Source organism: Humulus lupulus, chromosome 3 (assembly GCF_963169125.1).
Source record: "Humulus lupulus chromosome 3, drHumLupu1.1, whole genome shotgun sequence".
NCBI lineage: Eukaryota > Viridiplantae > Streptophyta > Magnoliopsida > Rosales > Cannabaceae > Humulus > Humulus lupulus.
The window spans coordinates 40,539,076-40,611,164 of NC_084795.1; the positions used below are offsets into that span (position 1 = coordinate 40,539,076).

Genomic DNA, 72,089 nt, shown 5'->3' on the forward strand with positions numbered 1-72,089 from the left:
GAGATAGCTCAAGGAAGGGACTTTTTGCTTTTGAATCATTTGAGACTAGAGTAATTCTCCTAGTAATATTGTATTGTTCTTTAGAGGTTAGTGAAACTCATTGAACCCTAGTTCTTTGATCATCCTTCTGATTCTTAGATCAATATCATTCTAAGTGGACGTAGGTCGTTACCAGATCTTGGGGCCGAACCACTATAAAACACTGTGTCTCATTTACTTTTGTCATTACGTTCTTCTCATTATATTCATCCATATCAAGCATATTTTGACTCCGTGTCAGTTGGCCAAATCTTGGGTCAACACATTCCAAGTCCGTGGGACTGCCTCTCCGTTAAGCCGAGCTAGCTTGTAGGTTCCTTCTTTCACGACCTCGGTTATTTGATAGGGCCCTTCCCAGTTTGGTCCCAACACTCCGTCCTTGGGATCCTTACTGGCTAGGAAGAATCTTCTGAGTACCAGGTCGCCAACGCTAAAGACACATTTCTTGACCTTTGAATTGAAATAATGAGTGACCTTTTGTTGATAATGCGCGAGCTGCAGCTGTGAATCTTCTCGTTTTTCGTCAATTAGGTCGAGGGACGCGCAGAGCAATTCGTCATTCCGATCTTGGTCAAATGCCTGGACTCTATGCGAGGCTACCTTTACTTCGACAGGAAGGGCTGCCTCTATAACGCCCTGGGTAACCAAGACCGTTACACTGTGTATTTAAAATAGTGTAAGACTTGCTAATCAAGTCGTTTAAACAAAATGTGAATCTAACGTCGTCAACAGATTAGGAATAAAAGATTTTAGTCATGAATAGGCTATTTTCATTAAAAATGAAAATTTAACACATGGAAACTCAAAACGGGGTTTAGATGACTTAGTTACAACAAATTCTAGAAGTTATAAATAATTAAGGCCACTCTAATGGCAAAATATAAATTTTAGGTTTCCGTCCCTGTACGATCCCTCGACCGTGGCGACTGAGCAGCTGAAAATGTACACCTCGCCCTTAGAGCTCTCCAACTCATGGTTGACTCAACATACCCTTGCCTTTACCTGCACCACGTAGCACCCGTGAGCCGAGGCCCTGCAAGAAAACATAACAGCATGGTATGCGCAATATCAATAACCAATTATCTCACAATCAAGAATTTAGCAATTCATAACATTCACCTACTAAGTGGTATCAATCGGCAATCTAACAATTTGTCATCCAGACAATCAACATATCATACTTACCAGATTGCAACAACAATCAAATGCATAATCAACAGTTTATCTCAATCATTACACAATATTTAGGGTCGGCACCCATATGCTGCCCCCTCTGCTTAACCCACTGTCTTCAGCTCACTTAGGCCGCCCCCAGTGTAATACCCACTGACTCTGGCCAGCTTAACCGAGCTCAGTGATTAATAAGCTATCCTCGGCTACCAGTGTCCGAGCCGCGCCATGTGCGCAAATATTATTACGGCACCCTTAGGCCGTTTATCTTATGTCCCATGGCATAATACCATCTATGACATCATACAGATACAGGGAGCTCTTAGTCCCTTCGCAATCACATAATAATGCATACAAATATAGGGAACACTTAGTCCCAACCTAACCACATAATCGGGTGCAGTTTTCTTTCCTTTAGATTTTGCTAGCTCGTTCAATTTGATCCTCAAGCACGATCTCGTCTGAACCTTAGCGTGCACCTAGTCACAGCCATAGATCAAAATCATCACCAAACTTCAAATCCAAAACCTAGCCTCGGGATCAATCCCGAGTCCCCGGGAAGCCCTAATTCCACCAAACGGGGTAGTGGAATCAAACCCCGAGCACCCGGGCGAAAACCCTAAGAAATAACCCAAAAACCCCTTTCTGGAAACAGGGTAGCGCTACAGCGCTCTAAGGAGGGCACTACAACGCTACTAGCAGAGCCAAAAAAAATGCCCAGAAAGCCCAAGCCTAGCGCTGTAGCGCTCAAAGGCTAGCGCTAGTCACAGACCAGCAACACCCTGTTTTTCCCTTCTTCGATTTTCTCGAACCAAAACCTCTTGGAACCCTTCCAAACCTCAACTACACAACAAATTGAGTCTACCATCACCCACATCTCATCCCAAATGGCCCAACAACCCAAAACTTAGCCACATGCACCATCAAACTAAGAAGACAACCATAGAACTCAAAAACTCAAGAACTCATCTGAAAACCAGCAACTACCAAGCAATTCAAGATAGCAGAACCTAGAAATCCTTACCTTTTATGGAGAGCCCAACTTAGGTTGCCTCTAATATCCCTCCAGTCCTTAGCTCCTCAATCCCCAAAGCTCAATTCCCTTAAGTTCCATCCAAAGCCTCAAGTTAGAAATCTACTCTAGCAAAATTCATAAAACTCTACAGAACCCTTTAAACCTTACCTCAATTGAGTAACCAATCCCTGATAACTCCTTAGCTTCACCAAGGTCTCTAGCCCCAAACTCCAGTCTGAACTATCTCCAAAATCCCAGCTCCAAAACTCACAGAAAAGGATGAGGAAAAGAACAAACCGAATGGAGAAGAAAAGTCCCTGTTTTTCTTCTTTCTTTCCTTCTTTCCCTTTCCTTCAGCTTCTCACACTTTCTAACAATTCCACTAAGGCATAAAGGCAGATGTTACTTATCTCTTATAGTCAAATGAACATATTGCCCTCCCAATCAAACCAAGCTTTTAAACATCCTAAGGGCATTTTAGTCATTGCTCCCAATTCCCACTAATTCCTCAAGTGTCCTAAATATTTACCAATTAATTCCCATCATCTAATTATTCACCAACTATTTTTCCTCATTATCAAATAATTTCCAATATGTTCTCCAAATTCTCTGATACATCCCCTGGCTCACCCCGAGCCGGGTATAAATCCCCGCTGTGACTTTCCCGCTAAACCGCTTATTAGGATCGCTGCGAATCACAAGCTACAAATGTAATGCCCCAAATTTCCTAATAAGGTTTAAGACCTTGATTAGGAGGCCGGGATGGCCATAATTGATTTATTATGGTATTTAATGATTATATGCATGTTTATGTGAATTATATTATTATATGATGGTGAATGCATGCATATGGGCTCATATTTTAATTGCAAGGGCATTTTGGTAATTTGGCCATTGGGGGCGTGATTGTGTGATTTCATGCATATGGGTGAATTATAATTTTACCACATTATATGTGGATTGGTTCGAGCCATTCGGCATGAGACGATCATGGGAATGCAAGTTTTCGGTCTAGTCATAACGAGATTAAGTTCGAGGCTCGGGATGGGTCTCGGGGTCATTTTGATGATTAGAATATTACCGAGAATTATAGGGTAATGGGATATGATTTATTGGTATTCGATAATTTTGAGATTAGCGGGAATTGGAGAGCGTTAATTATAATTAACGGTATAAGTTGGAAAGGACGGTTTTACCCTCGGAAGCCTTTAGAGGGATTTATTTGGCCTAGGGGCATTATGGTCTTTTGACCTTAAGAATTTATATAAGCTCATTTAGTTTGGAAGGCTGTGGAAAAGTGTAAAAACAGAGCATCAACCTCATCTCTTTCTCTCCCTCCCGTACATGTTCTTCCCTCCATCTTCCTTTCAATTTTTGAGAGCCAACTTGAGGTATCATGCTAGGAGATCAAAGGTGGGGGCTTAGGACTTTGGTTCAATCATTGAAGGGGGTCTAAATCCAACTTGAGGTAAGGTTTCATCCAAGAACTTAAGCTATACCCTGTTTTTCTATTAAGCTTTCAGTTGGTAATTTTGATGTGTTAGTTGAGAATTAATGGAAGTTCTTGAGTTTGGTTGCTTGGGTTTTGATGAGGGTGTGATGTAGATGAGGTTTGGGGGTTGAGTTTGATGTTTTGATGATGTTTGGGATTGGTTTGGTTCTAAGAGAAATCGCAAAGAAGATGAACCAGAAAGTTTCTGGTCTGTTATTGGCACAGCAGCGCCATTTAGGGCGCAGCAGCGCTAGGCAGGGCTCAGAGCTGGGCTCTCTGACTTGAAAATAGGGCTGCAGCGCCACTTGTTAGGGCTGCAGCGCCATTTGGTGGGGCTTCATCGCTAGTCCATTTTTCAGCAAACCTATTTTAGGGCTCGGAGTGATCCTTAAGGCTCGGGGTTTGGTTCCTTTGCCCCGTTTGAGTATATTAAGATTCCCGAGAGTGGGGGATTGACCCCGGGAGTGTGGTTTTAGATTGTGAACCATTTATTAATTTATTTTATTAATGGATTATAATTGGTTATGACTAGGTGACCGCTAAAGGACTAAAAGTTGATCGTTCTCAAGGGTCGTTATTTTACTAATTCTTGCTCGAACTCAAGGTAAGAAAACTGCACCCCATATGTGACATGCATGGCTGTGATTGATGCATGTTGGATGTTGAATGTGAACATTGATAGCATAGTGTATGCTTGGCAATCTTGCCCATTTGCATATGATTATCACTGAGGCATGCTGGATGACTAAGTGTGATGCATGTGATGCACGAGAAACATGTGATTAGGGCATGCCATGAACGATGAATGTGAGATTGGTCAGGGCTTGAGTCTCTGAGTTTGTGCATGATCATAATTATGCTAGCAACTGCTTAGTAAGCATGCTGAATGCCATTTTCTTGGATAATTGGCACATGATACACACTGATAGCATTGCATACTTGTGCGTGGTACTGACTAATTAGTCAGGTTTGGCAAAGGTGCTAGTATCAACTGTGAAGCTGTGACTCATTAGTCAGGTTCGGCAGTGGTACTGGGCACTGGTCACACAGGGCTGACTCATTAGTCAGAATTGGCAAAGGTGTTAGTATCAACTGCGAAGCCGTGACTCACTAGTCAGGTTCGGCAGTGGTACTGGGCACTGGTCACAATGTGCTAACTCACTAGTCATGACAACCCTAGTGTGTTTGGCGCAAGCTATGTCGATTGGACCTAATCGACCCTCTGCATTGAATGACTCAAAGAGCATTAATGCAGGACCGACCTCAAGTTCGATGAATATAAACAAGCATTTATCTAGCCAAGGGCTAGTCATTTAGTGCCATTGCAGGAAAGCCTAGGTAACGGTGTTGTTACACGGCTATGGGCACCGGGCCCCTAGTGACTTGGTTGTCAGTCATTCAGTAAGGTTTACCAGAACCTCAAAGTGATATTCACTCATCTGATCAAAGCTATGAGCTCTGTATGATCAGTTTGATCATCATTTGCATGGCTTTGGGCACTGAGGCCCCAATGACTTGCTTGTTGGTCACTCAGTATGGTTTACCAGAACCTATTGAAGGTTAGAGGCTTACCCAACAGCCACCCTTCCACTTGAATTAGTGACTCGCTTGTCGGTCGCTCAGTATGGTTTACCAGAACCTCAAGTGTTGCGACACTCATCTGATTAGGATTGACTTGATAGTCCTCCAATCAGAAGGCCAGGACTTCTTATCCTGGATACCCCAGCATCTGTTTGAATTCACTTGCATGCTGAATAGAGCTATGAATGCTAGGCATGCCAGATATGATTTGATATCATGATATGACTGTTTATGAGCATATAAGTTTTCTTGCTGGGCTTCGACTCACGGGTGCTTTGTGGTGCAGGTAAAGGCAAAAGAAAGCTGGACCATCCTTGAGTTGGAGAGCTTAGGTGATGACGTGTACATATGCAGCTGCTCGACCAATACTTGGGCGAGGTTTGAAAGTGGAACTAGGGCTGAACCCTGTTTTGCCGCTTAGAACGGCCTGTTGTAAACACTTTCTTGTAATAAACTCTGAAATTATATTTTTGGGATCCCAATGTATATATATAATGTTCTAGTGAAACGTTATATCTTAACCAAAGTTTTTAACCCCTAAACCGCTAATCATGCTTAGTTACACGTTTATGGCCAAACGACTCGATTAGCGAGCTTAGCACTATTTGCAATGTGCACTGTAGCGGTCCCTGGAGTTGGGGCGTTACAACAAACATATCCACATAATAATGTGGTCTCAACTTTAGCCTACCACTATACACACAAATATGCAATTACGCTCTCAACGAGCCAAATTACCAAAACACCCTCACAATAGAGTATACATCCCCATGCATGCCTTTTTCATCATATAATAATATGACCCACATAATCATGCATATAATCGTATAATAACACACTAAATCAATTATGGCCCTCCCGGCTTCCTAATCAAGGTCCTAAACCTTATTAGGAAATTTGGGTCGTTACAGCCTCTCTCCCGAAAGCTAGGGAGAAAGGAGTATGACCTGTCGGCGTTCGATGTGAGGTCCGGTATGCCCACAGTACCTGGGGGAGCTGTTCGGGCCAGACTCCCTTGGCTTCATCCAGTCTTTTCTTAAGGCTTGCCTTTAGCGTCTTATTGACAGCCTCAACCTGCCCATTGGCCGGGGGATAGGCCACGGAGGAGAAGCTTTTAACAAAGTTGCGCCTCTCGTAGAATTCGGTTAAGAGGTCGCTATCGAACTACGTTCCATTATCCTACACGATCTTCTTTGGCAGCCCGAATCGGCAGATAATACTCTTGACCACGAAGTCGAGGACTCTCTTTGAAGTGATCGTCGCCAGGGGCTCTGCTTCTGCCCACTTGGTGAAGTAGGCAATAGCCACCACCGCGTAGCGAACTCCTCCCTTTCCAGTAGGGAGGGCACCAACCAGGTCAATCCCCCAGATCGCGAATGGCCATGGGGACAAGATCATCTTCAGCTCGACCGGGGGAGCCCGGGAAATTGTGGTGAATTGCTGGAACTTGTCACACTTTTTGACGTAGGAGATCGAGTCCTTTGAAAAAGTGAGCCAATAATACCCTTGCCTTAGTATCTTCAAGGACAGGCTTTGCCCCCCAGTGTGATCTCTGCAAAATCCCTCGTGCACTTCCTGCAAAATGGTCTTCACCTCGCTTGGCAGAAGACACCGTAGGAGAGGTAAAGAGTGTCCACGCCGGTATAACATCCCATCTATCACTTTATACCTTGGAGCCTAGTAAAGTACCCGCCTTGCGTCATTTCGCTCCTCGGGTAACTTTCCTGCTGTGAGATACTCAAGGATGGGAGTCATCCAAGTCTGTTTGGTGTCAATCATCTCGACATCTGCCCTGACTTCCTCTATCTTGGTCTTTCCAAGAAATCTACCGGCAACAGCCCCAAAGTATCCGCCTCCCCAGAGGTAGCGAGCTTTGCCAGGGCGTCCGCGTTGGCATTCTGCTCCCGAGGTATCTGCTTGATTGAGCCGCGCTCAAATGCGGATAGTTCTTTCTTTACCTTGGCCAGGTAAGCATCCATCTTGGTTCCCTGTGCTTGGTATTCCCCTAACACTTGGTTTACCACGAGTTGCTAATCGCTGTAACACTGGACGGAGTTGGCCCTCAGCTCCTGGGCCACCCTTAGCCTAGGTAGTAAAGCTTTGTATTCAACCTCGTTGTTGGACGCTTTGAACCCGAATCGTAACGCTGAGTGGAATCGATGTCCCTCTTGGGATATCAATATGATTCCAGCCCCGGAGCCATTCTCATTAGACAAGCCATCTACGAAGACCTTCCATGAGGCCTGAGCTAATTCTTCTGTCGGGTCTTCTTGGAACCCTGTGCATTCTGCCACAAAATCAGCCAGGGCCTGCCTTTTTATTGTAGTTCGCGGTATGTACAATATCTCAAATTGGCTGAGCTCGATAGCCCACTTCAACAGACGCCCCGATGCTTCAGGTTTCTACAAAACCTGCCTTAAAGGCTGATCGGTTATGACGTGTATTGTGTGGGACTGGAAATACGGCCTGAGCTTTCGGGAGGCCATAATGAGACAGAAAGCCATCTTTTCCATCAACAGATACCGAGATTCAGCTCTGAGAAGCCTCTTGCTGATGTAATAGACTGGCTTTTGAGATCGGTCTTCTTCTCGGACTAATACAGCGTTATCTGCATCTTCCGTGACAGCCTTGGTAAAGGAAAAGAGGCTCTCCTGCCGTTGGCTTGGATAATACGGGCGGCTCGGCTAAATGTGCTTTCAGGTCGAGGAAGGCACGTTCGCATTCCTCAGTCCACTCGAATTTTTTATTTCCCCAGAGTAGGTTGTAGAATGGCAAACACTTGTCAGTAGATTTAGAAATAAACCGATTAAGGGCCGCCACCCTTCTTGTCAGACTTTGAACGTCTTTTTGCGACCGGGGTGAGGGCATCTCGAGTAGCAACCTAATCTTATCGGGGTTTGCTTCTATTCCTGTAACGCCCCAGCTCCAGGGACCGTTACGGTGTGCCTTGTAAACAGTGCTAAACTCGCTAATCGAGTCATTTGGCCAAAATCGTGAACTAAGTATGATTAGCGGTTTAGGGATTAAAAACTTTGGTTAAGATGTAACGTTTCACTAGAACGTTTAATTTATTTGGGATCCCGAAAATAAAGTTTAAGAGTTTATTACAGAAAATATTTACAATAGGCCGTTCTAAGCGGCAAAACAGGGTTCAACCCTAGTTCCACTTTAAACCTCGGCCGTGGCGGACGAGCAGCTGCATATGTACACATCATCACCTAAGCTCTTCAACTCAAGGATGGTCCAGCTTCCTCTTGCCTTTACCTGCACCACGTAGCACCCGTGAGCCGAAGCCCAGCAAGAAAACACAATAAAACATGATATAATATCAACAACGATCATTATAACCATTCAGGACTATCAGTCCAGGCAAATAGGTGACAATAGCCAAAAGTCACAATAATGAGCATCGCTCCCTTTAGCCATGTGACGATAGGGTCACCAGGGCTTAACTGATACGTGATCCTTTCATAAGTTGATTAGGACAGGTGCATGGTGAATGGTCACCAACATAACCTTCCTCCCGACCCTAGAGTCGTGCCATGGACAACGTCCCTTGGCCGTGTGACAAACAGTCACCGGGGTCATATACCTTGGCCATAAACATCTGGTCGTAGACCAGGCAAGCGCTTATAAATTCTTCGACCTTAGGGTCGGTCTGGCATTAATGCCATAGAGCCATTCAATGCATAATTCTCGACTCTAGAGTCGGTCCCTGACTAGTCAGTGTCTTTCACAAGTAAGACATGCCACCAATCATATATCGCATGTTCCTTATCCATAAACGAGGCATTTAGCATGCTTACCAAACAGGTAGTAGTGCTATTAGGGCCATGCATAAACACAGAGGCTCAAGCTCTGAACAGTATCATACTCAGTATATAAAGCATGTCCCAAACACATGTTTCTCATGCATCATATGCAACATATCCAGCAATCCAACATGCACTAATAACCGCCATGCATGTCACATTTAATAGTCAACCAACATGAACCAAGAGTAGCCATGCATGTCATACATAATAATTAGCCGTCATGCATCAATAATAACCACGCGTGTCATACCCATTAATCAACCAACATGCATCATAATATCCATGCATGTCTCATATACACAAGGTGTAGTTTTCTTACCTCAAAGTCGAGCTAGAACGTTTAAAAGAGCGACCCTTGAGAACGATCAACTTTTAGTCCTTTAGCGGTCACCTAGTCATAACCAAATATAAGGTACCATCAATAAAAATGATCAACATAAGTTCCCAAATCAATATTTAGCCTCCGGGAGATCAATCCCCACTTAACCGGGTACTAGGTACAACCCCGAGGCCTATGGCTTGAATCCCCAAGCTTAAAAACATGTTTTTGGTCAAAATGGCCTTAAGGACCGCGGCCCTCCCCTGCTGCACCACGGCGCGCCTTCAAACAAAAAGGCTCCCCCCTGCCAGACACCAAGGGCCGCGGCGCACCACAGCTGCGCCGCGGCAGTCAGCCCAGACTAGGCAAAAACCAGCACGCAACCTCAATTCTTCCCCTGTGTTTTTCCTCTCAAACCAGTCCTTCAAACCTTCATAAAACCTCTTTCTAACATACAATTAAACCCCTTGACAACACCCATAACCTCCCCTCATCAAAACCCAATCTTATCATCCATCAAAACCCCTTTGAATCCAAACTTCTCACACGAATCAAAAGTTGAAAACCAAAACTTGAAAACAGAGCAATACCTGAAACCAAAGTCTAAAACTCACCTTGAAACCTATTTTGAATCCCCTTTAATGGTTGAAACAAGTCCCCTAGCTACCACCTTTGATTTCCTAGCTCAAAACCCCAAAGTGGCTCTCAAAATTTGGAAGAGAGATGGAGGAGAGTTTTGTACGGGAGAGAGAGAAGGAGAGGATGAGGATGACTCTGTTTTAACTCTGTTTTCTACAGCCTACTAAACCTCATGTATATCCAAGCCAAATGACCTAAATGCCCCTAGGTCATTTAAAGGCTTCTAAGCACTCCCAAGGGTAAGATCGTCCTTTTCAACCTATACCGTTAATCATAATTAACGCTCTCCAATTCCCGCTATTCTCAACATTCTCAAATGCCAATAAGTCACATCCCGTTACCCTGAAATCCCCGGTAACGCTATAATCATAAAATTCACCCCGAGACTCACCCCGAGCCCCGAACTTAAACTCGTTATGACTAGACCGAACACTTACATCTCATGATCGTCTCATGTCGATAGCTCGAACCAATCCACCTTATAATGTGGCTATATTAATTAATCACAATCATGCACCCAAAATATACAATCACGCCCACAGTGGCCAAATTACCAAAATACCCTCACAATAATAAATTCTCCCATATGCATGCATCCACCACCATATTATAATATAATTCACGTAGACATGCATATAATCATTAAATACTATAATAAATCAATTATGGCCCTCCCGACCTCCTAATCAAGGTCCTAAACCTCATTAGGAAATTTGGGGCATTACAATTCCCCTGGTATTGACAATGAAACCCAGGAATTTTCTAGATGCGACCCCGAAAGTACACTTTTGGGGGTTTAACCTCATGTCGTATTCTCTCAATATCTTAAAGCATTCCTCCAGATCGGAGACATGGTTATCGACAGTTTTCGACTTGACTAGCATGTCGTCAACATACACTTCCATATTGTTCCCGATCTGATTGGTAAACATCCTATTTACCAACCTCTGGTACGTAGCTCCTGCATTTTTCAGCCTGAAGGGCATGACCTTGTAATAATAAACATTAGTTGGGGTCATGAAGCTAGTGTGTTCCTGATCTGCTGGATTCATGGTGATCTGGTTATAGCCCGAGTACGATGAAAGCACCATGGGGGGCAAATGTACGCATCCATAAAGGACATGAGCTCGTGCCCCGCCATGGCATCTACCAATTGGTCGATCCTGGGCAAGGGGAAGCAATCTTTGGGGCAGGCTTTGTTCAGATCGGAAAAGTCGATGTAGGTCCGCCATTTCCCGTTGGGCTTCGGGACCAACACAGGATTGGCGACCCAGATCGGGAACTTTGCTTTGCGGATAAAGACGCACTTTCAGAGTCGGGCTACTTCCTCCTCTAGGGCCTTAGCTTGGGTTGTTCCTAGGCGCCTTTGTTTCTGGGATTTTGCAGGCACGCTTTTATCCAAGTAGAGGGTGTGCATGATGATGCTTGGACAGATCCCTATCATGTCTCCATGAGACCAGGCGAAAACATCTAGGTTTTCTCGCAGAAACTTAATTAGCTCCGCCTTCCTTTTGCTACATGGATTTTTCCCGAGCTTTACCACATTCGAGGGGTCTTGTGGGTCGATGTTTACCTCCTCGAGCTCTTCGATGGCCTGGAGCTTGGATCTATCCTCGCCTACTCTAGGGTCGATATCATTATTTAAGATGATATTCTCCCATTTGGCATTATGAGGTTTTTCAATCTCAGGACTAGGTACAAGTTCCTGAGACTCCTCATTCCCGCCCTGGATGGTCATCGTCTGCTGCCCGGGTTTTGATTTTCCCTTCATAGAAATGCTATAGCATTCCCTGGCAGCGAGCTGATCACCTCGGACCACGCATATCCCCGTGGAAGAGGGGAATTTTAGCGCGAGGTGGCGGATGGAGGTTATGGCTTCAAACGTTATCAATGTAGGTCGGCCCAAAATAACATTGTACGCGACGGGACAATCAATGACCACAAACTCGAGGAGTTTTGAGACAGTCCGGGGTCCCTCTCCCAAGGTGATCACTAGCTCGATTGTTCCTATTGCTGCCGACCCTTCTCCAGAAAATCCATATTGCATCATGGAGGTGGCTTTCAACTTGGTGACAGATAAACCCATCTTTTCCAGCGTAGACCAGAACAGCAGGTTCACTGAGCTCCCATTATCGACCAGTATCCTCCTAACTCTCCGGTTAGTGAGCTGAGCGGTTATGACCAGAGGGTCATTATGAGGGAACTGGACGTGACTGGCATCTTCCTCGGTGAATATGATTGGTTGCCTCTCCAATCGTTGCTGTTTGGGTAGATGCTGCTATGGGACGAACTCCACTCCATTATGAGCTTTTAGTTCGTTGACATATCTCTTCTGAGCACCTTTGCTCGTGTCGACCAGATGGGGGCCTCTGGAGATCGTGGAGATCTCTCCTCCTATCACGGGAGGAGAGGTGTCCTAATTTATCCGAGACCCGGGCTGACCTATCAGAGCATCTGGAGCTGGTTGACCAGCGAGAACTCTATTCCGCGCATACTGAGCCAAGGGTTCGACTCTGATGAGAGTCTCGATCTATCCTTCAGATGCCTACAATCGTCAGTGTTGTGGCCAATGTCGTTGTGGAATCGATAAAACTTGGAGGGGTCTCGCTTAGCCTTCTGGTGCTTCAAATGCTCCGGCTTCTTCCAAGGGAGGCGAGCAGAGTTCGCTAAGAAAATGTTCTCCCTAGTGTTGGTGAGCTCAATGTAAGTCGCGTAGATTGGCTTAAGCTTTTCTATGGACTTGTTCTTCTTCAAGCCGTGCTGGCCGCCTTCGTCGCTTCCTTTTCTCTTGCCTCAACCCAACTGGTTATTCTGTGTAACAGTTTGGGTCGCTGTCACGACATCCATTCCCACTCCAGTGGACTGTTCAGGGGCTTGGCTGGTTCCTGCGGCCGATGCTCGCGCCTCCTCCAGGTTTATCCATCCCTAGGCCCTATTTAGGAATTCGTTCACGGTGCTGACACCTTTTCTCTATATCTCTTCCCAGAGTCTGCCTCCGATGAGGATCCCAGTCCTCAAGGCCATAAGTTTGGAACTGTTATATGTGTTCCTGGCTCGAGCTGCGACGTTTGCGAATCTGCTCAGGTAAGCTTTCAAAGGTTCATCGGGTTGTTGTCTTACGTTTACCAGGGTGTCGGCTTTGATGCGGGCGGCCTGAGAAGCTCGGAATGCCCTCTTGAAGTTGGCAGAAAAGGTTTTCCACGAGCTGATGGACTGCTTTTTATTCTGTTTGAACCATTGCCTGGCCGGCCCACTCAAGGTGGAAGGAAATATTAAACACCTCAGCTCGGGACCGATGTTGTGGGCCATCATCAGGGTGTTGAACATACCCAAATGATCTGATGGGTCCCCGTCTCCATTGAATTTAGACAAGTGAGGCATACGGAAACCAGGTGGATACGCCGTAGCTGCTATGCTGGGGGCGAAGAGCTCGAGTTCGTCCCCTGAGTCATACTCATCCTTTTCTTTTTCCGATAAGAGTTTCCTCATCAGCTCCTCCATCTGAGCCAGTCACTCCAGGGTTTGGTCCTTGCTTCCTTGGTTGTTCTGGGGCTGTTCAACAACTCCAGTTCCATTGTACGCGGTAGGCAGGTTATAGTCCCTCCTATCTTGAGATAGGTTATGTGGGACATTCCCGCTGTCACGTACTTCAGATAGGCCCTCCCCTTGGTGAGCACGATTACCATTTCTAGATGGGTCTCCTCTCTGAGAGTTGAGGCGATCTTGGAGGTCGGCCCGAGGGGTGGCCCGAGGGCTTTGAGCTGAACTCAAACGATGGCGCAGGTCTTCGCCGGACATGCCACTTCGACGACTCCCGGTCCAGTAACTTCCATTTGAAAAGCTTAGAGCCCACCACTGAGGGTGAGGATCCGGGATTTCCCTGGGAGCTCGGTTGCGATGGGAAGGTCCGACGGAAGGAGGATTTCTCTTACTGCTCCCATGAGCCAGAATGTCTCGAACTGGACGGGGAGGAGATGGGTATCTTATTGGTGACGGAGGATGCCTGACTGGTGACGCGATCCTGGTCTCGTCGAGGTGGATTAAACTAGGTTGCGGCCGCTTCGCTCTACCATCCCCCGCGTCCTACGCTCGACGGTCTGATCGTGGTGCAAGACGGCTGGCCGGGGCAGGCTGTCGTCACGAGCCTTCCCCGGATCTCCTTCGCGAGCTGCCACGAGCCCTCCTGGGTGCACTCGAGGGTGGAACTGAGCTAGGAGTTGAGGTTCGGACCAATCGGCTGAATTGCTGATCGGCCCTAGGAAGTTCCTCAAATACAGTTTCCTGGTGGTGTGACATGGGAGTAGAATTCGATGTCAAGGTTCTGGCCGACTGACTAGGCCTGGACCGGTTACCCCGGCGGGACTTATGAGTCTCACCATGCCTCTTTCTGACATTAGCGTCGGTTGTAAGAGGGGGTAATTGGGCCAAAACCTCTTTGATCTGCTTGTTTGCTTTTGCCAGCTGACTCCTTAACTGTGCATTTTCCATTTCTACCGCTGTGTAGAAATTCGGGTTCGGATTAGGTGGCCGGGGAGCCAAACTTCCAGTGTCGTCTTGGCCCATTGGCTGCTTTCCCGGTCGCTGTTGAACCTCAGGGATTTGCTCATCAGATATGGCAGCATGATGGGCCTCCTGCCCATCACGTTGATCCGCTTCATTACCATGTCTTGAGCGAGTAACCACCATGGTTGGGTTTTTGCAATAGCACCAATCTAAATACTCTCAATGAAAGCACTAAACTGTTGACGCGGTTCTTTGGCAACAGATAATTATATGAATAAAGAGACGGATTAGTGCTAAATGATGAACCGTAATATGTGAATAATCTCAAAGGAAGGTTATAACTCCTTTAGCTTTTTTAGGTGGTTCGAAGGTTAAAATCCCCCTAGTCCACCAGTCAATATTATTGATATATCTCTGGTATTCCTTACAGGGTATTTCTATACAAATTAGAAGTCAACCCTTTGCAACACCCAGGGTCTCCATATTTATAGGGAGAGGACACCTAGGCGTTGGCAAAGGGGGTCATCCCGTGACCTTCTTACCCATCATGTCACTTCTGTGACATTCATGATTAATTCCTAAAACCTGACAATGAAGTGTGGTCTAATCAATAGGTAAGGGGGATAATGGGCCGCATGGCCCAAACCAGTCGTGGGGTGCCTGAACACACACGTTTATGCTGCGTGTCTAAGAATTCAGGAATGGAGTAGACACGTGATGTCTGATATGCGCACGTTTACATTGTGTGGTTGACTTTATAAAGGGTCGGAGGTGTCAGCTCCAGGTCATACCTCGAGCTTGATGTAGCCTCAGCTCGTGGTATCCACAATGCTGACCCGATGCCTTTGAGTATTCTTACTAAACCTTTGGCTACCTCGAGCTAAAGAGGTAGAGACTCGTAACAGCAGCTCCGGGTAGGTGGCTTCCACGTGGTTGATAGGATTATGCCCTTTTCCAGCTCGCTAATAACCCGTGGATATTTAGGGTGTACAACTTCATACCCACAGGCCAAGGAAAATGGAGTATGGCATGTTGTTGTTCGATGGGATGTTCTATACGACCAAAGGACTTCGAGCAACTGCTCTGGCCATGCGCCCTTCGCTTCTTCAAGCCTTTTCTTTATAGTATCCTTTAATTTCTTGTTGACAGCCTCAACTTTTCCGTTTGCCTGTGGATGAGCTACTGAAGAAAAACTTTTGATAATACCATGCCTTTCGCAAAAATCAATGAACATATCGCTATCGAATTGTGTGCCATTGTCTGAGACAATTTTTCTTGGCAACCCATAGCCACACACAATGTTCTTAACCACAAAATCCAACACCTTCTTTGTCGTTATGGCAGCAATTGGCTCAGCTTTGGCCCACTTTGTGAAGTAGTCAACAGCAACCACAGCATACTTGACGTTGCCTTTTCCTGTGGGCAAAGACCCAATCAAATCTATCCCCTATACTATGAATGGCCACGGGCTTTGCATCTGTTTTATCTCATTAGGGGTTGCTCGCAGTATCTTAGAGAATCTCTGACACTTGTCGCATTTTTGAACAAAATCTACAGAGTCTTCATTCATTATTGGCCAGAAGTATCCTTGCCTTAGGATCTTTTTTGATAGACTCTACCCCCTAGCACGATCCCCCCATAAACCTTCATGGACTTCTCGCATTAATTCTTTGCCTTTTTCCTTTGTAACACACCTTAAGAGTGGCATTGAGTACCCCCTTCTGTATAAAATTCTATCGACCAGGATGAACCGAGCAGACTGCCTCTGGAGGGCCCTTGCTTTGTTTCTGTCTATTGGCAGTACTCCATGCGTTAAGTACTCAATGAAAGGTGTCATCCATGTGTCTGCTGCTTGGATGACTAGAGGGTTTCTTCTATTTTGATGCTTGGTGCGGATAACCGTTCAACAAGCACTATATTCAAGGTGTCAACATCCTTTGCACTTGCTAACTTGGCCAAAGCATCAGCGTTTGAGTTCTGGTCGCGAGGAACTTGCTAGAGAGTGTATTTTTCAAATTGTGCCAACAAATCCTTTGTTTTGTTTAAATAAGCAACCATCTTCAGACCCCGGGCTTGATATTCTCCAATGATTTGATTAACCACTAATTGGGAGTCACTATAGATTTAAAGCGACTTTATGTTCATGTCCCTGGCTAATCTTAATCCTGCGAGCAGAGCTTCATACTCGGCTTCATTATTGGACGCTGTAAAGTTGAATCTGATTGCGCAGTGGAATCGATGTCCTTCAGGCGTAACCAGAATCCCACCGGCTCCAGCATTGTGCTTGTTAGAAAAGCCATCTACAAACAACTTCCAAGAGGGAGTCTGGATTTGTGGCTCAGGCTCTTCTATCGGTTCGATGTCCTGAAGCCTAGTGAGTTCCACGACAAAGTCTGCTAGAGCCTGTCCGTTCACTGCTGCTCGTGGCAAGTAAGAAATATCAAACTGTCCAAGTTCAACTGCCCATTTCAATAATCGACCAGCGGCTTTTGGTTTCTGCAGGACTTGCCATAGGGGTTGGTCGTTTAGTACTGCGATGGGGTGAGCTTGGAAGTACGGTCACAACTTTTTGGAGGCTAGGATCAATGGGCGGTTATCACAGTTCTACCCCTTTTAGCCTTTTGCTTATATAATACACAACTTTTTGCACATGTTCCTCCTCTCTTACCAGGACAGCACTAGCATCATATTATGTGACCGCCAAATAGATGAACAAGGTTTCCTTTTCGACCGGCTTAGATAAAACTGGTGGTTGCGACATATGAGACTTTAGAGCCTGGAAAGCCTGTTCGCACTCCTCCGTCCATTCAAATTTTTTATTGCCCCTAAGTAGGTTAAAAAATGGGACACACTTGTCCGTTTATTTGGGAATAAATCTACTCAAGGCGGCAATCCTCCCGGTTAGGCTTTGAACGTCTTTGATCTTTTTTGGTGACTTCATCTCGATCAGGGCCTTGATCTTTTTGGGATTAGCTTCAATGCCTCATGAGTTCACTATAAATCCCAAGAATTTCCTTGATCCAACTCTGAAGGAACACTTAAGGGGATTCAACTTCATATGGTACTTGTTTAAGGCGTTGAAGCACTCTTGCAGGTCCCCGATGTGCTCTTCTGCTTTCTTCGACTTAACCAGCATGTCATCAACATATACTTCCATGTTTACTCCGACCAACTCTTTAAACATGTGATTGACTAGTCGCTGGTAAGTCGCACCAGCATTTTTCAAACCGAAAGGCATCACTTTGTAACAGTAGAGCCCTGTATCAGTCTGAAAGCTAGTGTGATCCTCATCAGGTGGGTGCATACTGATCTGATTGTACCCAGAGTATGCATCCATGAATGATTGGATCTCGTGCCCTAAAGTGGCATCGACCAGCTAGTCGATCCTTGGGAGCAGGAAACAATCTTTAGGGCAGGCTTTATTAAGGTCTGTGAAATCCACGCATGTTCTCCATTTGCCATTCGACTTGGGAACTAGTACGGGATTAGAGACCCACGATGGATAAAACGCTACCCTGATGAATTTGTTCTCCTTTAGCTTCTCGACTTCTTCCTTTAAGGCTTTTGCTCTATCTTTGTCGAGCAACCTTCTTTTCTGTTGTACTGGTGGAAAACTTTTATCTATGTCCAAGACATGGCTGATAACTGCTGGGTCAATCCCAACCATATCTTTATGCGACTGGGAAAATACCTCATGGTTCTTCTTTAAAAACTCCACCAATCTTTGTTTTGTGTTGTCTCTAAGTTTTTACCGACTTTCACAACCCTGGTTGGATCTGCCTCATCGAGTTGGACCTCCTCGAGGTCCTCGACTGGTCCTACTTCTTCATCAAAATCCCCAAAGAGAGGATCTAAATCCCTATCCTTGCTTTGGGCAACACCCTATTTGGTGACGTGCTCACTTAATTAGCCTTGTACCTCATCGACCAATTGCAACTCTTTTCCGGCTCCTTCCCTCGATCCATCCCTTTTCGCCTTAGTAATCGAGGAATTGTAGCATTCCCTCGCTTTTCGCTTGTTTCCCAACACGCATCCTATCCCTGCGTCAGTTGGGAACTTCACGGCGAGGTGCCAGACCGAGGTTACGGCTCGCAGGTCGACTAGAATAGGCCTTCCAATCAAAGCATTGTATGCAGAAGGAAAATCAACTACTATAAAAGTAATGAGTAATGTCCTATTTGCAGATGTAGTTCCTGCTATAACCGGAAGCCTAATCGACCCTGTTGGTGCAAGCCCTTCGCCAGAAAAACCATAAATGGTTTGGTTGCATGGCTCCAGGTCTTTCACTGACAATTTCATTCTTTCCAGCGAAGACTTGTACAAAATGTTCATGAGCTTCCTATGTCCACTAACATCCGCTTAACCATCATATTGGCTATTTGGACGTCCACGACCAGAGGGTCCGAATGAGGGAATCGGACATGCTGAGCATCAAGCTCAGAGAATTTTATTAGCTCTTCCTCTGTTCGAGCTTTCTTGGGAGTTTTCTCCTCCACATTCAGCATTTCAATGTCCTGGTCGTGGCGTAAGGTCCGAGCGTATCGCTCCCTTGCCTTCCCACTATCTTCTGCAAGGTGTGGGCCACCACAGATGGTTAAGAATGTACCCACCAAAGGAGCTAGCTGTAAAAGGGGTGAGCGTTGGCGTACAGGCACCTGCTCGTTGCCTCCTTGAGCCTCTCGCTGAGAACCTCCAGTGGCTCGTACATACCTCCTCAAGTGTCCTTGTCTGATAAGGAACTCAATTTCATCTTTCAGCTGGTTACACTCATTGGTGTCATGACCATAGTCGTTGTGAAAATGACAAAACTTCTTTGTATCTCTCTTGGAGATATCTTTCCTTATTGGCGCTGATCGCTTGTAAGGGACATTGGTGCTGGTCGCCTAGTACACCTCTGCTCTGCTTTCGACAAGGGTCGTGTAGTTGGTGAATCTTGGCTCGTACCTGTTGCCCTTACGACGCTTATTCTCGGACGTCGACGGCTTGTTGTTCGCCCTTTTTCCACCATTTTTCTCGTTTCTTTTGTCATTGCCATTGGGTTTATCTAACCCGTTGGTGGCTTTAGCGGGATCTACCTTTGGTCCTTTGTCTTTTGCAGGTGACTTACCTTTGTTAGCAATCGCCTCTCCGAGCTTGATGTATATGTCTGCTTGATCTAAGAATTCTTGGGTATTTTTCACCCCATTCTTCCCATAACTGTTCTAGAGGGGAGAGTGGTGCCACACTCCAGCAGTAAGGGCCATCATTTTCCCCTCATCGCCAACTGTTTTAGCTCCAGCTGTTGCTCGCATAAAATGCTGGACATACTCCTTTAAGGACTCTCCCTTCTTCTGGCTATCTCGACCAGTTGGTTGGCTTCAGTAGGGTGTACATGACCATCATAGAATTGCCCGTAGAACTCATTCACGAATATCTCCCATGTCACTATGCTAGCAGGAGGGAATTTAAAAAACCATACCTGAGCAATATCGGATAGGGTGGCCGGAAAGATTCTACAACGGGCATCATCCGACACCTTTTGGATATCCATCTATATCTCGAACTTGTTCACATAAGATACTGGGTCCCCATATCCATCAAAGTTGGGCAATACTGACATCTTGAATTTTCTAGGGGTTTCCACCATTGATATTCTTTGAATGAATGGAGTTCCTCTTCTCCGATCATACTCGATATGGGATGTTTGGCTCCCCGCCAGCTGCTAGATAGCCTGATTCAACGCATCGATCTGAGCCTGCACTGCATCTGGTATCACTGGGGCAACTGGTGTTGGAGGAGAATACTCATCGTGCCTTTCACGCCTATCGTTGAGCACATCCCTCAAGTCGTCATCTCTACGCCTTTGCTCGCTAGCGCCCAACCGGTCAAAGACGTTAGGTTGCCTAGGCTGCCCCCCAGCATTCTGGCTCGCAGGCCTATTTTCTCTTGGTGGGGGGTTCCTTTCTCCACCCCTCTCTCCTTGTCTTTGACCAACATTTCCTCTGCCAGAATCAGCCTCATTGTAATCATGACCATCCCGAAAACGTGATTGGATATGGCGCGACTTGTTGATTGCACTATTTCCTCCTCTTGCTGGTACCTCTCGAGCGTCAGCGGGAGGCTTGCGTTGGTCGGTGGGTCCCCGGGCATTATTATGTCGTGGGGGGCCCCTGACCTCAGAAGTTGACTCGGCATGCCTTCTGTTAGCAGAAGGACGCTGTCCCCTGCTCGGTGGATTCAGTTCCTCAGCAGTTTGGTGTCTAGGGCTTTGTGGAGGCTGCCCGACCCTATTCTGCCTTTGACGCTAGGGATTATCTCGACCAGCATGAGAAGGTGGCTGCTGCTCAGGATCTTGGAATGGAATATCCTGTTGAGCAGCAGGTTGTTGCTCCGGCCTTAGAGGGCTTGCCGATTGAGGTGGAGGACTTTGGTCTGGACCTTGTTGTGGTGGTGCACTTGGTGGCTGATCCGGTTGAGACATTGGCGCAGGTTGTCCCCGGGCCAACTGAATGGCGGCTTCCAGGGCGGTGGCGGCGTCTCTCTGTCGACGGTCCATGTTAGCCTGCCACTCATTCAACTCTTGACGTTGATAGTCAATTTCTCTTTGTTCCAATGCCATCGTCTCAGCCACATTCTCTTGATTAGCCCTCAGATTGGCTAACTCCTCCTGCAACACACTCAGTGTTGTCCTCAAGGTCTCAGAATCCATCTCCTCCTCTTCAAAATCCAACTGTGGTTCATCTTCAGCCACATTTGGTGGAGGAGGCTGGGTGGATGCAGCACCAGAGGTTTGTCCTGTCTTTCTGGATGTTTTCGCCATTTGATTTTTCTGAAAGTCTTGAGTTCAACTCTCAATGAAAGCACCAAAATTTTGACCATCGAATTGGTCAACGACACAGAGTCAGATAAACGATATAAAATGAGATGAAAACAATAAGAAATTAAGACGAAAAGGTAAACGACATAAATAATTTAGAGTGGTTCGGCCTTAATGAGATGGTAATGACCTACGTCCACTTAGTGTTCTTATTGATGTAGAATCCCAACACTGTGATCAATGAACTAGAGTTCACAAGTTTCACAAGCTTCAGGATGATTACAATTTCGGTGAATAATAACACTATAATTTTTTCTCAGAATTCCAAAAGTCCCCTTCCTTGATCCCTTTGAATCTTATTTATAGGCTCAAGGGGGTCTACATGGGCCAATAAGCCTTACTTACAATTAAGACTTGCGTATCTAGATAATAAGAGAAATTACAATTAATGCATAATTACAAGATTGCACATCTGAAGGAAATAAATGCATATATGCGACGAGGCCGACCGCACATCAGTATGATGCTTGATAAACCAATAATCTTCTGGTCGATGGCCGAGCAGGATACACTCTCTTAAAGCCATCACGTGCCTCTCACGTGTAGGCCAATCCTGTCATGTCATCAGGTAGTCTATTTTTGGGTAAACATATTATATACATAATAATACTTATATATTTATTAAAATACAATTTATATATTATGAATATTATTATTAATATATATGTCTAATATTTTATCCAAAATAACTTAATTATTATTATTATATGATGATAATAATATTTTTCAAATATTGTCCACCTAGCTTATTTAATTTTAATTAGTTTAAATATATCAATAGAAAATTTGTTTACCTAAGTTATAAATTTTGGGTATAAATTTGTAGTTAATAATATTCTGTAGTATAAATTTTGGGTAGATTTTATGGTTATTGGGCTCAGGTAATGACTACACCTTTTTGGGCCAAACCCAAAATAAACACCTAACCCACTAATGAAACCTAAATATATATTTTTCTCACAAAACACCTAACCTATTTCTGCATAATTTTCATTTCTAAACCTAACATAGCGCCACCCCCAAAAGTCCATCTTCCTCGTCGTACCTCCCTCACAATATCTTCGACCATCACCACCACCACCATCTTCGTCGTACTGCCTCCACCTCCCCGTCGTCCCTCGCTTACCATCTCCGACCAAGCTTCAATGGGCTTCTCTTTCGAGGTAATGTATTTTATCCTCTCTTTTTTGTTTCTTTGATTTTGGTCCGATTGTGTATCATATTTTTTTTTAGCAAACTTAATTGCTTTTCCTAGGTGGAACCTAGAGCTGGAGTTTTGAGACTAATGGGCCAAGATTGCTGTAAGAGTTAAATTCATTTATACTGCAACTTTTCTTGTATGACACACAGATTATACTTTTTTTCATTATTTGTTTCTTTCCTCTGTATGCACAACTTGATATATCTTGGTTCCAACATCAAGTTTGTCTTTCATGAGTTATCTAATTTGAGATTGGTTCTCTTTTTGTATTTTTTTTAGTAGCAACAAAATTAATACCATCCCTATAATATCATTTAATTATTTTTCAAGCTTAAATGTAAACTATAAAAAAAATAAGTAATAATTATTATGGTATGCATTTAAAGTATATTTTAAGTAATAATAGATATATTCTAAGTCAATATCAATACATAAACATATGATAAAGATTATAACTAGGATTACCATAGAATTACCCTAACTAATACTAAATATTAGAATAAAAATATGTTGCATCTTCTCATTGATATAGCTATTAGAAATTAAATATCTTGCATCTTCTCATTGATATATTTTTTTAAAACATAAAAATTGAATTTTGAATTTTAAAGAAAATCTCTATTAATTTGAGGAGAGGCCTAAATAGAATATATGTTAATTAATGTTATGACTTTTTTTTTTTTTATATAATAAAAATTCAACTCATTAATTTAAACAAAAATGCATATTTTTAAATGTTATGATTATTTTTAATTATTAAATTAATTATGTAAGTTTTGAAATCATACATATAAACACATATTTTATATTTTCAAAATTTAAAAATATATGATTAATTCACCAAATATGCGATCAAACTAAACACAATTATGGAATGCTCCTCTCTCTTAGTCCAACCGTCCCTGCCCTCGTGACAGAACAAGTTTGAAGTCATCATCGTCTTCGTTGGGGTACGTTTTGTTGGCAGCCTATGTTGTCTTTTTTGTATTATTTTCTTCCAAGTATCCCAGACTTATGACTTAACTTTAGTTTCGTTTGGGGGTGTTTGAATCTCACCTTCATAGCTTGATTGCCTTTACGATTTGTCCTCTCTCTAAAACCATCGTTAATTCAAACCCAATAATATATTTTTAACAAATCCCACTATCTTCCTAATCCACCCAAAAATTACACAAAAATTCACCTATATTCTACATCATGTCCCGTCCCTATTTTAGACCCATATAGAGTATAATCATATATCATGGGGAGATTAAGTGAGATGGGAGTGAGCTAATGCCAGAGCTTAAGGAAGAATAGGGTTGACGACGAGGGAGAGAGATTTCAAAGTAATTTAAAATAAAAATAAAGTGTGGCATGCCTCAATCAACTATCTCCTCAACTAACAGATTTTCTTACTGCCTCCCTAGCCAAGTCTCTGTGCTCCAGATCTCTCTATACTTTATTCTTCATTACTTATTCTATTACCCAAAAATTGTAGTATTTTCTCCTACTCAAATCTGGGCTCAGCTTCGGTTTCTGGGTCTCCCTGTAAGTATTTCTATATATATATATATATATTTACAGTAATTAAATTGAATGCAGAATCATTGAACTAATCTTGGACACGCTTTGGGCACAGATCTCCAATTTGTACAAGATTGCATTTTGTTTGAGTGTGAATCATTTGTGATTGTGTACTTTTTTTTATTGGGTAATTATTTGTTTTATGTTAGTGTTGAGAGTGTTATGAAAATATGTATTGCCTCAATGGAAATGGTAAGATAATGTTACAACTCTATGCAAAATATTACAATGGGCAAGGTTGATTAAATAAAGTGTTACAACTCTATAACTGAAAATACAAATAAAACAAAGGAAATGAAGAAGATGATGAAGAAGAAGAGAATAGTAAAATACAACTCAAAGCAAAATGTTACAAATAAAACAAAGTGTTTGGACCGAATGAAAAGATTACAACTCTTAAACAAAATATACAAGTAAATAAAACAAGAGAATAAGAAGAAGAACAATATAATAAAGAGAAGAACAGAAACACAGGTAAACTCTCACTTACACAACCTAAGTGACGAGGGTTGGGGATCACCAACTTGAATAAGGTTTAAAACCTTTGTCCAAAAGCTTATTTCCCCCTAACTCAAGCACTAAGGGATCTCTCTCACATATTGGAAAAACTTTCTGGAATAATCAAGCCTCAAGGTGTTTCTAGCCAAGTGCTCTAATGGATAGAAATGTTGTGTCTTACAAGTGAGCATTAGGCTCCTATTTATAGAGTTTAGAGACACCCTTTGAATTTCAAATTCCACCAACCCCCATGGCTGTTACCAATGATTAATTGGATGTTTTATGGAATCAAAATAGAGATTTGGGAGTTACTTGGCTTTTGGAAACGTTCAAAATTGGATAAAAACCAAAGTTGGAAGAGGCTGTCAGGCACTAGGGCCGCGACGCTTGCTACCAGGCGCCGCGGCCCTCAGTCAGTTGCAGCAACGATTTTTCTTCTTCAGTTTTTTCAAAACGTTCCAATTTATTCCCACTTGATTTTGTAACTTCCATACATAATATGGGAGTTAAAATCACATCTCTATCAGCCATTTCTCATATGGCTTTAAGAAATCCATCTCAATATTGTGTAACAACAAATCTACACAATAATGGGTGATATTTAGGAGTTACAAATTTGTGATGAATTTGTAACACCAAACATGTTACATGTTTGGATATTTCACATATATCCAAATAATGTAACTCTCTATTATATGTTACAATATGTGACACTCTATGTCACATTTATTTAATCTAAAATATTATATTATAAAATAATATAACATTACATTATATTATATTATAAAATAATATAACAGAGAGTAATGTGGGTCTCTGGATCATGTCTGTTTGCCATTTTTCATTTTTCCTTTTTGAGGAAAGATCGTCTTTGAAAAAAGAAAAAAGTGGAGTAAGGAGATATTGAGATCTGGTTTGGCTTCATATACATAGATCTGTTAGTTACGTGTTTGGTTTGAGAAGGGATTGTATACTGCATTAATGGATTCATTCTGAAATACATTATTAAATTTGTTATTTTCCAATGCTCATATTATATTTGTCGGAATGCCTGTTCTGGATTTTTCTTAAAAATGCAAGACTTTTTTTCCTTTCTTCTTCATCTTAATTTGTTTTCAATTGATTATAAATTCTGCGAATACATTTTGATATATCATATCATATCATTTCAATCAATTTTGACATATCATATGTTTCATAACTGATTATAATCAGATTTTGAATGACATTTATTTTATAACATTTATTACTTTTTAATATTAATTTGTTTTTTCTACTAAGGAATTTTAATTCAATAGTTGAAAATTTCCATTTATTACAGTTAATGTGGTTAATTAATTGAGAGATTTTTCCAATTTTAGTTGAAATACATATAATATGGAAATTAAATGAATTTTATAATTAAAATTTTAATTGCTCCTTTATATTAATTAAATTGTAATATATAATTAAAATTATTTTAACCTATTAATATTTTTATTACAATATTTGGTTTTTATATTTAGAAGTTAAATGGTATTTTATAATTAACCTAATATTGTTTTATCATTTTTATTATTAAGAGTGATTATTTTATAATTATGTTTTCTGTAGTTTCTTTATTTCAATTATATAGTTACAATGCACAAGAATCTTAGTTTTTTTTCTTGGATATTGTTAAAGCCAAAATGTATGTATCTCCTTAAGTCTTAAATTGAGTATATGCTATCTCTCACATATCTTGTGCCACTTAGACTTGTTTTTTGTGCCTTTTTGTAGGCTTGTTTGTGCCTGTTTGTAGGTGTATTTTTTGTACATGTTTGTAGGCTTGTTGTGTCTCTTTGTAGGCTGGATGAATTGGTAGTCAACATACAAGATTGACTATTATAAAACTGTATTTAAGTTGTTAGTGACTTCCTTCAATTCACTTTGGGTCAAAATGAATTTTAGCTATCTTAATTGATTATTTTTAATTATTGGATGTGGTTGTTTTGTTACTTTATTACTCTCATTCTTACTAGACAAAATTAATGGGGTCTAACCAAATAGTAGTCTTTAATTAGACCCCTAAACTTAAAAACTAATTTTATTTCTAAAATTTGAATCAAGGGAAAACCAAATGATGAAACTTTGGCTTGATTTCCTATATTTTAAATGATTTTATTTTATTTTACTTTTAAGAAGTTACTTATATTTGTTGGTTTGTTTTGCACGTGTACTTATCAATTTTTCAAGCATAAGTTCTGGTAAAACTAAAAGAGACTTTTCTATCTCAAGATTTGATATTCTTCTTGCGGTAGTTTCTTTGATTTTTATTCAATTAATTTTGGTTTAAAACAATAGTTCAACCTATTAAATTATCTGAGTATTAGTCATTTTGATATGAATTTTTTTTTGTCTAATTTCCAATAGTATCTTTGCATGCTATTTAGCTAGACAATGAGTTTTGTTGTCCAGAGGAAATTCCTCCCCCAATTTATACGGCTTATATTATGCATTCTGAATAAAATGAATTTATTAAAAAAAAAAAAAACTAAACACAATTATGTTTTTATTTTGTGATTTATATTCTGTAAATTCAAATACTTATCAATATTTTTATTTTTAAATTTATGTAATATACAATTAGTTTTGTTTTTGTTTTTTCCTTCACTAAATTATATATGGGATTGATAATTTAAATGCTAAACTTTGAAATTAGAGACATAAAAACAACAATTTCTATTAAAGATTTTACTAATTATTCCTTAAAAAACCAATTTAATTTTTTTTAATTATAAATGGAATATAAAATCCAAATAACTTACTTTTAAGTTTTTTTAAAAAAATTATAATGTAATATTTTTTATAGATATTTTTTACACACATTATCTGATTGTATTTAACTTTAAGTCCGATCAAAATGATAAAGTTCAGTATTTAAAATCAAATTAGAGCTTGGGTTCAAATTTAAAACGACGTAGTTTTGAGTTATGGTTTGGCATTATATATAACCCCAGCACCCATTCTATGCGATTCTCTTCATCTCAGTCCTCTCTCCCTCATTTCCGACTCTGTCTCTCACCTCTTCTCTCTATAAATTTTCCAACTCTCTTTTTACGAGTTTGATTTTGTTTTTTAATTCTAGGGTTTTTTTATCAATTTTTGTTTTGAATTGACAGAATGAAGATCATCGCCGCCTACTTGTTGGCCGTTTTCCGCCGCTGATTTAAAGAAGATTCTCGGTTCAGGTATGATCAACTACGAATCTTTGGCCTTATTAGTATTGGGTTCTGTTCATAATCACAGATCCGAGGATTAGTAGAAGTTCGTAGTAGTTCTTATGATGAAGAAAGAGATTAAAGCGAACATTATTAGATGACCAAACTAAGAATGAGAAACACCATAGCTATAAAACATTGGATATTTTTTAGCTAATTTATATTTGGTTGTGTTATTTCATATCTGTTATATACAATGAAAAGAGCTTAATTTGGTTTACTTTATTTATAAGGTTAATGGAAGATTAGGGTTTTTTGTTTGTTTGTTTTTCTTGAATGGTCGTTGATCATTTTTTTTAAAATTTATTTGATCAAAAGCGTTAAGGTTAACTACATAATAATAATAATAATAATGAAATCTGTTAAAGTTGACAGAATTAATTTTCAAATCATTGATCAACTTTTTTTTTATTTTTTTTTATAAAAAACGTTAAAGATAACAGCAGATTAATAAAATCTGTTAAAGTTGACGGAATTTAATAGGAAAACTATTAAATCCTAGAATTTTTGTTATTTATACACTTATTATATAAAAGATGAGATACATTCAATTTTCTGATTACGTATATGCTAATATAGTGTGTGTATAGTTTTTTTATATGGTTTCACACAGAGGCTTTTTAATCATTCTAGTAACTTTTTCATTTTTTATGCAAGATGAGAGATTATGAAGCTTTTTGGTCTAACCCTCTTTTTCAATTCATACATATTCAACTGATTGCAACACCATATGAATTATGTGTTAATGGAAAATGTAAGTTTACAAACAATAAAGAAATATAAGGGACTATTACCAAATTGAATGCTAAAAATTGTCTACACCTACTCACTTGTATTGAATTATCTTTCATTAAATCACAATCTAAATAAGGGAATTCAAATAGGTTTAAAAAGTTTTTGTCTGAATTTTGAGCTTTGACTTTGATTTTGATTTGGCTGTTGCGTATTTAGGTATTGTTCCTCTAATGGTGTGTGAAAATGACAACTATTGAGCCAACAACAACTCAGACCAAGAGAAAATCTTCTAGTGCTTCTACTACCCGTGCTAGGATTCAAAGTTTAGCTCCTTCATCATTTAAGAAATGGGGTGTAAAGCACCCCTTTTTTAGATATGGACTTCCAATGATCTCTCTCACTGTGTTTGGAGCTGTTGGCCTTGCTCATCTTATACAAGGCAGGTCAGTGTCACTACTCTTGAGTTTGAAAATTTCGAACAAGGCAGATTATGCCATCATAAAGAATTATGTTCACATTTTTTTGTGTGCATGCTTTTATGTTGATTAAAGATTATTACCCATGAATGGTAGGTCCAGTGGTCAGGGTCCATGGTTTACTCATAAGATTTGGTGTTCAATTTCTCATGGGTACACATCTAGCAATATTACTTTTCTGTATTAAGATTGTAGGGTTTAAGGGAACGATTCATCATCTGAAGGTTAAAATAACTGTTAGCAGTTGTCATTGCATTATTCTAGTGAGCTGTGATGGCATATTTTATATACCAAAAGGTCTGAACTTTGGGTCATGGTGCCAAACTAATTTTGAGTTATCTGGGTACACCAGCATCTATTTGTAGTCCTTTAAAATTAGCACAAAGAAAGAATTTGAACCATTAAAAACTTATATGACCGTTTTGATATTACTTTATTTCGGATGTCATTGTGTCATTCGTTAATAAAGTGGGGAATTTGTTGCTCAGCAAGGATATTGCAAAGGTGAAAGATGATCAGGAATGGGATATTATTGAGACCAGAAAAGCATTGTCCAGAACAGGACCTGCATATAAGCCAAAACAGATTTCTTTGGAAGAGGAGCTTAAGGTGCACAAGTCTCTTCTCTTGCTTGTGCATTTTGAATTTCAAATGATATCATGATGAGTATATTTTCAGCTGACTTGGCTGCCTATGTTTATAGGCTTTGCAAGAGAAGGTTGACATAAACAACTACGAGTACAAGAAAATTATTCGGCCAAATGAAGGCAAGTCGCACTAGTTTGTACTTTTATCAATTTATCAATCAATGGAAAGCTCTTAGGATTTGTCCTTCATCTTGAAGTCATGTAGCGACTCCCCAACCACGACCTCTTTTTGCAGCAAAAGCTATACAAACATTTATGCTCTGACCTAGTTGATCATTGTAGCTACCGACTCTCACAATAGTAGTTTTTCCCACAACATAGTAAAGATCCTCCGAATAGAATTCTCAATTTGCTTGGAGAATATCTTTGTACTTTGCTGAAATCAAATTCCTTGTATGCCGCCTCAAATAATTAAGCATGATTTTAATATAATGCATTGAGAATGTTGAAAATTTTCTTTTCTGGGAAAAATGGGGTTGGCACTTTTGACATGTTCATGTTCTCTCCTTAAAACTTAATTTTTTTAGTGCCCACATCCTAGATATATTCACTGCCATGTTCCAATTTGTTTTGACGTTCACCTTGAGCTCCGTCAAGTAGAATTCCTCCGTTGCTCAAAGTTTATTTTGCATTAAGCGAATAAGTATATGTACCTTATTATTTCAGCTAGGCATGGCGTAATATGAAGAAAACGTCAAATATTATTTCTTCAACAAGATTTCTTATACATTAACTTATGAATATGCTAAAAATTTCTCTTCAAGAAAGAAAGACTAGATGGTGTTGCCTGTTGGACTTGTATCTGTCGTCGCTCCTTCAAATCTAAAACGATAATGTTTTTTAGTTAAATTTTTGCACACAATGTTCTGGACCAGATCCTTCATCTAAACACGACGGACATACAATAGTTGGTTATTACTAGTTAGAATATTTGTTTTAATCAATCTGTTTGTTTATACGAGTTATCCCATGAATGAATCTTTTGTGTTCCGATGTGCACTAAAGTATGAAACATGACTTGAAAAACCAATCTTATCTGTCTATAAAGTGGAATCATGTTAACCCTATTTCATGTCATGGTCTTTTACTTGATGGTATCCATTGTTACCATCATTATGTCTTCTTTTTCCCTTACCTTTTTTCTCTTTACAAATAATTTAAATCTTTTATTTTTGCCTTGTAAAAAATAAGTGTTCATTATCCATCTTGATTATTCATGAATGATAAGCTTAGATTAACTCAAATGGCATTGTTATCTATAGTTGATAGTTCATTGAGGCAAGATAGGTATACACATTTGATCACAAGTCTATAGTATATAGTATCACTTCTGCAGTATACTAATAATTGAAAGAACTAAAAGAGACAAGGGGAGAGTAAAAATGAACTTAACTTGCAAAACTTTGCAAAAAAAAAAAAAAAAGAATTGAGAGCAGGTAGATTATACATATCAAGTGATGAGTACAACCCAACCATTTTCACTAAATACCAAACTTTATACGCATTTTCCCACAGAAAAATACTCACATCTCTTTATGTACACCACCCCTAACACAATTAATTAAAACCGTAAAAGAAAAAACAGAACTTAAGAAAACCCTACTCAGTGTGCCTCTCTTTTGTTTTACCCCCCAACATCTACAAGTGTTCTGGTATTGAATTTCATCAAACAAGTAAAAGAAAGGGAAAGCAATGTCATAAAGAAACAACTTATTAATTATGGTTTTCCTTTTCTCCTTTTGGTGGAGATGTATTTGTCTAATTTTCCATTTTTTCTTTTAAAACGGTGCACCATCTGTATCATTGTATGTGGTCTTGATAACCTTTCAACCTTATTTCCTTTTGCTTTTATTTTGTGACTGATATTTTCTGGTCTATGATAACCTCTCAAAAGTGGACACCTATGTAATAATCTGTTTTATTTTTATTTTTTAATCTTTCTCGTTTCCTATTATTCTCTTTATTTGTTGGATGCCTAAACATTGACATTTTTATTCAAGCTTAATAGCTAAGATCTAAAACTCTTTTGAATTTTTGTCGGTACTGATAATTGTACTTTTTGGCCTACCTAGTAGAAAAAAATTCTTCTTTATTAATAACAATGTGTGGAACAACTTCAAAGACAGCAATAATTTATCGTTTGATTTTTCTCAAATTCATAGAAAATAAAATTGACTCTTTCTTCTTTCTAGTTTATGGTCACTTTGATGATCCCCTCCTTTGCCGGTTGATTGAGTTGATCAATCAGTTTCAATCTACTTGTGTTCTCTTTTTTTTTTTTTTTTATCTTTGACCTTTGTTTGATATATTTGTAGAAAGGAAAGTAGGATGTACCTACCATGCAACACTTACGTAACTCCTCATTTCTTCAAGTACTATGTTGCTGAGTTATACTCTTCTACATACATGGACCTCAACAATTTAATTACTGAAGAACTATAAATTTGTAACGTTAGAAAAGTACTAGGATGAATATTGGTCTCTAACATTATTCCTAAAAATGTCGAGTCTCATGTATTTAACATAGTTACTGACACTCTTTAATTTTTTTCCATTTTTCAGCAACACATGTTCCATATGCTTAACTAAGATGAAGCAAGGAGGCGGCCATGCCATCTTCACTGCGGAATGTTCGCATTCTTTTCATTTCTACTACATCACCTCCAATGTCAAACATGGAAACCAGATTTGCCCTGTCTGCAAGGCCAAATGGAAAGAGATTCCTCTACAGGGTCCTCCAACTCTTGATCATCCACCTCCGACGAGGCCAGTGGCAATCACTCTGGTTGGTTGGCCTCCTCAAAATGATGCTGTGATAACTGTTGTACGCCACTTACCTACTTCTTGAAGGGACTTAAACCGCCGGCATATCCTTCCTTTGTATCAGGCTCCTGAACCGGGGATATTTGACGATGATGAATCCTTAGAGGAGAATAATAGCCAACCTGCAATGTCGAACAGAAGCCCCTGCAATAAGAATGAGGATGCTACAACAGAGAACGTCCCTCCAAGACGATAGAGATCAAAACATACCCAGAAGTCTCATCTGCTCCGCGGTCAAATTCTTTTGGTGATTTCACCATTCTGGTTCATCTCAAAGCTTCTGCAACGATCAAAAGACAAAATCATAGCAAAAACCAGACCAGCTGCCTTCATCAGCAACAACTTTCACAGTCTCCCCGAACTCCGATCGACCTTGTCACAGTGCTCGACATAAGCGGAAGTATGGCGGGCACTAAGCTTGCATTGCTCAAAAGGGCAATGGGGTTTGTAATTCAGAATCTTGCCTCCAAAGACAAGCTTTCTGTTATTGCCTTTTCCTCAACAGTCCGCCGCCTGTTCCCGCTTCGGCGAATGACGGATGTCGGGCGACAGTAGGCCATGCAAGCCGTTAACTCATTGGTCGCCAATGGAGGGACCAACATTGCTGAAGGTTTGAGAAAGGGTGCCAAGGTCATGGAAGAGTGGAGAGGGAAGAATCCGATGGTGAGTATAATATTGTTGTCCGATGGATAGGACACTTACACTGTAAGTGGCTCTGGAGCAAACTAGGTCCAACCGAATTACCGGTTACTCCTCCCTTTATTTATCCATGGTGGTGACAATGCAGGGTTCCAGATTCCGGTCCATGCATTTGGGTTTGGTGCAGACCACGACGCGTCATCCATGTTAGAATTTTATATGGACTAATATAATTACAAACATAATTCCATTATCACAATCATTTTCTAGAGTGCCTACGAACAGTTAAAGACCATAATGGGATGATTAATATTAATCTAATTGCAATTGAGGCACATGGTAGCACCCTAAAGACTATAGGTTCACCCATTAAACCATAGTCTACCATATCTAATAATATAAGCCCAATAGACCCAATATACCCCTTAGGCTAAGAAGGCATACGAGATATATATATAGAACATATATGTTGTTGGGTGGATATACGCATGTGATTGTGGTAAGGGTTGCTCTCCATAAGTTCTCTCTTGTATTGCTTTTCTAATATTGTTTTGTGTAGATCGTGAGAGATTCAAGGATGAACATTGGAGACTTTCATCTCTATATATTCAATTCAATGCTCTAAATAAAATGTGTTCCTAAATTGTTGTATGAGCATGTAATGTTGTTTTGAATCTGATTTATGGATTTAATGCTCATAATATTGTTTTACAATTATCAATTGGTATCAAGAGCCAGGTCTTTTGATTTTAGAGCTTATTGTCATATACCTCATTTTTTTGTCAATTTTTTTTTTTTTTTACAATGAAATTTTGAATTGGGCTATGAAGAAAATTAGTATATCAATCATCAATGGGTTCAGACCATTTTTTTGACAAAATTTTGGGGAATTTCTTGAATGTTTTTCGGCCATGTATACCAATTTTTTTCCAAAAATTTTCATAGAAAAATGTATATATGATTGTTGGTTTTGAGAGTTTTTTAACCCAAATGGAGGGCCGGAAAGTGATAGAGGATGAGATGTGGAGCAAAACCCCTCAAATGGAGTCGGATTTGGTGGCCGGAGATGGCCTATCCGACCGGGTCACGAACCGGGTCGCGTAGACCCGAGAAGCAGACCCACGGGTCAAATTTGGGTGACAGGGACGATAAAAACGACATGTCGTTTTGCCTATGTCAGGCAAAAAACGACATGTCGTTCGTATGGACATTAGCCCCCTTCAGCGCAAAACGACACGTCGTTTGACGTGTGAGGGTCGGTTTTTATAGTGACAAACGACAAGTCGTTTTTAGTAAACTACAAGTCGTTTTTGGTAAAAGACACGCCGTTTTTGGAAAACGACATGTCGTTTTCTGAAACCGTTCTTTTAAAAAAAAAAAAATCCAAATTAGGGTGCGTGGGGGCGCGTGTGTGGTCGTTTTTGGGCCAATTTTTACCATTTTCACTCATTTTTTAATACCATATTTTGTATATGTTTATGCACAAGATTAATTCATGAATTTGGTTTCATAAATGTATTTATATTTAATCTTTTGTGGCATAAATCTAATAATATATTATCAACAATTATTGTTTATTTTCTTACCTATCGTAAGAATAAACATGTGAATTGTTTAGTAAAGAGGAACATTTAAATAATTATTTATTTAAATTTTGTGTTTTTTCCTCCAAATTATATTAAGATCTATATAAGTAATTAATTATCCTATCGATAATAATTGCTTGGTAATGATGCTTAATATGGTGAAGATAATTTATTAAACATTATGAATCACAATTTATCTATCCTTTCGATAGTAAATTAATGTATTTGATTATAATGTTTAATAGATTGTTCTTACCTGTGTATGAGTTCTATTTTGTATGTTTGTCTAAGAACTCTAGCATACATAATGATCATTTGTTATTTTGCGATCATATATTGATGAGAAAAGAGCACAAATGACATGGTTTATCATAACATGCATTTAATAGTTATTGCTCTTGTTTCTCATTCAGCTGTAAGCATTCCTAGATCTCCTGTCGTCTTGACGCTGAATGCAACCAACCACAAGCAGTGGATTGAAAATATCACGATGAACTTGACCTTCATGAAAATGGACTTGGCCTTGAGAATTGATGCACCATCTAAGCCTGCTAATGATGCTACTGAGAAGGATAAGAAATCTTACGAGGACTGGGAGCACTCCAATCGTTGTTGCTTGATGCTTATGAGATATCACATGGACGAATCCATTCGTGATAGTATTCCCAAGTCTGAAAATGCAAATGATTTTCTTGCTGCCATTAAGGAAAAGTATAAGAAACTCTCAAAGAATGAGAAGAATGGACACTTGAACATGCTGCATCACACTGTTTACGATGGTTCAGGTGACATTAGGGCTCACATTGACAAGCTCATGGGCCACTATCATAAACTTAAGGCCATGGATATGGACCTTGGTGAGGATTACATGGTGTGGTTGGTGATGGAGAACATTCCATCTCAGTTTGATTCAATCAGATCAAGCTACAATGCTCAGAAGGAGCAATGGATTGTTGGGGAGATGTCTGCTATTCTTGCCAAGGAAGAGGAGGACATGAGAAAAGGTAGGGCAAGACGTATCTCCATGGTGACGAACCCAAACAATCCTCACAAGAGAAAGTTCACTTCCAATAACTCTGGTAACCAAAGACCTCCCAAGAAAAAGGCACTTAGTCCTAAAGGGAATGGACAGTCCAGCTCATCCTCTAATGGTCATAAGAATGAGTTTTTCAAAGGGAAGTGCAACTTTTGCTAGAATTTTGGGCATAAGAAAGCTGATTGTAGAAAGCTCAAAGCTCACCTAGAGAAGAAATGTAATTGTCTTGTGATGGTTTGTTTAGAATCCAATATTATTGATGTGCCCTCAAATTATTGGTGGTTAGATACTGGAGCCACAATTCATGTTACGAATTCCTTGCAGGCAGTGACAAGTCGAAGAAGACCGAGTAGTCTGGAGCAGAATGTGTATATGGGAGACGATACAAAAGTCCAAATCGAATTTTTGGGGACAGTTAGATTGCAGTTGAATACAGGACATTTTTTGGAGTTACAAGGTGTTGCTTACATACCCTCTTTTAGGAGGAATTTGATTTCTGTATCTATTTTGGATAGTGTTGACGCGGTTCTTCGCCAACAGGTAATTAAGAGAAAGAGAGGAAGGGATTAGTGCCGAATGTAGAACCGTAACAGATATAAGATCTTAGCGAATGAAATGGGTGACTCAAGACACGTTTTTAAGTGGTTCAAAGGTTAAAATCCTTCTACTCCACTAGTCAATATTATTGATATATTCTGGGTATTTGGTTACAAAGTATATCTCTCCAGAGACTATTGTTTTTCCAACCTTATCAACTCCCGGGGTCTCCATATTTATAGGAGAAGGCACCTGGAAGTTGGTAAGGAGGTCATCCCGTGACCTTCTTATTTGTCATATCAACTCTGTGACATTCATGATTAATTCCTAAACCTGACACATAAGTATGGTCAAATCGATAGGTAAGGAGATAATGGGCCGCACGGCCCAACCCAGCCGTGGGTGTCTGAACACGCACGTTCCTGTAGCGTGTCCGAGAAGTCAGGGAGATATCGGACACGTGATGTCAGATATATGCACGTTTATCTTGCGTGTGTTGACTTTACAAGGGGTCATAGTCTCCATATCTAGCTCGTGCCACGAGCTGTGCATCTGACCCGACCTTCGGCCTTCCGATTCCTTGCTCCAGTCTTGGGAGTCTTGGCGAGTCCTTGAGGATTCCTCGAGCTAAGGGGGGTACGACCTCAAGACAGGAGCTCCGACCTGGGGGATGCTTATGGACTAACCATGATTAGTCCGAAGCTCGGCCTGCTAATCAGCCCGTGGAAAAATCAGGGCGTACATCTGCCCCCCAAGCTCCTGCTCGTGGTACATGCCGTCGTATATAAGACCATAGTAGGGGCTTTTAGACCTCCCCACAAACTCTTCGCATTCCACTCTTTACGCAGGCGCCTGATACGTGGCACATCGTGGGTGGTGACGGTATGTCTTACGAGAACCGCATTTAATGGCCTAGCCCATGCCCGGCCGTCGTTTCGTATTTCGAGTGGAAGGCCTCGGATCCCTCACCAGGGCCATCCAAGAGTCTTCTACACGTGATCCTTCACGCATATAAAAAGGGGGTGGCCACCCTACGCACGAGCCACTCCCTCATCAGAAATTTTCCAAATCTCTTTTCCTCTTTCTTTTCCATACTCCAGAAGAACGAAACCCTTTTCCTCATTCGAAACTATTGCTGCCATTTTCACCGTTCAAGAAGCTTAGGCGCACGGATTTCTCCAAAGCTTTGGAAGCTACTACACCGATGGAGCTCCTATCAACGCAACACTCTCGTCTACCTCCCAGTCATACACAGTAAGTTTCCTGACCCTGTGTACTTTGAAAACATGCTACTGTAGCTTAGGTAAAAAATTTCACTGTAGCCGCATGCAAGGGTTTTCTGGGTTTTGTGGATATGGAGGGTGACAACCCTTTTTAGGTTAGGGTATATTTGCTGTAAGAAATCGCTTTAGAGTATGGACTTCAGGATACTTTTTCTGGGGAAAATTTATGGGTAGGAGTTTTGGGAATTTTGGGTGCAAAACCGGGTAGCTTAGGGAACACGCCTCATAAGCGGTTTTGTAATTTTCTGCTATTGAAACTTTCCCCCCCCAAGGCAATATTCTATTTTGAACCCCATGACACACGAATTCCGAGTAATCTGGGATCTGTTGGGAGTACACGCGCGTGTTCACTGAACCGCGTGGTTCCACTCTCCACGAGCTGGGCTTACCTCAACTCGTGCAAATAATAATTGCTTCTTCCTCCTGCTTGGGTCGCCTTTTCTAAAGTGTTATCTTTTGTTCGTTAGGTGACCAGATGGCTCCAAAAAGGAATCTCCCTCAGAAGAACGTTGGAAGCTCGGCCTCCCAACAGGAAAAAGGGAAGGCGGCGATGCCCAGCTCCCCGATCCCCCGTTTCGGGCCGGCAGTGGAGAAGGAGGTCGAGGTGGCCCCCGACGCCTTCTTTGAGGCAGAGAGAATCGTCTCAAAGATAACCGATCAGACGAAGATTAACAAACTCTTCCTCACTCACAATATCGCGCTGGGGAAAGCCTCCATTATTGCCCGACCTGCCTCGGATGGCGAACGGAGCTGCGCGCCGCTCGACGAATCGTTCGCGGCCTGGAGCGGAGAACACTTTAAGGCAGGGGCCTTCCTTCCCCTGGATCAGTACTTTGCTGATTTCTTGAACTTCGTGGGGTTGGCCCCATTTCAGCTCCCCCCCAACTCTTACCGTCTACTGGCAGGGTTGAGGTACTTATTCCAGAAGCATGAGTGGGAGGTCCCCACTCCTGCGGATATTTTATACTTCTTTTGCCTCAAAGCCAGCCCGGACCAGCGGGGGTGAGGCGACGGGTTTTACTATTTAACCCGTTTTCCCAACACGGCGGCGGTCATCGAGCTGCCCAGCCACCCTAATGATTTCAAGGACCAGTTCTTCATGTCAACTGGGTTCCGGAACTGCGAGCACCACTACTTCAATCGTGCTCGTAAGTGCTCCCTGGCCCTAGCTCGTGTGTTTAATTATCGCTTTAGCTCCTCCTACACCCCTTTCTGACTTAAACTCATTGCGCAGCCATCTTCGCGAGGACAGAGAAATCTGTGACCCTCGGGGCACAGTATGAAACACTGGCGGGCTTGCCCCCCAGTGAGAAGGATTATCGCGTGCTCGTGACGGACGAGACGATGGTGGCCTGCAAATTGATCTTTCCGAACCAAACACTGAACCTAAAGAGGCCCCGGGGGCCGCCTCTAGCTCGGGAAACCAGGCCTATCAACATGGAGGAGGTCGCGGAAGATGAAGACGAGGAGGACAAGGGCGACGAAGTTCCGCTCGTGAGGAGCAGGAAGAGGACTTTGGAGGTCGCCCAGAGGACGGGCGAGGAGAGGATCCAATCCGGAGCAGCCGCGGGTCCTTCTGGCCAAGGTAACCCTTACTTGTTTAGGAGTCTAGATAGGGCCGTTGTGGACCCCCGGCTGGCTAGGTTCAATCCTAGGCAGCTCGTCCATCATCACAGGAGCAATCCGGACCTGAACACACTTCTGCTTCATTGTGTCGATCGGCTCGTGTTGGATCACCAAGAGAGCCGACCTAGGGGTACCGTAGTAGTAGATAATACCCTAGCCTTTAGGTCGATCTTTTTCCAGTAGTATGGGACAAACCTACGCACATGGCCCTCACTCCAGAGGGGTATCTATGCTCCGGGGCTTAGGCAGTATGTAGGAGAATCTAGTCCTGAATCGGACTCAGAGCCAGAGCTTGCGCCAGCTCGGGAAATAATCGTCTTAGGCTCTTCCAGCTCGGGGGGTAGGGTTCCCTTAGTATTCGTATACTTTTTTAGCTTTAACCTTCTGTCTTTATCTCTGTATGATTGCTAACTTGTAATAACCATGTTTTTTGTTTTACAGAAGAGATGTCTCAGCCCGAGGATAGCTTGCGGGGCGTAGTCTTCGGGGGAACCCCTCAGCCGGGACAAGACAGAAAAGGCTCCGGGGTTCCAAGAGCATTGCTGGGGTCTCCACCAAATCTCCGGCAAAGGAGAAGGAGAAAACCCCGTCAGCCCAGGTCGCGGGGGCGATCCTTCCTGCTGCCGAAGCAGGACAAATGCCTCCACCGCCTCAGCGAGCTCTGGCCGCTACTCAGGTCGGAGGATCGGAGCTCGGGACCCCGGCCGTGGTGGCCTCCGATGTGCGCATCCCAGTAAACCCTCAGGACCTGAAGAAGATCCCAGAGGCCTTCCGGGGGACAGTGTACGAATCGGCAAACTACGCCGTTAGCCATATCTATAAGTTCACCGAGAAGGAACTCCGGACTATTGAGTCAATGAGCCCGGTTGACGTTATGGACTCTTCAATGAGCATGACCCTAACGGTAAGCTGCCCTATTCTTTTAAAGCTTTTACCATTACACTCTGCCTTATTTTTCCTCTGAGCCAATTTATCTTTCATTCCTCACAGGGTGTCGTCGCCCTTCACCGGAGCATCATCAGGGCCAGGACTCAGCTCGATGACATGAGGACCGAGCACCAGGCCACCCTTCAGGAGGTTAAGGCGACTAAGGATGCCCTGGAGACCTCGAAGGTCGAGTTGGAGAAGACCCAGGTCGACTTGGAGAAGACCCGCTTGAAGGTCCAGGAGCTCAAGACCTCCCTTGCTACCTCGCAGGCAGACCTCGAGGCAGCGAAGACTGAGATCCAGGCCGCCCAGACCGCCCTGGAGGACGAACGGACCACCTCGGAGCAGTCCATGCAGGATCTGTTCTATCACTGTTGGGTCCACAATCCGGAGGCTGACTTTTCTTTCATGCCACCGAGTCTCTGGGCGAGCTTGCTAGTGAAGTTCCAAGCTCGCTTCAACAAAGAGGCGCCGCCTTCGGAGACTGGGGAAGCCTCTGGTGCGGCGGAGCAGGGTGAAACGACGACCTCCAAAGGGCCGACTGACGGAGCTTAGGGCGCTTTTTCTCTCTCTCTTTTTTTTTTTTTTGCCTTTGAATATTTTGAAGTATTTTATGTAACCTTTGCATGAGGTGTTTTCACCTCGAGACAATTTGCCTTGCACCTTTAACTTATATTTTTTTCATGTTTTTGGCTACAATATATATATATCTTTTTGATAAACTTAGTTCGTGTTAACCGCTATTTATATCTCGAGGTCTTTGAAAAGAACAACGATAAATAGATAATCAACTTCTAAGTTTTATGACCCAGTTAAAACCAGGAACTTATTTAGAAAACTTAGTTCGTGTTAACTTTTATCCGTATCTCGAGCTCTTTAAGAAGAACAATGATCAACGGATTTAAATCAACTTCTAAGTTTTTATGACCCGGTTAAAACCAGGAACTTATTTAGAAGACTTAGTCCGTGTTAACTTTTATCCGTATCTCGAGCTCTTTAAGAAGAACACGATCAACGGATTTAAATCAACTTCTAAGTTTTTATGACCCGGTTAAAACCAGGAGCTTATTTAAAAAACTTAGTCCGTGTTAACTTTTATCCGTATCTCGAGCTCTTTAAGAAGAACAACGATCAACAGATTTAAATCAACTTCTAAGTTTTTATGACCTGGTTAAAACCAGCAGCTTATTTAGAAAACTTAGTCCGTGTTAACTTTTATCCGTATCTCGAGCTCTTTAAGAAGAACAACGATTAACGAATTTAAATCAACTTCTAAGTTTTTATGACCCGGTTAAAACCAGGAACTTATTTAGAAGACTTAGTCCGTGTTAACTTTTATCCGTATCTCGAGCTCTTTAAGAAGAACACGATCAACGGATTTAAATCAACTTCTAAGTTTTTATGACCCGGTTAAAACCAGGAGCTTATTTAAAAAACTTAGTCCGTGTTAACTTTTATCCGTATCTCGAGCTCTTTAAGAAGAACAACGATCAACAGATTTAAATCAACTTCTAAGTTTTTATGACCTGGTTAAAACCAGCAGCTTATTTAGAAAACTTAGTCCGTGTTAACTTTTATCCGTATCTCGAGCTCTTTAAGAAGAACAACGATTAACGAATTTAAATCAACTTCTAAGTTTTTATGACCCGGTTAAAACCAGGAGCTTATTTAGAAAACTTAGTCCGTGTTAACTTTTATCCGTATCTCGAGCTCTTTAAGAAGAACAACGATCAACGAATTTTAATCAACTTCTAAGTTTTTATGACCCGGTTAAAACTAGGATAGGACTTAGTTAGTGTTAACCCTTATCCATATCTCGCATTTTTAAGAAAACCACGATCAATCGATAAGAATCAACATCTAAGTCGTTAAGGAGACCTGGTTATATCCAGGTACCATATGCCCCCCCCCCCCCCCCCCCCCCCCCCAAGTAACTGGGAAAGGGTCTTTCGTGGTTACTTTTAAGATTACAATTGCAAATATGCGTAAAAAGCTGATTTTTATTAATACACAAAAGGTGGCCTTCCAGGCCTTACAAGTGGATCATTGATAATATCTCTTTAAGTGGATGGCGTTCCAAGTCCGTGGGACCGCCCTTCCATCAAGTCGAGCTAGCTTATACGTTCCCTCCTTGATGACTTCGATGACCTGGTATGGAACTTCCCAGTTTGGTCCCAAAACCCCATCTTTGGGATCTTTCCCGGCTAGGAAAACTCTCCTTAGGACCAAGTCGCCAACGCTAAAGGCGCGTTTTTTGACTTTAGAGTTGAAGTAGCGAGTGATCTTCTGCTGATAATGGGTGAGCTGGAGTTGCGAATCCCCCTACTTTTCCTTAACCAGATCGAGGGAATGGCATAAGAGCTCGAGGTTTCGATCTTGGTCGTAAGATTGGACTCTATGCGAAAGAACCTTTATCTCCACGGGGAGGACTGCCTCACTCCCAAAAGTTAAAGAAAAAGGAGTATGACTCGTAGGAGTCCGATGCGAGGTCCGGTACGCCCATAGGACCTGGGGGAGCTGTTCTGGCCAGACCCCCTTTGCTTCGTCTAATCTTTTCTTGAGGCTCGCCTTTAGAGTCTTGTTGACAGCCTCGACCTGGCCGTCAGCCTGAGGATAGGCTACAGAGGAGAAAATTTTCACAATCCCATGCCTGTCATAGAACTCCGTGAACAGGTCGCTGTCGAACTGAGTGCCGTTATCGGAGACGATCTTCTTGGGCAGGCCGAAGCGACATATGATGTTTTTAGTCACGAAGTCAAGCACCTTTTTAGACGTGATCGTTGCCAATGGCTCAGCCTCGGCCCACTTAGTGAAGTAGTCGATGGCTACCACGGCGTAACGGACTCCGCCCTTTCCGGTAGGCAGGGCGCCTACTAAGTTTATCCCCCAAACGGCGAACGACCAAGGGGCCGAGATCATTTTCAGCTCGACTGGAGGAGCTCGGGCAACTGCAGCGAATCGCTGGCACTTGTCGCAGCTCTTTACGTATGAAATCGAGTCTTTGGACAGAGTCGGCCAATAATAACCTTGCCTGAGAACCTTTAAGGCCAAGCTTTGCCCCCCAGTGTGGCCTCCGCAGAATCCTTCGTGAATTTCCTGCAGGATGGCCTTCGCTTCACTTGGAAGAACGCACCGGAGGAGAGGTAAAGAGTGCCCACATGGGTACAACACTCCATCGACTATATTATATCTCAGAGCTTGATATAGGACTCGCCGCGCGTCGGTACGTCCCTCAGGCAGCTTGCCCTCTGCGAGATATTCAAGAATGGGGGTTATCCAGGTTGGCCTGGCGTCGATCATCTCGACCTCTGCCCGATATTCTTCTATACTTGGTTTTTCCAAGAATTCTATTGGCACCAACCCCAGGGTCTCTGTCTCTCCCGAGGTGGCGAGCTTGGCAAGAGCATCTGCATTGGCGTTCTGCTCTCGAGGTATCTATTCGATCGATCCTCGATCAAATGCGGACAACTCGGCTTTTACCTTCGCCAGATAGGCGGCCATCTTGGGTCCTCGTGCCTGATATTCGCTCAAGACCTGGTTAACCACGAGCTGGGAGTCACTGAAGCACTGGACGGAGCTCTCCTTTAACTCCCTGGCTATCCTTAGGCCGGCCAGCAAAGCTTCGTATTCCGCCTCGTTGTTGGAGGCCTTGAACCCGAACCTTAGCGCCGAGTGGAACCTATGTCCCTCGGGGGATATCAGAATTATTCCGGCCCCGGAGCCATTTTCGTTGGATGAACCATCTACAAAGATTTTCCACAACGATTGGGGCGAGGTGAGCTGAGATTAGTACTCCGCTGGATTCTCCTGGAATCCCGTGCATTCTGCCACAAAGTCGGCCAAGGCCTGACTTTTTATGGCAGTTCGTGGAGTATAGAAAATCTCGAACTGACTGAGTTCGACCGCCCACTTTAACAAACGTCCCGATGCTTCAGGCTTTTGCAAAACCTGCCTTAGAGGTTGATCGATCATGACGTGTACCGAGTGAGATTGGAAGTACGGCCTGAGCTTTCGCGAGGCCGTGATTAGGCAGAACGCCAATTTTTCCATCAGCGGGTATCGTGATTCTGCCCCGAGGAGTCTCTTGCTGATGTAATAGACTGGCTTCTGAACTTGGTCCTCTTCTCGTACTAGTACGGCGCTAGCCGCGTCCTCAGTGACGGCCAGGTAGAGGAAAAGAGGCTCTCCTGCCTTGGGCTTGGATAGCACGGGCGGTTCAGCCAGATGTGCCTTCAGGTCAAGGAATGCGCTTTCGCATTCTACTGTCCATTCAAACTTCTTGTTTCCCCGAAGCAGGTTGTAGAAGGGCAAACACTTATCGGTTGACTTGGAAATAAACCGGTTTAGTGCGGCCACCCTCCCTGTCAAGCCCTGGACATCTTTCCGCGACCTAGGCGAAGGAAGCTCGAGCAGTGACCTGATCTTGTCGGGGTTTGCTTCGATTCCTCGGGTATTAACTATGAACCCCAGGAATTTCCCGGATGCGACACCAAAAGTACACTTATGGGGATTGAGCCTCATGCCATATTCTCGTAGTATTTTAAAACATTCTTCCAGGTCAGAAACATGGTTGTCGGCAGTCTTTGACTTGACGAGCATGTCATCAACATAGACTTCCATGTTTTTTCCGATCTGGTCCGCGAACATTCTGTTTACTAGCCTTTGGTAGGTAGCTCCGGCGTTCTTCAGACCGAACGGCATGACCTTGTAGCAATAGACATTAGTCGGGGTCATGAAGCTAGTGTGTTCCTGGTCCGCTGGATTCATCGCGATCTGATTGTAGCCTGCAACGCGTCCATGAAGGACATGAGCTCGTGTCCCGCCGTGGCATCCACCAGCTGATCGATCCTTGGCAGTGGAAAACAATCCTTGGGGCAGGCTTTATTCAGATCGGAGAAGTCAATGCAGGTCCGCCATTTCCCGTTGGGCTTTGGAACTAGAACGGGGTTGGCGACCCAAATAGGAAATTTGGCTTCACAGATAAAGCCACATTTTTTGAGTTGGGTCACTTCTTCTTCTTGGGCTTCAGCTCGGGTTGTTCCTAGACGTCTTTGCTTCTGAGACTTGGCAGGAACGCTTTTGTCCAGATGGAGCGTGTGCATGATGACACTCGGGCTAATCCCTACCATGTCCTCGTGCGACCATGCGAATATATCTAAATTAGCCCTAAGAAACGTAATCAGCTCCGTCTTCCTCTTGCTACAGAGGTTTTTCCCGAGCTTGACCATCCGTGATGGATTTTGTGGGTCAAGGTTCACTTCCTCGAGCTCCTCAATAGTCTGGAGCTCGGACCTATCTTCGCCTATTCGGGGGTCAATGTCCTCACTAAGGGCGACACTTTCCCCTTTGGCGTTTTGAGGTTTTTCAATCTCAGGAGCCGCCAAGGGTTCCTGGGATTCCTCTTCACTCAGAATGGCCATAGCCAGCTGCCCGGGTTTAGATTTTCCCTTCATGGAAATGTTGTAGCATTCCCTGGCAGCGAGCTGATCGCCCTTGATGGTGCAGATTCCTGTTGAAGTAGGTAATTTCATGGAGAGGTGTCGAATGGAAGTGATAGCCTCGAAAGCTATGAGCGTAGGTCGACCCAAAATGGCGTTGTAGGCCGCGGAGCAGTCAATGACCACGAACTCGAGTAGTTTAGAGACTGTCCGAGACTCTTCTCCTAGGGTGATTACCAGCTTGATCGTCCCTATCGCTGCCGATCCTTCTCCCGAAAAACCATACAGCATCATGGAGGTTGCCTTTAGATCGACGGCAGTCAAACCCATCTTCTCTAAGGTGGATTAGAATAAAAGGTTCACCGAACTCCCGTTGTCTATCAGCACCCTTCTTACTTTCCGGTTGGCGAGCTGGACTGCTACAACCAAGGGATCATTGTGAGGGAACTGGACATGGCCTGCATCTTCCTCCGTAAAAGTGATCGGTTGTTTCTCTAATCGTTGCTGTTTCGACTGACGCTGCTCCGGGGCGAACTCCACTCCGTTGTGAGCTTTTAGTTCATTCACGTATCTCTTCTGGGCGCCTCTGCTCGTGCCAGCCATGTGCGGACCTCCAGAGATGGTGGATATCTCTCTTCCGACCACGGGAGGAGGGACGTCCTGATCTATTCGAGTCCCGGGCTGACTGGCTGGGGCGTCTGGAGCAGGCCGACTCGCCGGGACCCTGTTCTGTGAGTATTGAGCCAAGGGGCCTGCTCGGATGAGAGTCTCTATCTCATCTTTGAGATGCCTGCAATCATCGGTATTGTGTCCGACGTCATTATGAAAACGACAAAATTTGGAAGTGTCTTTCTTTCCCTTGTGGTGTTTCAATGGTTCCGGCCTCTTCTAGGGGACCCGAGTAGAGTTGGCCAGGAAGATACTTTCCCTGGACTGGGTGAGTTCGGTATATGTCGTGAACACAGGCTTGAACTTGTCTACAGACTTATTCTTCTTTTGGCCGTGTTGATTGTTTTCGCCATTTCCCTTTCTTTTGCCTCCACCCGGCTGGCTGTTCTGTATGACGTCTGGGGTCGCTGCCATGACCTCCGTCCCTACTCCGGCGGGCTGCTCGGGAACCTGGCTGGTTCCTGCGGCTGAGGCTTCTGCTTCTTCCAAGTTTATCCATTCTTGGGCTCTGTTAAGGAATTCGTTAACCGAGCTGGCTCCCTTCCTCTGTATATCCTTCCATAGGTCTCCTCCGACAAGGATTCCGGTTCTCATGGCCATGAGCTTGGAGCTATCATCCGCGTCCCTAGCTCGGGCAGCGAAGTTTGCGAATCTGCTCAGGTAGGCCTTTAGCGTCTCGCCGGGCTGCTATCTCACATTGGCCAGGGAGTCGGCCTGGACACGGGCGGCCTGGGAGGCGCGGAATGCCCTTTTGAAGTCAGCTGAGAAGGAGCTGATTGACTGTCTTTTACTTTGCTTGAACCACTGTCTAGCAGGTCCGGTCAGTGTGGAGGGGAAGATCAAGCATCTCAGCTCTGGGCCAATATTATGGGCCATCATTAGGGTGTTGAACATCCCTAAATGGTCCGACGGATCTCCATCCCCGTTGAACTTCGACAAGTGAGGCATACGGAAGCCAGATGGGTATGCCGTTGCTGCTATGTTGGGGGCGAAGAGTTCCATCTCGTCTCCCGAATCATATTCGTCTTTTTCTTTTTCTGACAGGAGCTTCCTCATCAGTTCCTCCATCTGAGTTAGGCGCTCGAGGGTTTGGTCCTGAGATCCTTGGTTATTCCGGGGCTGCTCAACAGCTCCGGATCCATTGTACATATTAGGTGGGTTGTTGCCCCTCCTATCCTGAGATAGGTTGTTTGGGACATTCCCTCCGTTACGTACTTTGGATTGGGCCCCCCTCGAGCGAGCCTGACTACCATCTCTAGCCCGATCTTCTCTATGGGAGTTGAGGCGGTCTCGAAGGTCGCCTCCCTGGGTGGTCTGGTGACTTTGTGCCGAACTTAGTCGCCGACGCAGGTCTCCTCCAGAGAGATCACTCCGGCGACTGCCGGTCCAATGACTCCTGCTGGATAGGCTTGGAGTCCGTCTTTGGTGGCGAGGACCTGAGCTTTCTTCTGGCGCCCTGCTACGCCGGGAAGGTCCCGCTGATGGTGGGTTTCTCCTACTACTCCCGTAAGCTGGGATGTCTCGGACGGTCCGAGGAGGAGACAGATATCTGATTGGAGAAGGAGGATGCCTGACTGGGGAGGCGATCCTAGTTCCGTCTGGATGGATCAAATTTGGTGGGGGCCTTTCGGTCCTGCCAACTTGCTGGTCCCGCGCCGGGCGATCTGGACAAGGCGCAGGACGGTCTTCGGGGACGGGCTGACGTCACGGGCCCTCCCCGGATCTCCTTCGGGAATTTCCTCGGGCTCTCCTGGGCGTCCTCGAGGACGGCTGAGAGCTAGGAGTTGATGTCCTAACCGAACGACTGTATTGCTGTTGTCCGGGTCTAGGCATTTCCCCGAAGTTTGCTTCTCGATGATGCGATGAAGGGTTGGAGTTGGCTGCTGGAAGTCTATCCGAACGGCTATGCCTGGACCGATTACCCCGGCGAGACTTAGGAGCCTCACCTTGCCTCTCTCCAACGTTAACGTTGGTTGTGAGAGGGGGCAGTCGGGCCAGGATATCCTGGATCTGTTGACTAGCAGTTGCTAACTGGCTCCTCAGCTGAGCGTTCTCCATCTCCACCGCAGTATAATAACACGGGTTCAGATTAGGTGGCCAGGGCGCCGAACTACCAGTATCGTCTTGGCCCGCCGGCTGCTTTCCTGGCCGCTGCTGGACATCAGGAATTTGTTCATCAGGGATGGCGGTATGATGAGCCTCCTGCCCATCATGTTGTTCTGTCTCGTTGCCATGCCTGGATCGAGTAGTCACCATAGTTGGATGTTTGTAGCAGCACTAGTCGAACTTGCTCTCAATGAAAGCACCAAACTGTTGACGCGGTTCTTCGCCAACAGGTAATTAAGAGAAAGAGAGGAAGGGATTAGTGCCGAATGTAGAACCGTAATAGATATAAGATCTTAGCGAATGAAATGGGTGACTCAAGACACGTTTTTAAGTGGTTCAAATGTTAAAATCCTTCTACTCCACTAGTCAATATTATTGATATATTCTGGATATTTGGTTACAAAGTATATCTCTCCAGAGACTATTGTTTTTCCAACCTTATCAACTCCCAGGGTCTCCATATTTATAGGAGAAGGCACCTGGAAGTTGGTAAGGAGGTCATCCCGTGACCTTCTTATTTGTCATATTAACTCTGTGACATTCATGATTAATTCCTAAACCTGACACATAAGTATGGTCAAATCGATAGGTAAGGAGATAATGGGCCGCACGGCCCAACCCAGCCGTGGGTGTCTGAACACGCACGTTCCTGCAGCGTGTCCGAGAAGTCAGGGAGATATCGGACACGTGATGTCAGATATATGCACGTTTATCTTGCATGTGTTGACTTTACAAGGGGTCATGGTCTCCATATCTAGCTCGTGCCACGAGCTGTGCATCTGACCCGACCTTCGGCCTTCCGATTCCTTGCTCCAGTCTTGGGAGTCTTGGCGAGTCCTTGAGGATTCCTTGAGCTAAGGGGGGTATGACCTCAAGACAGGAGCTCCAACCTGGGGGATGCTTATGGACTAACCATGATTAGTCCGAAGCTCGGCTTGCTAATCAGCCCGTGGGAAAATCAGGGCGTACAGATAGGCTTGGATATAGTTTTCTTTTTGGAACTGGAAAACTCACTTTGTATCGTGACTCTCTTTTGGTTGGAAATGGAACTTTATGTGGAAATTTATATAAACTTGATTTGCATGATGTTGCTTCTGTTTCTTCTACTTCTTGTCTTAATGCTGTTGTAGGCTCTAAATGTGCAAGATTAGATTTGAAATCTTCTATGTTGTGGCACAAACGTTTTGGCCATATCTCTAAAGATAGAATGCAAAGGTTGGTGAGAGATGGGGTTCTTCAAGATCTAGATTTTTCAGATTTTACTGCCTGTGTTGATTGTATTAAAGGAAAGTTAACGGCCAAGGTTAGAAAAAATAAAACAGATAGGTGCACACGATTGTTGGAATTGATCCATACTGATATTTGTGGGCCTTTTGTTCCGCCTGCTATGGGTGGTTATAAATACTTTATCACCTTCATTGATGACTTTTCTCGGTATGGCCATGTTGAGCTCATTCGTGAAAAATCTGAATCTTTAGATGCGTTTAAGATTTTCAGGACGAAAGTTGAGCTTCAAAAGGGGAAGAAGATCAAGGCAGTTAATTTTGATAGAGGTGGAGAGTATTATGGACGTTATGATGAAAGTGGAAGGAACCCCGGGCCTTTCGCTAGGTACTTACAGGAATGTGGCATTGATGCAAGATATACAATGCCAGGAACACCTCAACAGAATGGAATTGCTGAAAGGAGAAATCGCACTCTTCTTGACATGGTGCGATGTATGTTGATTCATTCTAGTTTGCCAGAGTTTTTATGGGGTGAGGCATTAAAGACTGCAGCTTATATCTTGAATCAAGTGCCCAACAAGTCTGTCCCAAAGACGCCTTATGAGCTATGGTCAAGTAAGAAACCAAGCTTGCATCATTTTCATGTTTGGGGTTGCAAAGCAGAAGTGAGGCCCTATAATCCACAGTCTAAGAAACTTGATCCGAAGACCATTAGTGGTTATTTTGTGGGCTACACCATTGGATCAAGGGGTTCCAGATTTTATTGCCTATCTCACACCACCAGGGTTATAGAATCAGATAGGGCTGTCTATTTTGAGGATGAATTTGGTTCAAGTCAAGGGTCAAGAGAAATTGTTTTCAGGGAAGAACGCATTTTTGTCCCTGTACCTGTCGCTTCTGCTCCTATTGATGACCCTTTGATTGAACAGATTCCGGTAGAAACTCATGATGAACCTCAAAATCAAGAACATGGTGAAAATCTTGATATTGGGGATGATGAAGCTATGGTGAGAAGATCACAGAGAACCTGCAGGTTTGCTATTCCTAATGACTACCTTGTCTATTTACAGGAACATGAGTTTGATGTGGGAGACACTTTTGAGCCAGTTACCTATCAAGAAGCTATGAATAGTCCTCAATCTGTGTTGTGGATGGATGCAATGAAAGATGAGTTGAATTCTATCTCACAAAATGAAGTTTGGGAGTTGGTTGAATTACCCAAAGGTTGCAGACCCATTGGATGCAAATGGGTGTATAAGATCAAACGTGACTCGAATGGGCAAGTGGAAAGGTATAAGGCTAGGCTTGTGGCTAAAGGCTATAGCCAGAGAGAAGGTGTTGATTTCAAAGAAACCTTTTCACCTGTTTCCACCAAAGATTCGTTGCGAATCATTATGGCTATAGTTGCTCATTTTGATCTAGAACTCAATCAAATAGATGTGAGGACTACCTTCTTGAATGGAGATTTATTTGAAGATGTTTACATGACTCAACCTATTGGTTTTGAGAAGTCTGGCAAAGAACACATGGTTTGCAAGCTCAAAAAGTCTATCTATGGGCTTAAACAAGCATCAAGGCAGTGGTATCTCAAGTTTGATATGATTGTCATTGCAAATGGCTTCAAGGAGAATGTTGTAGATCAATGTATATACATGAAGGTCAGTGAGAGCAGTTTTATTTTTCTAGTATTGTATGTTGACGACATCCTGCTAGCATCTAATAATTCTGATTTGTTGTCTGAGACAAAACAACTTTTGTTTATTCATTTTGATATGAATGATCTTGGTGAGGTTTCCTATGTGCTTGGGATTCAGATTCTTCGGGATAGGGCTAATGGTATTCTTCGTTTGTCTCAGAAGACTTACATTGATCGGATCTTGAAAAGATTCAATATGCATGCATGTTCTCCTGGGAAGGCACCGATAGTGAAGGGTGATAAGTTCTCAAAGGCCCAATGTCCACAAAATGATAAAGAGAGAGATGAAATGAAAGTCATTCCTTATGCGTCATTGGTTGGTAGCTTGATGTATGCTTAAGTATGCACACGCCCTGATATTGCTTTTGTTATCGGCGTGTTGGGTAGATACTTGAGTGATCTTGGTCTTAGCCATTGGAAAGCGGCTAAGAAAGTCATGAGGTATCTTCAGGGTACAAAGGATCATATGTTGACTTACCGGCGAGCTGACACTCTTGATATAGTTGGGTTCAGTGACGCCGATTATGCAGGATGCGTGGATGATAAAAAGTCCACTTCAGGCTACATTTATATGATGGCTGGAGGAGCTGTTTCATGGAAAAGTGTCAAGCAGACACTCACAGCTTCTTCTACGATGGAGGCAGAGTATATGGCGTGTTATGAGGCTACTTGTCAAGCAATATGGCTGTGGAATTTCATTTCAGCATTGAGTGTTGTAGACTCTATTTCGAGGCCGCTCAAATTGTATTGTGGCAACTCCGCAGCAGTAGCTTTCTCTAAGAACACTAGGAGTACTTCTCGCTCAAAGCATATTGATATAAAGTACTATTTTGTTAAAGAGAAAGTCGCTGAGTCCCTCATTTCTATTGAGTACACGCCTACCACTAGCATGTTAGCAGACCCACTAACGAAAGGCATACCTATATGTGTGTTTTTAGAACACGTTGCCCGAATGGGATTGTCAGGAGCCTAGCTTGTTGAGCTCAGTGGGAGTTTTGTTATTTATGTATTGAGCATGCTAGTATTTTGTATGGATTGCTTATAGCTTGTGTTTTATTTTGAACATGCATAATGATAATTTAAGGCACTTCTTCTTGTTGCTATTATGTATATATGTTTATATATGTATATACTATTGTTCAACGAAGTGACAGGTACAAAAGAAGATGAATGCGCATAGTCTCAATCAATTGTACCTCATGCATGTTTGGTTTGATAGTTAATGGTTGTTATGATATTTAAATGTCTACAGGGCCAAGTCATATGTAATATTTGTATCCTATCAGTATAATATTATGTATGATTTATTTGATTGCCATATATGTGTTAGACAATATTATGGTGGTTTGATTATATTGTCCAAGTGGGAGAATGTTAGAATTTTATATGGACTAATATAATTACAAACATAATTCCATTATCACAATCATTTTCTAGAGTGCCTACGAATAGTTAAAGACCATAATGAGATGGTTAATATTAATCTAATTGCAATTGAGGCACATGGTAGCACCCTACAGACTATAGGTTGGCCCATTAAACCATAGTCCACCATATCTAATAATATAAGCCCAATAGGCCCAATATACCCCTTAGGGTAAGAAGGCATACGAGACATATATATAGAACATATATGTTGTTGGGTGGATATACGCATGTGATTGTGGTAAGGGTTGCTCTCCATAAGTTCTCTCTTGCATTGCTTTTCTAAATTTTTTTTGTGTAGATCGTGAGAGATTCAAGGATGAACATTGGAGACTCAATGTCAGGTATGTTTCATCTCTATATATTCAATTCAATGCTCTAAATAAAATGTGTTCCTGGATTGTTGTATGAGCATGTAATGTTGTTTTGAATCTGATTTATGGATTTAATGCTCATAATATTGTTTTACAATTATCAATCCATGCATTGGATTTCAGAGAACTTCGGTGGGACTTTCTCATTCATAGAGACTGAGGCTGTGATCCAGGACGCTTTCGCACAATGCATTGGCAGACTTTTGAGTGTTGTGGCGCAGGAACTTCAAGTGGCCGTTGAGTGTTTGAATTTGATGGTACGAGTCGGGTTGGTTAAGACAGGGAGCTACCCGAGCTAGGTTGCCGTTGATGGACGAAGCGGGTTCGTCAACGTAGGCGACTTGTACGCGGATGAGGAAAGGGACTTTCTGGTCTCTGTTCACGTCTCGGCTGAGTATTGTGGTGATAGAACATCAATGTTAAAGGTGAAGTGTGCGTACAATGATCTAATCACTAAGGAAATGGCGACGTTGGAGAGTGAGGAATGAGAGGCCTGAGATAGTCGAGCGAGGAGCCACCGTGGTAATGTTAATAGAGGTAGACAGGCAACAGAATAGGTTGCGAGCCGTGGTGGCAATGGCACAGGCTCGGGCCATTACCGAGCAAGGGGACTTGATTGGCGCGGTTTTGATACTAGAGGGCTACCGGAAAGTACTTGCAGAGACCATCTCGACCAAGTCTCATGACTGGCTGTGCGTGACACTAGACGCCGAGCTCAAGGAAATGCAAGAGAGAATGGCAAGCCGACACGTCTAAGAGGCATCTAGCAGGGCCTATATCCTGTCGAGGATGAGCTCCCACTTGTGGCAGCAGGCAACAGCGAGGGGTGACTCGACGGACGAGTCGAGCCTTGTTCAGGCTTACCAGACACCACCCATGGTAGAGATGCTTACAAGGTCTCAGGCAATGTTGCTCGGTAGTATTTTGGCTGAAAGGCTTATCCAAACGTTATGGTCCCATGGATCACAACCCAAACCAAGGTAGTTGTTGTGTGTGGGACCAATAACTGAAAGTCTTTTTCAATAGCTTTTTCTTGGTGCATTTTTATTTTTTGAAGAATTTTTTGAAATTTGGGGATATGTTAAGAGAGAGAGAGAGAGAAGTTGAAGGAGATGTTTGGGGAAAGGTTTATTGGGATTTCATTTTGCTCTTGCCTTGTAATGTGTAAATGAATAAGGAGTAAGAAAATGGTGAAAGATATTATATATTGGGGAGTAAAACAAAAGAGAGGCACACTCAGTAGGGTTTTCTTAAGTTCTGTTTTTTCTTTTTGGGTTTTAATTAATTGTGTTGGGGGTGGTGTATATAAAGAGATATGAGTATTAATCTGTGGGAAAATGGGTATAAAGTTTGGTATTTAGTGAAGATGGTTAGGTTGGACTCATCACCTGATATGTATAATCTACCTGCTCTCTATTCTTTTTTTTTTTCTGGCAAAGTTTTGCAAGTTGAGTTCATTTTTACTCTCTCCATGTCTCTTTTAGTTCTTTCAATTATTATTATACTGCAGAAGTGATACTATATACTATAGACTTGTGATCAAAGGTGTATATCTATCTTGCCTCAATGAACTATCAACTATAGATAACAAGGTCATTTGAGTTAATCTAAGCTTATCATTCATGAATAATCAAGATGGATAATGAACACTTATTTTTTGCAAGGCAAAAATAAAGGATTTAAATTATTTGTAAAGAGAAAAAAAGTAGGGGAAAAGAGGACATAATGACGGTAACAATGGATACTATCAAGTAAAAGACCATGACATGAAACAGGGTTAACATGATTCCACTTTTTAGACAGATAAGATTGGTTTTTCAAGCCATGTTTCATACTTTAGTGTGCATCAGAACTTTAAAGATTCATTCATGGGAAAACTCATATAAACAAACTGATTGATTAAAACAAATATTCTAACTAATAATTATCAACTATTGTCTGTCCATCATGTTTAAATGAAGGATATGATCAAGAACATTGTGAGCAAAAATTTAACCAAAAAACTTTGTCGTTTTAGATTTGAAGGAGCGACGACAGATACAAGTCCAACAGGCAACACCATCTAGTCTTTCTTTCCTGAAGAGAAATTTTTAGCCTATTCATAAGTTAATGTATAAGAAATCTTGTTGAAGAAATTTGACGTTCTTTCATATTACACCATGCCTTACTGAAATAATAAGGTACATGTACTTATTCGCTTAATGTAAAATAAACTTTGAGAAACGAAGGAGGAATTCTATTTGACGGAGCTCAAGGTGAAAGTCAAAACAAATTGGAACATGGCAGTAAATATATCTAAGATGTGGGCACTAAAAAAATTAAGTTTTAAGGAGAGAACGTGAACATGTCAAAAGTGCCAACACTTTTTTTCGCAGAAAAGAAAAGTTTCAACATTCTCAATGCATTATATTAAAATCATGCTTAATTATTTGAGGCAGCGTACAAGGAATTTGATTCCAGCAAAGTATAAAGATATTCTCCAAGCAAATTGATAATTCTATTTGGAGGATCTTTGCTTTGTTGTGGGAAAAACTACTATTGCTTAAGTGAGAGTCAGTAGCTACAATAATCAACTAAGTCAGAGCATAAATATTTGTATAGCTTTTGCTGCAAAAAGAGGTCAAGGTTGGGGAGTCGCTACAAGACTTCAAGATGAAGGACAAATCCTAAGAGTTTTCCATTGATTGATAAATTGGTAAAAGTACAAACTAGTGCAACTTGCCTTCATTTGGCCGAGGAATTTTCTTGTACTCGTAGTTGTTTATGTCAACCTTCTCTTGCAAAGCCTATAAACATAGGCAGCCAAGTCAGCTGAAAATATACTCATCATGATATCATTTGAAATTCAAAATGCACAAGCAAGAGAAGAGACTTGTGCACCTTAAGCTCCTCTTCCAAAGAAATCTGTTTTGGCTTATATGCAGGTCCTGTTCTGGACAGTGCTTTTCTGGTTTCAATAATATCCAATTCCTGATCATCTTTCACCTTTGCAATATCCTTTATTAATGAATCCCACCACTTTATTAATGAATGACACAATGACATCCGAAATAAGGTAATATCAAAACGATCATATAAGTATCTCATTTTTTTAATGGTTAAAATTCTTTCTTTGTGCTAATTTTAAAGGACTACAAATGGATGCTGATGTACCCAGATAACTCAAAGTTAGTTTGGCACCATGACCCGAAGATCAGACCTTTTGGTAGATAAAATATGCCATCACAGTTCACTAGAATAATGCAATGACAACTGCTAACAGTTATTTTGACCTTCAGATGATGAACCATTCCCTTAAACCCTACAATCTTAATACAGAAAAGTAATATTGCTAGATGTGTACCCATGAGAAATTGAACACCAAATCTTATGAGTAAACCATGGACCTTAACTACTAGACCTACCATTCATGGGTAATAAAAGCGTGCACACAAAAAACGTGAACATAATTCTTTATGATGGCATTATCTGCCTTGTTCGAAATTTTCAAACTCAAGAGTAGTGACACTGACCTGCCTTGTATAAGATGAGCAAGGCCAACAGCTCCAAACACGGTGAGAGAGATCATTGGAAGTCCATATCTAAAAAAGGGGTACTTTACACCCCTTTTCTTAAATGATGAAGGAGCTAAACTTTGAATCCTAGCACTGGTAGTAGAAGCACCAGAAGATTTTCTCTTGGTCTGAGTTATTGTTGGCTCAATAGTTGTTATTTTCACACACCATTAGAGGAACAATACCTAAATACTCAACAGCCAAATCAAAGTCAAAGCTCAAAATTCAGACGAAAACTTTTTAAACCTATTTGAATTCACTTATTTGGATTTGATTTAATGAAAGATAATTCAATACAAGTGAGTAGGTGTAGACAATTTTTAGCATTCAATTTGGTAATAGTCGCTTACATTTCTTTATTGGTTGTAAACCTACATTTTCCATTAACACATCATTCATATGGTATTGCAATCAGTTGAATATTTATGAATTGAAAAAGAGGGTTAGACCAAAAAGCTTCATAATCTCTCATCTTGCATAAAAAATTAAAAAGTTACAAGAATGATTAAAAAGCCTCTCTGTGTGTGTGAAACCATATAAAAAAAACTACACACACACACTATATTAGGATTATTTTGATTGTCATTGATAACAAATTTCAGAGCAAATAAATAATAAAATCATTCATCACCAAAGAAACCTGTGAGAAACCAACTCTACCAAAAATTGACTTCATTTTTTGTATAGATGCTAATCACTAATCAGGATTTCATTTTCAAAAGTGTATAACCTCACAACAAGTCTAAAATTTCTTCGAAAACCAAATATGTGAGAGAGAGAGAGAGAGAGAGTAGCAAAAGATACCTGATAGCGAGAAGGGTATAGAACATGGGAAAGTGATTGGCGAGAGGACCCAACTGGAGCGACGTCAAGAGAGAGAATTTGAGTAATTTTTTCAGATTTGAGAAAGAAACAATCAGGAGAATGTGAATTTATTCAACCTATACAAAAAGTTGGGAATTGGAAATAGTATATAGTAGAAGGAATAATGATATATACACCAACACATTACAACATCTTACACCTCAATTTATTTTAATCAATCACAATTATGATCTATTGTTTTAAAAACAGTGCCAATGATCGTATAATATTTTGATGCATAATTAATTTTTTTTTTACATAAAATACTAATTTTTGCTAAAAAATTAAATTTTTACGGTCAAACACTTTTTTTCTTCAATTTTACGGGTTTTATCTTTTTTTGTGTTGTTTTTTTTTTTTTGTGTTTTCACGTTGTTTTTAGGTTTTTTTTTTGTTGATGTTTAGTTAGTCTAGTGAGTTATTTTCAAGTTGTTTATCCTAAAAACCATATTTTCGTAATTATGAAACTTTAAAAATCATATTTTTGAAAACTTAAGTTGTAACACCCTGGTTACCCCAGAACAGTTACGGTGAACAGTGAACCGAAAATTTGACCCGCTACCCGAGTCCTTTGGTTAAAAACATGATCTAAGTGTTATTAACAGGCTAAGGTGAAAAAAAACCAATAAAGAGGAAAGGATAAATTTCATTAAGTATATAAACTGCTCATGAGCCATTCAAAACGTTTACAGGTTGTTTATAGTACAAAATGGCCGCTACTGTTTCAAATTTACAATCCCCGCCGACCTAAGCGGCAAAAATAGGGTAAACCCCCTAGTCCCTCTAAGAACTCCTTGGCCGTGGTGGTCAAGCGGCTGCATATGTACACAACACCACCTAAGCTCTCCACTCAAGGTTGGGTGAGCTTCTCTTTCCCTTTACCTGCACCACATAGCACCCATGAGCCAAGGCCCAGCAAGAAAACACAATATAACATGATATAATATCAACAATGATCGTAACAATTATTCAAGACTTTCAGTTTAAACGAATAGGTGACAGTCGCAAAAGTCACAAATATGGGGACAGCTCCCTTTAGCCATGTGACGATAGGATCACCAGGGCTAATCAGATAAGTGAACATTTCACTAGCTTTAACAGGGCAGGTGCATGGTGATTAGTCACCAACATAACCTTCCTCATGACTCTAGAGTCATATCTATGGAACATCGTTCCCTAGCCACGTGACAAGCAGTCACCTGGGCCTTATGCCCTGGCTCTCAGTGACTAGTCTTAGACTAGCCAAGTGCTTATAAGTTCATCGACCTTAGGGTCGGTCTAGCATTAATGCCATAGAGCCATTCAATGCTGATATCGATTAGATCTAATCTTCATTTGGCTCGACGTTCATGACGCTATGCCATTTCTGACCCTTAGGTCAGTGTCCCTGACTAGTCAGTGCCAGAAACAAGTAAGTAACATTCTCTAGCCTTTAATATGCAATCCATGTCCACATTTACCAACCAACATGCCTCAATAACAAATCAAGCATGTCATATACATATACAGGGTGCAACTGTATTCATACACTATTTTCTTACCTCTGGTTCGAGTGAAAATTAATATAAGAACGACCCTTGAGAACGATCAATATTTTAATTCCTTGGCGATTACCTGGTCATAACCAAAATATAGGATTCATCAATGAAAATGATAACAAAGGGTTCTCAAACCAAAACCTAGCCTCCGAGACATCGAATCCTACTAAACCGGGTAGTAGGATTGATCCCGAGGCCTAAGGCTTGAATCCCCAAGCTAAAAACCCATTTCTGGCCAAAAATGCCTCCATGGGCCGTGGCTCACCTCTCTGACAGAGGCATTTCCACCCCAGAAACCAACATAGGCCACGACTCACCATAGCCATGCCGTGACCCTTTACACAAACTAGCAAGCACCAGCTTTCTTCCCCTGCGTTTTTCCTTGAAGCCAAACCTTCAAACTAGTCCCAAACCTCATCCAAACACTCAATCCAACCCCTAAACATCATCTATACCAAACCCTCATCAAAACCCAAGTTAAACATCAATCAAAACTTCTATTAATCCAAGCTATCCTCAACAAAATCATAGGCTGAAAACTAAAGGAAAATAGAGTAAAACCAGAAAACTCATGGCTGAAACTCACCTCAAACTTGAGATTAAATCCCCTTCAATGGCTGAACCAACTCTATGAACTCAAACCCTTGATTTCCTAGCTTGAATCCTCACTTTGAGCTCAAAACTCCCAAGGTGAAATGATAGGGAATGATGTACGGGAAGGAGAAAAACCTTGCTCTGTTTTGTTCTGTTTTTCTACAGCCAACTAAGGTTTCATATAAATCAAAACCAAATGACCTAAATGCCCCTAGGTCACTTAAGGTTTCTAAAGCCTTCCCAAGGGCAAAATTGTTCTTTCCAACCTATACCGTTAGTTATAATTAACGCTCTCCAATTCCCGCTAATCTCGCTAATCTCAAACACCAATAATTCAGATCTCGTTACCCTATAATTCCTGGTAACGCTCTAATCATTAAAAAAACCCCGAGACTCACCCTGAGCCCCGAGCTTAAGCTTGTTATGACCAAACCGATAAATTATATTTAAAGATCGTCTCATGCCGAATAACTCAAACCAATCTACATTATAATGTGGCCTCACAATATATCATTGACATGCAAACAAATATACAATTATGCCCTCAACAGCCAAATTACCAAAACACCCCTGTAAATAAATGTGGACCCACATGCATGCATTTAACATCATATTATAATATAATTCTCATAAACATGCATCAATTCATTTAATGGCATAATTAAATAGTTATGGCCCTCCCGGCCTACTAGTCCATCCATTAAACCATATTAGGGATTCCGGGGCATTACATAAGTGCGTATTTTTTAAGAAAAAAATAGGAGCCGTAAAAAAATAAAAAAAATGTGTATTTAAGAAAAAATCTCTAATTTTGATGCACATATTATTAGTAGAAACTAGCTTGCTTTTAAATTTATAATTTAAAAATTATTTATATAAAAAAATAAGGACAAAATGTTATTGTTGACTGCATTTTTCGCTATCAACCTTAAAACAAGAGATTAAAGAAATAAAGAACAGGAACATAAGGATTTTTATGTTGTTCAGGTTATAATGTAACCCTAGTCCACGAGTGTCTGGTATTATGAGGATTGGAAGCTTGTTGTGACAAGTTCCAATGATGTATTCTCAGGCAGTGTATAGATTGCTCTAAGTACAAGATGTTTTCTCTATAAAAAACCGAACCTTTTACAATGAGCCTTCCAACCCTATTTATAGATGCTGGGATAATTAATACTAGTCATCCATCATTAATACACATTCTTCCCATTATTGGGGAATTAATACCCATTTAATGCATTGGGTTTCATTGAATAGAGACCACGACCCAGGCGAGATTTGTAGGGCCCACTGCAGAAAGGTACCTACGTTAGGAGGAACATGCCCCCAGGTATTGTCAGGACGTGCTGTACGCATCTCCATGTCAGACGATGCAGTGGAAGTACAAATTGTCAAGTCGTACGCTCGACAACACTATTGACATATCGCCCAAAAAAATTGTTAGACGATCCTCTAGTGCTGCAAACTCGCACTGGCTGACACTTGGCGCCTCATCTTAGGTCCGAGAACCGAAACCTCGGACTTGGGAGATGACTGGGGGAGGAGAGCACTTGCCCAAATTTCCTAAGCTGGAGAACCTTCAGCTCTGAGGGCAAGCCTCGAAGGGAAATCTACCTTTAAGGTATCCACGACCTACTAACTGGCGAATACATGCGACCTCACCTAAGAGGATCTTTGCTCTGAATAGAACCCTTGGGGAGTAACATACAACGAAGACGTTTATGATCGTCCGAGCAAGCCATTGTCAGTTGCCACGTGTCAAAGGCAAAAATACAGACAACATTTGCCACCCAACTCTCTACTCGCCCTTGGGCAGTGGAGACTTAAATTAAAAGGAGTGATTTGAAAAATTGGTGGGAAAAAACGTGTGAGCTTTCCCTTGACGTCACTCTAAAAAGCCAACCAACGTGTCAATGCCCCATTGCTGGGCCCATCAATCCATGCATTTAATTAGGGGTCAACTCCACGATCCAAAATGTCCACTCCGTACCCGAAGCGTCTTTTCCAAAAGAAGCAATGATCACGATCCGCACCTTTTGAACCCCGACCATTGGATTGCCCTCATGGCCTTATCGAGGTAAGCGATCCGATGGTCATTGGGAAATGGCTTCCCCCTACGCTTTATTGGGTATAAAACCCAGAAAAAATCTCCTCAAACTCACACTGTAACCATACGAAAGCCAAAACCCTCACAGAAACTTCTCTTCTTCCTCACCCTTATCTTCAACAACTTTTTCGAAAGCTCTGGACGATTGGCGTGGATCGTCCTACTTTTGGGCAGATGGATAACAATATTTTAGGGTCAGGACTCGTTTCATCTCGAGTAAGTGCTTTTGACCTGCTTTTCTGTTTTTGTTTATGCTTGAGGATTTTTTTATATCTGTTTAGGAATGCCAGTGATATTGCATTTGAGGGTCTGTTTCTTGTTCTCACGAGTCGTTTTAGGCACACTTCGATATTAGGGTGTTTCAAAATGGCCCTCAAAAGTTTCTATGTTGATTCGGCGTTTATGGGCCTGTGACTAGAATCTGGGGAATTCCCAGATTCCGGTAGGTTCATCATTTCCGGCCTGTCCTTAGGTACATTGAATTCTAGGAAAATTTTTTAGTACATGTCACTCCGAGAAGACGAGTCGTGTCCTCAAATTTTTCATACCTCTTTGGTGTGCCTGACTAATAAGCAACACTATCTCGAATCTTGTCAACGCTATCACCAATAACAGACAAGCCATCCTTAACAATTAGATTCAAAATATGCGCACAAAAACGCATATAGAGTAGCTTTCCATTTAAAAGGAAACACTTAGAATCAAATTGTTCCTTCAAAAGTGGAATCATTGCATCGTTCACAGTACAATTATCTACAGTTGCTGTACTAATCTTGTGTTAAATATTCTATTCAGACATGCAAGAACTTAGAGTTATCGCAAGTGTTGGAGAATCATGTGGGCATGGCACATATCAAAAGCTTATAATCTGACTATGAAACTTCCAAGAGTCATCAATAAAGTGAGCTGTCACAACCATATATCCCCTCTTTTGATGATTGGCAGTCCACATATCAGTGGTTAAGGCTATTCTACTTTTATTTTTCTCCAAAACTTCTCTAAATTTTTCTTTCTTAATCTTATATATTTTCAAAATGTCAAACCTAATTGTATTCCTTGACACCATTTGAAACATAGTTGAAATAGTATTCGAATAGCCTATAAAACCACTATGCTCTTCCATCGACAAAGGGTACTCATGTAGAATGATCATTTTAGCCAACTTTTTTCTTCCTAGTCTAGGATCAAGATTGAAGGTAACTGAGGGATTTGCATTAGAATTCTTGGCAAGTTTTTTCTGTCTTACTGGACATCTTTCCATGTGAAGAAGTAAGTGTTTAGTCCCCTTACTACTCTCTCCCACTAATTTTCTCCCACAGTGATTGCAAACTGCTTTTATTTTACCATCAATCTTTTGCAATGTAAAATGATCCGATGAAGGAGATGTTTTCTTTCTTTTTATACCTCTTCTCTCATTTCCATCACTTCTATTATCAAGAGATTGCACTTCTTGTATATTTGTTGAAGGAATAAAATCAACATCATCCACACAATTAGACTCGGTAACATCTTGGGTAGACATACTTATAGTTTGATTTAACCTACATTACATCCACATTATAAAATATATCAAAATAATGATGCATGCAAAACTTTAAAAAAATGATAACTAGATCTATAAAACATCGGACAACATTTCCCCTATTTTATTGACCTAACCATATGTCAATATCAATTAAAACAATCAAACAACACACAAATTTTCAACCTTATGTCACCACAATGCATAAATTTCTCAGAACCTACTTCACTAAGACACACAAGTTCTCAACCTTCCGTTATCACCGTAGCATACAAAAATCTCAGAACCTACTTCACTATGGATGAATATGTAAGATATTCAAACTCTTCTAAATTTTATAAAATATTAACAAAGAAAATAATTGTACATGAAACATGAAACATCAAATTAAATCTTCAGTCACAGAACAAAAGTATATGAAACATGACATGTTCCTTTGCAACAGACAAGTTATAAAGACCAAACTAAATTTTGAATACATGACCATAATGTCAAGTTAGAACAGAGAGTACAAAAATATATGGTATTTCTATGTTTGAAACTAACAATATTGCTAAAATTTACTTCAATAAATCTGAATTTATCAGCATACTTGGATTGGAGTTAAAGTTGATTCTTCCTTAATGAACCAGCTGCAAGAGTTGTCTATAACAGTTACAACATCTAGATTTTGGTGTCCATCAATGATGTTGTGATAGATTCTTTCTAGGTAAGAATTTATCTATCTGAATTTCCACACAATAAATGAACTCCCACAAGAAAATCACTTTATTGACGATATTAAACATTTACAATTTGGAAGCACTTCGAGAGGCCCAGAAAATTCTCAGCTACTGTTTTGGCTGTGAAGGGATGCCGGAGTTTAAAAAAATGGGCATACTTGGAGAGCCTATCTACCACAACCAATATGGTGTCCCACCTGTTTGATTTGGGAAAGCCTTCTATGAAGTCCATGGTGATGTCATCCCACACTTGTGCAGGTAGAGGAATAGGCTGTAAGAGGTCGACCGGGTTAGTGGTGAGGTATTTGTTTTGTTGACATATAGCACACCCCTTTATAAATTGGAGAATGTTCGCCTTTTGAATTTTGAAAGCTTGCAAAAAGTATAACAATAAAAATATACTAAATTTGAGTAAAAATTAGTGCTTTATTGATGAAAAGTAAGAATTAAGTACAAGCTTGGTTACAACTGAATAAACATCATTCCTAAATTATTGATAATAAGACATAGATATTCACATTTCCAAGCTGGTGGTACCAATTCTCCATTTAATCTCACTAGTTTATAAACACCAGGTCGAATAATGAATTCAATTTGGTAGGGTCCTTCCTAATTAGGCCTGAGCACACTTGCTGAGGGGTCTCGTGTGGCCAAAAACACGCGTCTGAGCACTAAATCTCCCAATCCAAGTTTTCTATCTTAAACCCTCTTGTTGAAGTATCTTGTAGCCCTTTGCTGGTATACAACATTCTTAAGTTGGGCTTCGTCTCGTCTTTCTTCAATTAGGTCTATAGTTTCCTTGAGTTGGGATTGGTTTGAGGTCTGGTCGTATGCTTCGCATCTGATTGTTGGGATTTTGACCTCAATAGGTAGCATAGCTTCGCAATCGTAAGCTAGGAAGAAGGGGGGTATGTCCTGTTGAGGTCTGAGCTGTCGTTCTGTCGGCCCATAGGGCTTGTGTTAATTCTTCTGGACATTTTCCTGTAGCCTATTCGAGATTTTTCTTAATAAAGATCTTTATAGTCTTGTTCACTGCTTCGACCTGTCCATTTGCTTATGGATGGGCTACTGAGGAAGTATCCCATTCTTTTTGCAGAACTGTGTAAACAGTTCGCTATCGAAGTGGGTTCCGTTGTTTGATACTATTTTCCATGGTACCCCGTATCTGAAAATTATATTCTTGAAGGTGATAGTGGGTAGAGGTTCGACCTCGGTCCACTTTGTGAAGTAATCAACAACAACTACGACATATTTTAGTCCTTTTTTTCCTGTTGGTAGGGATCCTATGAGGTCGATTCCCCATACCGCGAATGGCCACAGAGAGATCATCATTGTGAACTCGGTTGGTGGAGCTCGAGTGATTGAAGTGAACCGTTGACACTCGTCACAATGCTTGACGTATTTGAACGATTTCTCTTTAAATGTAGTCCAGAAGTATCCTTGCCTAATCATTTTTTTTATAGATTATGGCCCCAGTGTGGTCTCCGCAAATCCTTCATAGATTTCTTTTAAATAATTTCTAGCTTCGGTTGGAGTTACACATCTTAGCAATGGCATAGAATATCCCCTTCTATACAATTTTCCCTCCAAGATAGTGTACCATGGTATCTTGTACATGAGTTTTCTAGCCTCATTCTAGTCTGCTGGGAGGCTCTCGGTTTCGAGGTAGTCAATTATGGGAGTCATCCAGGTAGGTTGCGAGTCAATCATGTTGACGTCTTCTTCTTCAGGCTCGACTATGCTTAGGACCGGTAGAAACTCGACCGACACCACTTTTAGTGTATCAACTTCCTTAGTTATTGCGAGCCGAGCCAAAGCATTTGTATTCGAGTTTTGCTCCCGTGAAACTTGTTCAATGGCGTAGAACTCGAATTTCCCGACTGCTGCTTTGAACTTCTCCAAGTAAGCTGCCATTTTGATTCCCCAAGCCTGGTATTCTCCTAAGACCTGGTTGACAACCAACTGGGAATCATTATAGCAGTGGATAGCTTTTTCTTTAAGCTCAGAAGCTATCTGAAGTCCTGCTAGAAGTGCTTCATATTCAGCCTCGTTATTTGATGCCTCGAAGCCAAATCATAAGGCTGAGTGAAAACGATTTCCTATTTGAGTGATTAAGATAATTCCTGCCCCCGATTCGTTCTCTTCAAGGACCCATCGACGTAAAGTCTCCACAGCTCACGGGCAGGGGTTATGACTTCCTCGTTGGCGATTCCCGTACATTCAAATATGAAATCTGCTAGGGCTTGTCCTTTAATTTTCGTTCTTGGGTGATATGTGATCTCAAATTGTCCGAGTTCAACTGCCCATTTAACAGTCTTCCAGATGCCTCAGGTTTTGACAACACCTGTCTCAATGGCTGATCAATCAATATGTGTACATGATGCGCCTAGAAGTAAGGTTGGAGTTTTCGAGATGCATGAATCAAGCATAAGACTAGCATTCCCATTAAAAAATATCTCGACTTTGCCCCCACTAACCTTTTACTATTATAGTAAACATGTTTTTGTACCTTCTTATCCTCTCGAAAAAGTACTGTGCTAATCGCATGGTTGATTGTGGCGAGGTATAAGTACAACACTGTAATGCGATGATTCTCCGATCTCTTTCCGGAGGTACTTGGTATCAAACGATGATTCTCTGATCTCTTTCCGGTAGTGTAGATGACTCAGGTGATCGTCAAATCGTCTGGGTGTACTTGCAAGAAAGACACTCTGATGCTTAAGTCAGTATCCCCTTTCTTCCTTAATGAAGTGATATTTATAGGACAAAATACTAGAGAGTTAGTTATTCAGTCTACTTCCTAATTGGTTGCTAGAATAACCAAATTTCCCGCTAGAATGTCTATTGGCCCACCCGACTTGCAGAGGACAGAGGCGAAGCTCACCTCTGATCCGTGGCTTCTGATTGCATCTCTTCTACTCGGACCTAAATGCTTTGTTTTACTTGTTCCAAAAATAACAAAACATTTGGGCTAAATATTTTGAGCCCAACAGATGCCCCTCGGTTCAAGGTTTGAATTTGATACGTTTATTAGACCATTCAAATATTGGGTCGACCCTTTATCTTCCAACATTTTTGCCCAATGTCAGGCCATTCTTTCAGTCGAAATTCGCCATGTGCAAGTAATCATAGCGAAACCTGCATTTGTCACTTCGAATTAATGTACTCTCAATTGTCGTGCTCAAATTCTGTCTATGGAAATTCTTATTACTTTCCTTATTTTGAAATCATTCAGTTCATTCAAGCTATTTACCTTTTATTTTTGATTTTCTCCGAGGAAAAAAGGAAAAGAAACCCTAAGTTTGTCTACTCTCCCTTTATGAAAATAATCCCTTGCTTGACTTCTTACGACGATGTCTTCCCGTACATCCCCCGAGCTAATAGACCGAGATGGATAAAAGGTCACCTTTGATTGTATTGGCAAGTCCTTTGATATCCCCGAAAATTTCATAGTTCGAATGCTCACGGACTTTGAACTGAGAGAATGGCAATTCAAAGACGTGGTCAAGCCTGGAGAAATTGTTATGAGTCTGAGGCACATTGAGTGGCTTTGGTTCCCTCTTCCAACCTTGTTGATTCAGGTAATTTCGAACTCCGGGGCTCATATTTCTCAATTCCTCCCAAACGCCATTCAATCTATCGTTGGGGCCCAAATGATTGGAGCTCTTTGGAACGTCGACATCCAATCAGATGACATTTACTCGTGTTTCACCAAGTCGACCAACAGGGCGGTGGAGGGCAAACCCTGGAAGACCTTCTATCTTTCCCCAAAGAAATACCGCACCATTTTCATCGATTTTGATAGTTCCCATAGGAATTGGGAAAAGTATTTCTTTGCCGTAGGAGGTGCATGGTATCCTGAATTTTTGCCAAAGGAAATCATTCCCCTCACTAGGATTTTTATCAATGGCATGCCCTGTTTCTTCTTTGTTTTTTTATATGTACATTTTTTGCCTTGAAAAATGATTATTCATATGGACATGCGTAATTCTATTTTTGCTCTATGCCTCAGATTTTTCTTGGCCTCAGGTTAGCATGAACCCTGAGAGGAAAGTTTTACTGTCAGAGAAAGGTCTCCTTCATGACTTTAAGGAGAATGCCATCAGCATCAGAGGAATTCTATTCCCTTACTGTATGTAGATTATGAGTCCTCTGTTTCCCGGACAAAATTGATTTGGGTGTTTTGTGAGTCAGGGCTCTAAGAGGTGATATATCCCTCACCAAGGTTACAACCACATGCACGAAGAAGTTAGGGGATCTCTTAAAAATATCTACCCTTGCTTTGCACACCTTAGTACTAACAAGGACCGAGTATGAGAGGGCATGTTAGGAGACCTTCACGGCATGTACCAAGCATCAAGGTGCCCCCGAGTACAAGAAGAGAGATGATTCATAACCCTCCCACTCGTCAGAGGCCTCCCCAGACAAATCTTCCCTTACTCGCAGGTCCTCCGACATACATGGGCACTCCTCCACGCCTTCTATAGCTCTATCTGTCCAGCCTCTACAACAGGTGTCCTTGTAAAAGGACACTCTGGGAAGCGAAATTCACGTGAAGGGACCTCTGATGAGGACTCAGATGACAATAAAATAATTTCAGCCAAACTTTGAATTTCAAAGGGTTCTGCTTTTGTCCCTGTGGGCTCCTCATAATCAATTCCCAAACTCGCACCAGGGAAATTGCCCCCCAGACAGGCTCTATCTGTAACATCCCAAATTTTCTAATAAGGCTTAGGGCCTTGATTAGTGTGCCGAGAGGGCAATAATTGGTTTAATTATGTTAATATATGAATTTGATGATTATGTGATTAGAAATGCATGTTTAGGTGAATTAAATATGCATGTGGGCCCCATTTGGCTATTAGGGGCATATTTGTAATTTGAGCCCATTGAGGGCATAAATGTGATATTTGTGTATATTGTGATTGATACCACGAGTAAGTGGTGATATATTTGTGTTGCACGATCCGAGACGATCCTAGGGAGCAGTTTATCTAGAAAGTCACAACGGGGTCAAATACCCGGCTCGGGAGGAGCCTAGGGGTATTTTGACAATGTTATATGTGTCATGAACTATTGAGTAACATGTAGTAATTTAATACTTATTTAGACATGTCGGGATTAAACGGGGATTTATAGGAACACTCGAGGAATTAGCAGGACTTGGAAAATGACAGAATTACCCTTGATGATACTTGAAGATTTGGGTAAACTTAAGGGGTATTTTAGTCTTTTTGTTAAGATTGGGTATACACTTAGTAGTTGGAGAAAATACTGGAATTAAGAAAAAGAACAAGGCAGAAACTCTCAAGTCTCTCTCTCTCTCTCTCTCTCCTTCTCTCTTTATGGTGCTTGGTATTTGAAGAATTTTTTAAGGATTTTAGGCCATAAATTCAAGGGTTCAAGGCTGAAACTTGGGAGGGTAGAAGCTTGGAACTCAGGGAATTAACTTAGAGGCTTAGTTAAGTTCAAAGGTAAGCTCTTAAACTTGATCATCAAGTTGAATTCTGCTAGTTTTGTTGTTAGAACTTAAGCTTGCATGAGGTCTGGCTTTGTTAGTTGTATTTGATTTGAATTTGGGTGTCTTGTGAGATATGAATTGCTTAGAAGTTTAGTTGTGATGTTTAGACCGTGGGAATGAAAACTCTAGGCTTGGTTTTGAATTTTGGCTAGAACTTGGTTTGAAGCTTTGTGTTTTTGGATGGAAAGAGGATGAGAAACCCATAATTTTCGGGCTCATAGGGGCGCCCCGCAACCCAGCCCTGGGGCGCCGCAGCACGTGTGGCCTTCTGGCCCTGGGGATGCTCTCTGAGACGGGGGCGCCCCGCGACCCACTAAGCCAAGTCGCAGCCCGCCTCCCCTTTGGCTTGGGGCCTTGCTCTCTGACTTGGGGGAAAGTCGCGACCCGCTAAGCCAGGTCGTGATCCGCCTGGGGATTTTAGCCTTAGGTTGGTTTTTAGGTTTGGTAAGGCTCGGGGGCTCGAACCTAGGCGCTCGGGACAATTTCTACTACCCAGTTTAGTAGAAATTGAGGTCTCGGAGGCTAGGAATATATCTCAACGTTATTTATTGGTTTAGAACATGATGGATGGCTATTATGAATATGTTGTGACTAGGATTTCATCAAGGCTCGAAATAGAGGATTGTGCTCGTGATTGCGGTGCTCAAATAGCTCGGGACACAGGTAAGAAAACTGTTGTACCCATAGTTTAGAGCGTGGCCCTATTATTTGAATTGCAGGGCATGGCCCAATTTTTTGTGTTGCAGGTCATAGCCCAATTGTTTGTATTCCAAGGCGCAACCCAATTGTTTGTATTGCAGGGCGTAGCCCAATTGTTTGTATTGCAGGGTGTAGCCCTATTGACTAGATTGCAGGGCATAGCCCTAGTGTTTAAGTTTAGTATATGTTAAATTATCTGTTGATATCATATTATGTGATGCATATTTGTGAATGAATGACAAAGGCCGAGAACGGCAAGGAGTCGTGTACGGCAAAGGACTGGGATCGGTGTTAAGCACGCGGAGTGCAGGTCATTAGGGCTAGACCCTCCTAGGATGATGGAGACATCCTCCTGGTGAAGACCATGAGCCCAAGGCATGGTAAAGTGCCTGGGATGACATGGCCGCTATGTGTTAAGCATGTTGGCTGTTTTGTTATATGTTGTTGATAAATATGGATATGTTAAAATTAAACCTTAACTCCTTAGACCTGTCTCTGAATGATTTTGACCGAGTCTTAAGCCTTTGACTGACGAATATTCAAATATTTTCAATTATATTCATTATTTTTATTCAAGCCAAAAAGAAGATATTTTATTCCTAAAACTCTATAAATAGGACCTAGTACCCAGCCCTTCCCCTCATTCTTCAAGCTGAGATCAGAGACTCCAAGGTGTTAGTGCTACCATAGAGTGATAAACACTTGGGTTGGGAAAAAGCTTTGTCATTCTTAAGCTTTATAAAATACTTGGGAAGTGAGGATTAGTATATTTCGGTATTGAAGATAGACCAATCCTTAAGGTCAACTAAGGTACTCTTATTCTTTAAGTCCAGTTCTCTAAAACTCTTTAGTTTTCTTTAGTTCCTTTTATTCAGATCCTAATTTTTGTTATTGGTTTTTGATTAGTTTCTTGAAACTTAAAGATCTTTCTTGGTAAGTTTCATCTTGAAGGTTTAGTTTCCACATTTATTCTTTACTCTTTAGAAATACTCACTATTCTTATTGTTGGTTTTAGGAGTGTTCCAAGTCCTGCATTTTTTCTTAAATAACCTGGTTTTGGTAAGGAAAATAGGATAGAATTTTATATGTTTATATGATATGTTATGCTATCTTATGTTATCTTATGTTACATTATGTATAGTATATTTATAGACCTTGGGCATATGACTTGTCTAGCTAGCAAGCCCCAATAACTTATGGGCATATGACTTGCTTGGCTAGCAAGCCCCACAAATCTATTGGGCATATGCCTTGCTTAGTTAACAAGCCCCAAGTAGTATAATGGACATTGTAGTATTATAGGCCATGTGTTTATAGTATATGTTTATGATATAATTTTATGTATATGTTCATGTTGTTAGTAGTTTTTCCTTGCTGGGCATTAGGCTCACTCCTTTACTTTTAGTGTGATGCAGGAAAATAGATACAAAGGCAGAATGATTCTTGGAAGCTTGGCATGTGTGTTGAGGTGAATAGAATGGATGGGCTGCGTGTCGATTCGAGGACGACGTTATTTTTTTTTATCTCTTAAAATTACGTTTTTATGTTTTTTCCGCATTTAGCTTTGTAAACAATTTCATAAAAAGTTATGTTTAATTTTAAAACAATGACTTCATTTATGTATTACAAATGTTATTTTAAAGTTTCAATAAAGTTATGAATATTTCTCATGTATGTTCTCTTCAAAGTAGTAGTTATGTTTAGTAGTTTTAATGGTCTAAGTCTTAGCATAGTTGGGTCATTACAGTTGGTATCAAAGCTATGATCCATTGACATGAAGTTCTCC

General features: G+C 41.7%; 2 protein-coding genes across 3 annotated transcripts; one reads left to right on the forward strand and one right to left on the reverse strand.

Annotated features, from left to right (window-relative positions):
- The first annotated feature begins 23,690 nt into the window (after window positions 1–23,690).
- Window positions 23,691–30,243, forward strand: LOC133822565 (uncharacterized). Of its 2 annotated transcripts, none has more exons than XM_062254940.1 (5): window positions 23,691–24,160; window positions 27,835–27,903; window positions 28,885–29,111; window positions 29,633–29,753; window positions 29,848–30,243. In XM_062254940.1, the coding sequence occupies exons 3-5, from the start codon at window positions 28,912–28,914 to the stop codon at window positions 29,923–29,925; spliced, it is 399 nt and encodes a 132-aa protein (XP_062110924.1). In that variant the 5' UTR covers window positions 23,691–24,160; window positions 27,835–27,903; window positions 28,885–28,911; the 3' UTR covers window positions 29,926–30,243. The 2 variants fall into 2 exon arrangements, with proteins under 2 accessions (XP_062110924.1, XP_062110923.1); XM_062254939.1 differs by lacking the exon at window positions 23,691–24,160 and adding an exon at window positions 27,677–27,728.
- A 32,449-nt stretch (window positions 30,244–62,692) lies between these two features.
- LOC133823997 (zinc finger BED domain-containing protein DAYSLEEPER-like) lies at window positions 62,693–63,361 on the reverse strand. The gene has a single exon (XM_062256857.1). The coding sequence runs from the start codon at window positions 63,359–63,361 to the stop codon at window positions 62,693–62,695; it is 669 nt and encodes a 222-aa protein (XP_062112841.1).
- Window positions 63,362–72,089: the final 8,728 nt, after the last annotated feature.

Excerpts from the sequence above, each read along its gene's own strand:
- LOC133823997 (XM_062256857.1), bottom strand. The coding sequence starts at position 63,361 with ATGTCTACCCAAGATGTTACCGAGTCTAATTGTGTGGATGATGTTGAT.
- LOC133822565 (XM_062254940.1), top strand. The coding sequence starts at position 28,912 with ATGACAACTATTGAGCCAACAACAACTCAGACCAAGAGAAAATCTTCT. Across the intron at positions 29,112-29,632 it reads GCTCATCTTATACAAGGCAG|CAAGGATATTGCAAAGGTGA; the intron begins GTCAGTGTCACT and ends TTTGTTGCTCAG. Across the intron at positions 29,754-29,847 it reads CTTTGGAAGAGGAGCTTAAG|GCTTTGCAAGAGAAGGTTGA; the intron begins GTGCACAAGTCT and ends CTATGTTTATAG.